Source organism: Silene latifolia, chromosome 10, assembly GCF_048544455.1.
Source record: "Silene latifolia isolate original U9 population chromosome 10, ASM4854445v1, whole genome shotgun sequence".
Taxonomy (NCBI): Eukaryota; Viridiplantae; Streptophyta; class Magnoliopsida; order Caryophyllales; family Caryophyllaceae; genus Silene; species Silene latifolia.
In genome coordinates this window covers 6,438,519-6,510,607 of record NC_133535.1, presented here as the reverse complement: position 1 = coordinate 6,510,607, position 72,089 = coordinate 6,438,519, and the positions used below count along the sequence as shown (strand labels likewise).

Sequence of the window (72,089 nt, the reverse complement as noted above, 5' to 3'; positions counted from 1 at the left end):
AAAAGGAATGAGAGAATAGAGTAGAGAGAGTGAGAAGGGTAGTTGTTGGGTTCCTTATGTTGATGATAACATGCCCATTTGATTTGTGTCACCTTAGTTTACCTTTTCAGGATATATGATCATATCAAGCATGGATTAAGAAGTGTTGAAGTTGTTATTAATCCCATTGTATTAAGTCAAGTGTCATCTAATGTACAAGTGAGAAAGTAGAGTATATTAGAGTAATAGAAACAGTCCAGACGACTGTTGCTTTCACGAGTAAACAGCTGCTTGGATTATTGCCACAACTCGTAAAACTTGAAGTTTCATTTTTATCTTTCAAAAGCTTTCACGTGACTCTTAATTTTTCAAAGATAAAAATCAGATTTTTATTAAGGAGATGGTCTTCATTAAAGAGTGGTTTGAATTATTATTTTCAAAATGTTTCCTCTTTATGCAAATTCAACCCTTTGAGTCTTTAAGAAAACAAAGAATGCTTTTTGCCATTTTAGTGTTAACTTGTCATCATGTGACTTGTCTTTTCTCTCTTTGTTTTCTGAATTTGCATGAGCTTTTAAGATTATTTTTCAAACTATCTTTCTCTATTCTTACCTTTGCAAAAGAAGCCTTTTTGGTGCAAGTTTTGGGTGGTTGCTATTGCCCTTCACATGTGAGGTCTTTGACCCTTCAAAACCCTAGCAACCCCTTCACTCACCTCCTCTATATAAACCGTGCCTCTCCTTCATAAATCCCCAAGACTTTTCTGAAATAATTCTTTCAACTTTGCAAATTATTTTTAAAGCTTAAAAATCGTGTTTATTTGCAAAAATCTTTAAAAGTCTTCAAGTGTCTTCAAGTTTCTACAGTCGTGGCTACTGTTGCTTTATAATACTAAACTCTCTTGCTTAAGAATTGTTGATCTTGTAAAAGTTGTCCATCTCTATTCTTTGTTAAGAATATGTTAGTGGAAACTTGATCCTATAACATTCTAAGTGTGTTAGTAGAGTTTAGGACGGAGTAGTCTTTAACTCTTGGCAACCGGAGTAGGTTGTGAGTTGGCAACCGGAGTAGGTTGTGAGTTGTTGAGTTCTAGGACGGAGTAGTCCTTTAACTCTTGGCAATCGGAGTAGATTGCGAGTTAGCTTGTCATAAGAACGGAGTAGTTCTTGTACTAGCTTTGCAACCGGAGTAGGTTGGCGTCTTTTATTACAAGGGTCTTTTAGTTGTCGGAGTAGATCACTAAAGGAAAGTAATAAAAAGGTAGATTGGACGTAGGCACTTGAGTATTTGCCGAACCAATTCAAAAATCTCGTGTTCATTGTTTTTACTTTATTTCCGCTGCAATTTACTTTGTTTGTTTGTTTTGTTTCGCTTAACCTTAGAAGTAATATTCATCATCATCGTCGCATTTGGTCTGCAGTCATACTCCACAAACTGAGACAAATAGATACAGTCAAATCGATTGTTGCTTTCATACTTCAGCAAACATTCATCGTGATACTTGTTCAATCTTTCAATATTATTCAAAGTATCCACTAAATCTCTTTTGTTCACTTAACTTACTTTAATCCAATAAAGTTGAAGTTAAAATTTTTAAAAGAGTACCTAATTCACCCCCTCCCCCTCTTAGGTACTTGAATCCATAAACTCAACAATTGGTATCAGAGCCTCGTGCTCTTGATCGAGGCTAATCGCCTTAGAGTTTGATTCGTGGGTAATGGATTCCGAGAAACACTCCAAGATCCCGGTCTTTACCGGTGCGAATTTTGGATGGTGGAAACTCAAAATGGAACATTACATCAAAAGTATCGATTATCAATGTTGGAACATCATCCAAAATGGACCTCTTGTTATTGAGGAAACCGATATTCTAAACGGTTTCACCAAGACAAAAGAGGAAAAAAATTACAATGAGAACGACTTCAAGCTTGCCGAAAAGAATTCCAAAGCAATGTCGATTCTTCAACGTTGTGTTGGTGAGGGGGAAGTTAGTCGAATCTCCGGGTGTCCTACGGCAAAATCTATTTGGGATTCCCTTGTACTTGCTTATGAAGGGACGTCCCAAGTAAGAAAAAAACACCGTGTTGACCTTCTCATGCAACAATATGAGATGTTTAGAATGTCAAAGGACGAGTCCATAAATTGTTTCTCTGCACGTTTTTCTTGTATTATTAATGAGCTAAAAAGTCTAGGAAGGGATTTCGAGTCCGAGGACATCATTCGGAAAATCCTTCGTAGTCTAACCTCTAAGTGGCAACCCAAAGTTACCGCTATAGAGGAAGCCAAAGATTTGTCAACCCTATCTCCTCATGAACTAATGGGATCACTAATGGCTCACGAGTTCAATCTCGATAAGCATTCTAGTGAGTCTTCAAAGGGAAGGAGTCTCGCTCTCACGTCCTCTCCAAGCGATGGAGAAGACGAGGAGGAAGACGAGTTTGCTATGTTCTCAAGGAATCTAGTTGGGTTGGTCAATGATCAAGAAAATAGAAAGTTCAATAATAATTACTCGAAAAAACGTTTTCCTAGGAAACGACCTAGTTCCACCGTGGGATGCTTTAAGTGTGGTGATAAAACTCACCAAGTTAAAGAATGTCCCAAGTGGGATGAAATCGAATCAAAGGAAAAACGAGATAAAGTTAAAAGGGACTACAAACATAAAGTCATGACCGTAATTTGGGGAATGTCCGACTCCGAGGAAGATGAGGAACTCATCGAGGAGCAACTAGAGTCTAAAATGTGTCTTACAAGTCATCTCAAGGACAAAGTCTCAAAAAATTCTAAAATTGAACATCTTAGATGTCTCATGGCTCACCCCGATGATTCCGACTCGGATTCCGACAATGAGGTAAAGCATCTAAAAGCCAAGGTTAGATCTTACTCCAAAGAAAAGGTATGTAAGCTTCTTGACAAACTCTTTGATAAGTGTCGTTCACAAAATGATAAGCTTGATGTCATGCAAGACGAAATTGAAGAAATTGCTCAAGAAAACTTTAACCTTAAAAATGAACTGAAAGCAACAGACAGTGTCACTGTCACCTCTGAGGCTTATGATGAAGTAAAAAGAGTCAACAAAATTGAACAAACAATTGACTAAAGAACTTGAGTGTCTTAAAATGATCCCCACGGATGTCTCTGGCCTGGAAAATGTCAACACCACCTTGGTGATGCAAGTTTCCTTGCTAACCAAGGAACGTGATGACCTTTTGAAGGACAAAGATGCTCTCAAAGATGAATTGGATGACCTAGTGGTTGAGATAATTGACTTAAAAGAAACAGTATCTAAGACTGTTGCTTCTGACCATGATTTAGACAAGTCTAAAAGAAAGAGTGAATGGTTGGAAAATGAAAACGAGTGTCTTAAGAGTGAGGTTGTTTGTCTCAAGAATGAAATAGAAGGTCTTCATGATAGGCTTACCTTCTTTCAAAAAGGTATGCCCGAATGTAGCACTTCTAGCTCTTCTCCTCATCATAGATCCGATGAAGTCGTTGATCTAAACAAAAGACTTGACTAGATGACATCAAAATATGAAGAGTCCAAAGAAAGAATCATATATCTCGTGTCTAAACTCAACAACCACACCCATGACTTTATTGTTGAGAAAAGATTGTCCATTGAAAGTGTCAACAATGATGAACTCAGTAGAGAAAAAGAAAAGAATTTGCATCTTCTCTCACGAGTCAAGAACTTGACCAATGAACTTGTAAGTGCTAAAAGCTTCACTAAAAGATGGGAAGGAAGTCAAACCGTGTTAAACTTCCTCACGACTCAAACCGAGAGATGTAACAAAACTGCTGGTTTGGGGTTCAAATGGAACAGTCAGACGATCGACATTGTTGCATCCAGCCTAAAAGCGATTTTAGAAGGAGAAAGTATGTTGGTCTTCCCGAATACATTATTTGCAATTATTGTGGTAAGAATGGTCATGTCCTCAACACTTGTGAAAAAAGATTTCATGACATTAACAAGAACATCAAAATAATTAAGCAAGTATGGATTAGGAAAGACACCATAAGATATGTTGATCACAAAAGGGGACCCAAGTTTGTTTGGGTTCCTAAACTCAAAGTCTAATCTTGTGTAGGGCTTGGTGAGAGGCGGCCGCAATTGGTACTTGGATAGTGGATGCTCTCGTCACATGATGGGTGATAGAAGCCAATTCCTCTCACTTAAAGCATATAATGGTGGCACGGTAAGGTTTGGTGACAACAAGAAAGGTGAAGTAATTGGCATTGGAAAGGTTGGTAAGTCATCATTACTTTGTGTCGACAACGTGCGGCTTGTCAAAGGTTTGAAGCATAATCTCCTTAGCATTTCTCAACTTTGTGATAAGGGTAATATTGTAGAATTTAGAGCTAATATGTGTCGTATTTTTTGATGCCACTACTAATGAACTAATACTCGAAGGAAGACGTGTCAAAGACGTATACTTAACTAATTTGAACACTCTATCCGGTCACACCATGTCTTGCATGAGTGTAATGAACAATGATCCTTGGTTATGACATAAAAGGTTTGGTCATGTTAGTACGAAGACTCTTAACACCCTTAAAAGACTTGACTTAGTTGAAGACATTCTTAACATGAAATTTGAGTTTGATAAAGTTTGTGATGAATGTGCTAAAGGCAAACATGTTAGAAGTTCCTTTAAATCCAAAAGAATTATGAGTACATCTCAACCTTTGCAACTTTTACATATCGACTTATGTGGACCAATGAGAACTAAAAGTAGAGGTGGTAGTCGTTATGTGTGTGTCATTGTTGATGATTACTCTAGGTTTGTTTGGGCACTCTTCCTAAGCTCTAAGGATGAGACATTTGATGAGTTTCTAATTTGTTTAAGAAAGATTCAAAATAAACTTGGTTTAAAACTTGTTTCAATGAGAACCTCACGGAGCCGAATTCGAAAACTCATCATTTGGTGCTTATTGTGATGACAATGGTGTAGACCATAACTTCTCGGCTCCTAGAACACCACAACAAAATGGTGTGGTTGAAAGGATGAATAGAACCCTTGAAAGAATGGCTAGAACAATGTTATTATCTAGTAAGTTGCCTAAGAACTTTTGGGCCGAAGCGGTAAATACCGCTTGCTACATTCATAATCGTGTCATGATAAGGAGTATATTGAATAAAACTCCCTATGAATCGTTACGTGGAAGAAAACCCAACATTTCATATTTTAGATGTTTTGGAAGCAAATGTTTTGTTCATAACAATGGTAAAAATAACTTGGGTAAGTTCGATCAACGTAGTGATGAAGGAGTATTTATTGGGTACTCCGATCATAGCAAGGCCTATAAAGTTTACTATAAACGAACCTTGTTAATTGAAGAAAGCATCCATGTCATTTTTAATGAATCTAGCGTGCTTGGACAGGTACAAACCGTGGATGATGATGATGATGAGGACGATGAGTTTGAGATTGGTCTTGTTCGAAAGGACTTTGTATTCGAGGATGACGAAGCTCCCAGCACTGAATTGCAACAGACACAGAGACTGTCACCTTCAAAGGAGATCAAGCAACTCGGGGGAACACGTAGCAACTCGCTCTTGTTTCTTCTCTGGAAGCAACAGACCAACGATCGTTGCTTCTACCTCCGTAATCAAGAAAACCAAAACAAGTGAGGACGAAGATCTTTCCAGGCCAAAAGAAAACAGATCACCGTGGATCGATCTCTGCTGAGGGGGAACAAGAAACCATTGTTCCAAAGAAGTGGAAACATCAAAGCTCTCATCCACTCACTAATCTCACAAGTGATCTCAACTCGGGAATTCGAACAAGATCATCCATCAACAATCTCGCTCATCTCAATGAGTATTGTGCCCACAATGCCTTCCTCTCTCAAATTGAACCTTCAAATGTAATCGCAGCCGCCTTGATCGATGTAGATTGGTTGCTTGCTATGCAAGAAGAGCTCAATCAATTCAAAAGAAACGAGGTATGGCACTTAGTCCCTAGACCGCCTAATCGTACCGTCATTGGTACTAGGTGGGTCTTTCGCAATAAGCTTGATGACTCGGGAGAAATTGTAAGGAACAAGGCTAGACTAGTGGTGCAAGGTTATAACCAACAAGAGGGTATTGATTACGATGAAACCTATGCACCGGTAGCTAGACTTGAGGCCATACGATTGCTTATAGCTTTTGCGGCTCACAAAGGCATTAAACTCTTCCAAATGGATGTCAAAACCGCTTTCTTAAATGGATATTTGGAAGAAGATGTCTTTGTAGAACAACCACCGGGTTTTGAGAACAATAACTTGCCTAACCATGTTTTCAAATTAGACAAAACTCTTTATGGTTTAAAACAAGCACCAAGATGTTGGTATGATAGATTGTCTAAATTTCTTATTGAAAATGGTTTTAAAAGAGGCTCCGTTGACAAAACATTGTTCTTGAAGCAACAGTCCAGTGAACTGTTGGTTGTACAAGTATATGTTGATGACATTATATTTGGTGCAACAAATGAACTCCTTTACTTATATTTTTCGGAACTAATGAAATCGGAGTTTGAAATGAGCATGATGGGTGAGCTAGGATTTTTCCTTGGGCTCCAAATTAAGCAATCAAAGGATGGAATCATGATCCATCAACAAAAGTACATCAAAGAAATGCTTAAGAAATTTGGGATGACTAATGGTAAGCCTCATGATACACCTATGGTAGCCGGGTCCAAATTGGACAAAGATGAACTCGGTAAGAATGTTAGTGATAAGGTGTATAGAGGTATGATAGGCTCACTTCTTTACTTGACCGCAAGTCGTCCCGACATTCTCTTTAGTGTTTGTTTATGTGCTAGGTTCCAAGCAAATCCGAATGAATCACATTTCAAAGCCGTTAAACGAATTCTTCGGTATTTGATTGGAACACAAAATCTTTACTTATGGTACCCTTTACATTGTCCTTTTGATCTTATAGGCTTTTCGGACGCGGACTATGCGGGGTGCACGGTAGATAGAAAGAGCACCTCCGGAATTGCAACGTTCTTGGGTCCTTGCTTGACTTCTTGGGGCTCAAAGAAACAAAACACGGTAGCTCTTTCTACGGCCGAAAGTGAGTACGTTAGTGCGGCACATTGTTGTTCTCAACTCCTTTGGATAAAACAACAACTCTTGGATTTTGGTATTATTTTTGACTCCATTCCTTTAATGTGTGATAATACGAGTGCAATAAATATCTCCAAAAATCCTATTCAACACTCTAAAACCAAACATATTGATATTCGTCACCATTTTATTCGAGATCATGTGGAAAAAGGACATATTAAACTTATCTTTTGCAAAACCGAAAATCAAATTGCCGATATTTTCACTAAGCCACTTGCAAGAGAACATTTTGAGAAATTTAGGCTAGAAATTGGGTTAATTAATAGCTCGTGATTTTTAGTGTGAGTTTTACAAAATTCCTTAATTGATTAAATTAAAATTGGATATATGTTATTAAGTATTCTAAGTGCATTGACATCATTTTTGGACCAAAAATTGACACCGTATTTGTGAGTCGGTAATCACTCAACCTCATATCTAAATTTACGTTTATTATATGCTACCTTGCGTTTTTATTTCGAGTAATTAAATATGTTCAAGATTGGGCCAACTACCTCACTTACCACATTTATTGGGCCACTTCCTACCTACAACCCACCGTCCAAACTTCCTCAACCCACCGAAATCTCACAACCCACTTATCCCTTCATCTCCCAAATCCCTCCATTTAACCTACCATTTAACCCACCATGGTCAAGACGTCATTCAATACCCCTATACCCATCAAACACGTGAAAATGACCTCTCACCACTGTCCCAAGCTTCTCCACCGAGACCGTGACTGTGAATGTCGATGAAATTGAAGAAACTCCAATTGATTTGAATGAGAATCCGATTAAGTCTACCGATTCCGGCAAGTAAAGCTAACTAAAGAAAGGAGAAAGCTACTTCATCGTCGCAAAGGTCTATGTTCTACATATGTATCAAGAGATGATCGGGAAGTTGGTTAGAAAACGGAGATAGATGAAATTAAAAATTGAAGTTGGTTGAAAAAAAAAAAAAAAAAAAAAAAAAAAAAAAAACGGGAAGGCAATATGTGAAATGTCAAAGTGATTATTGGAAACGAGATAGATGAAATTGAAAAATGCGACGGTCTTGAGAAAAGAAGGAAAGCAAATATTTGGAAGAAATTGAAAGGAAGTCACAGTGTATGCCACTGTTGCTATGCTCAAAGGTCAAGATCAAATTTGTCAAGAATTTTCATGAAATGAGAGCAACATATAAGAAGTTGATGTTCCCCCATCACATGTCGTGTACTAAGGAAAATATGAGAAGTTGATGCTCTTTCATCATATGTTGAGAAGGTATATCGATGCATACCTTGGTGGTTTCAATATAACAAAATCCAATGCAATGATTGAGATGAGCGTGACTCGGCCCTTCATTGTCAAACCTCCACCTTTTTCAATCCTCTTCATTATCCTCCAAAATGATGACCAAACTTCCGCACCCTAAATTTGCCCATAATCACACTTGTCTTTTGCCTTACATCTTTTGTCCCACCTTGTTGTGCCCTTCTAAGACAATATTTTCTTTGCTTGTTATCTTGACATTTGGTGGTGTATTTTAAACTTTGTTTAGCTATGTTGAACTTTGATTAGCTTATGCTTAATCTTTGTTTATGTTGACCTTGTTACCTTGTTACAATTGCATGTGTCTTTTTGTGTTTTCTTGTGAAAAATCTGCACTCTAATGCTTTTGACATCCCTATCCATTTGATGATGTCAAGAGGGGGAAAAGGTAAACTCATGCTTTGAATCTCTTTGCTTATTGATTAAACTAATGGCTTGTCTAACCTTCTTAGCTTGATTCTTGTTTTGGGGCAATGTAAAATTGTCATGGTAGTTTGATTCTAGCTTTTGCCTTAGGTAAGGTAATATTGTTCCTTCTCTATCATTTGATCTTGCTTACTTAAAATCTTGAATTAAGGTGTTTACATTGCTTATACATTCGTTTGGGGCTTGTCATCATCAAAGGGGGAATTTGTTAGGTTCCTTATGTTGATGATAACATGCCCATTTGATTTGTGTCATCTTAGTTTACCTTTTCAGGATATATGATCATATCAAGCATGGATTAAGAAGTGTTGAAGTTGTTATTAATCCCATTGTATTAAGTCAAGTGTCATCTAATGTACAAGTGAGAAAGTAGAGTATATTAGAGTAATAGAAACAGTCCAGACGACTGTTGCTTTCACGAGTAAACAGCTGCTTGGATTATTGCCACAACTCGTAAAACTTGAAGTTTCATTTTTATCTTTCAAAAGCTTTTACGTGACTCTTAATTTTTCAAAGATAAAAATCAGATTTTTATTAAGGAGATGGTCTTCATTAAAGAGTGGTTTGAATTATTATTTTCAAAATGTTTCCTCTTTATGCAAATTCAACCCTTTGAGTCTTTAAGAAAACAAAGAATGCTTTTTGCCATTTTAGTGTTAACTTGTCATCATGTGACTTGTCTTTTCTCTCTTTGTTTTCTGAATTTGCATGAGCTTTTAAGGTTATTTTTCAAACCATCTTTCTCTATTCTTACCTTTGCAAAAGAAGCCTTTTTGGTGCAAGTTTTGGGTGGTTGCTATTGCCCTTCACATGTGAGGTCTTTGACCCTTCAAAACCCTAGCAACCCCTTCACTCACCTCCTCTATATAAACCGTGCCTCTCCTTCATAAATCCCCAAGACTTTTCTGAAATAATTCTTTCAACTTTGCAAATTATTTTTAAAGCTTAAAAATCGTGTTTATTTGCAAAAATCTTTAAAAGTCTTTAAGTGTCTTCAAGTTTCTACAGTCGTGGCTACTGTTGCTTTATAATACTAAACTCTCTTGCTTAAGAATTGTTGATCTTGTAAAAGTTGTCCATCTCTATTCTTTGTTAAGAATATGTTAGTGGAAACTTGATCCTATAACATTCTAAGTGTGTTAGTAGAGTTTAGGATGGAGTAGTCTTTAACTCTTGGCAACCGGAGTAGGTTGTGAGTTGGCAACCGGAGTAGGTTGTGAGTTGTTGAGTTCTAGGACGGAGTAGTCCTTTAACTCGTGGCAATCGGAGTAGATTGCGAGTTAGCTTGTCATAAGAACGGAGTAGTTCTTGTACTAGCTTTGCAACCGGAGTAGGTTGGCGTCTTTTATTACAAGGGTCTTTTAGTTGTCGGAGTAGATCACTAAAGGAAAGTAATAAAAAGGTAGATTGGACGTAGGCACTTGAGTATTTGCCGAACCAATTCAAAAATCTCGTGTTCATTGTTTTTACTTTATTTCCGCTGCAATTTACTTTGTTTGTTTTGTTTCGCTTAACCTTAGAAGTAACAGTTCATCATACTGTCGCATTTGGTCTGCAGTCATACTCCACAAACTGAGACAAATAGATACAGTCAGAACGATTGTTGCTTTCATACTTCAGCAAACATTCATCGTGATACTTGTTCAATCTTTCAATATTATTCAAAGTATCCACTAAATCTCTTTTGTTCACTTAACTTACTTTAATCCAATAAAGTTGAAGTTAAAATTTTTAAAAGAGTACCTAATTCACCCCCTCCCCCTCTTAGGTACTTGAATCCATAAACTCAACAGTAGTGACGGTCATTTTTGAAAACAACGTCGACGATTCGTTACAAAACGTCGACGACGTTTCGCAACCCGGTATTTTTCGAATTTTAAGTGGTAGCTTTCTTTAATCAGTTGGTCGTCACAAGCTTGTGACGGGTTATGCCCGTCACAAGCTTGTGACCTCTCACAAAAAGGGAGAGGGAACAATGTAGGGCACCCCCATGTGCTTCCCCACTCACCTCTCATGGGCATTTTATGAGAGGAAATCCGTCACAAATGAGAATTTGTATTCGTTAGTAACCATGGTACCTCTAAACATAATGAAAACATTTTAAATTTTCATACTGTTTTAATCCGCCTCATTTAAATGTTTAGTTTATGCATTCTTGATTGATTTTTTAGCAATAATTTGTCATGTCATTAGCATAAATATTATTTACTCAATCCTAAACATATTTTCTTTACAAAATTTAACTGTTTAAAAACATGATTTATTCCGATGTACTACCACATTAACAAAAAGCTTATCTCTCTCCCCTTCTCTCTCTAAATTTCCTCTAAAAAAACCCTTAAAAATCCCTAATTTCTCCGTCTTGATCCACCACTAGCTGCCTACTCCTCTACATCCCTCTACTTTAAAACTGCCTCTCCGAAGATGTGGCCATTCTTTGGCCTGTCTCCGGAGGTCGTACCTCCACCTCCTGCTTAACAACCTTTCACTTTGATACCCGATTGTTTCTTCGGATGGGTTTCTGTTTCTCCGACGCCGGCAAGATCGAATCTTTTACGGTCTCTTTTGTCTTCCCTTGTCCGATCCTTCGAATTTTGGGTCTTTGTTGTTGCACGGTCTTCCCCTTTGCCAGTTTGTTTCTTGTCTTGGCTCTTGATGGTCTTGCATGTCCTTTCCCGATGTTTGGTGGTCTTGCATGCCCTCTTCCCCGTCTCCTTGTCCTGTCTCCGTGGCTTTGGATTTCCTCCCAGGGGTGATCCCCCTATTTCCCCGATCTCTGGGTTGGTTTTCTTGGTTTTGTTTCCCTGTGTCGATGAGTATAGCTCATCCGCCTGTTGCATTGTCGTCCTATGTGGTAGTGTTTTGGGTCAGATATGGTGATCTCCCCATTCCTCCCACCTATCGGTCCCTTTTCCTTTTCCAATTTTGTCTGTCAGTGTCGTCTCTTTGTTCAGTCTGTTCGTTGTTGTGGCGGTGCTCCTGGGAGGAGTCGGTTGGTGTAAAGGGCGGCTTTATAGTGTGTCTCCCACCTTTCGGGTCTGCATGTCCTTTTGGTGTTAAGGGTCGCAGTTGTTGTATGTTGGTCTTTCTGTTAAGGTTCAGTTGGGGCTTCGGGGTAGTCCGTGTTTTGTTGTTTTAGGTTTCGTGTTTTGGCTTGGGTCTGTTGTGGGAGATTTTGTTCTGATCTTGTTGATTTTCGGGAGACTCTCTCTTCTGTCGTTTGACACGGGTTCATCATAGTTATTGGTTTGTGGTGTTGGTCTGATTTGGCAGTTTCATTTTGGGGCGGTTTGTAGTGTTGAGTAGGGTGGTTGTGGTGGTTTTTATTATCCATGTTTTTAGTTATAAGTGTCATGGTCATGTTTGTTTTAGTCAGTTTAATTTACTTTTCATGTTCCTCAATAAAGATCTCCTCGAGAAATAGTCCCCTTCAAAGGTCTAGGGTGTCATGTCCCGCTTTCTTTTGGGTTCTGCTTCAGTCTTGGAATCAAGGTCGGTGCCTTTTGGACCCTGTGGAATGGAGCTTGACTGCGGGACTGCCCTTGTTCTCATTTATCTTCAGGCTGGTTTTATTGTCCTATGATCAATGGGTACTATTACTAAGGTGTAGGAGAGTAATCTCCATCATATCGATGGCAGACTTCGTTGTCTTGCTTTTCACCCTTTTTATCTACGTTCTTTTCGCAAGAGCGTAAGTACACCTTGTTGTTGTCACCCAGCGGCTCGTATGTGCCAGCGGTCTTTGGAAGTCAGTTGTGATGGTGAAGGTGAAGCTGGTGCATATGCTTGTTATCCATTTTCCGTTCTATTCCTTTCTATCTTACGTTTATTAGTTTGTTTTACTGATATTGCTTTAGCTTTAATTAGTGGATGTATTATGGACTCGGAGAGTCTGAACCTTATGTAATACATCTTTTCACCTATGTCAAAAAAAAAAACATGATTTTTAGTAGTTACTAAATTTTGGGTACCACTGATGTTTTCAAAAACCAACGGGTATTACGTAGAAGAATTCGAAAAACCCAGGAATATCACATAGAAAAACCCGTATAAAATATTATTATTTCGTGATTTTAGATGATTGTACTTTGTATTATTTAGTATTTGGTTTTATAACGTGTAGAGATATGTTGACCATGATCATATTTATTAATAAATATTTTATAGTATAATTAAATTTTGTACTTTTTTTTGAGGAAAAATTAAATTTTGTACTTCGTATTATGTTTAGTTTACATTTTAAAATAGTCTCACCAGTTATAATGATTTTACCCTTAGAAACAATTTGATAATTGTATTTTAATGTCTGGTTTACTGGTTGTAATGTGTACAAATGTTATTGTTAAGCTTAAGCGTGATCATATTTATTAGCAAATCATTTTTAGTTTATATTGTAAAGTAGACTCACAAGTTACAATACTGTTATAAATTGACTTGAAATTATGTTTTATGTAGTGACTAGCATGGTGACGGTTTGCAATGTATCTCATGTACGAGAGCCAATTATTTGTCTCATTTTGTATTCGATCTTCACATCTGGTGTCTTATTATCCCTTCTTGTGACACATCATTAGTTTAATAGAAATAACTATTATTTTTTTTTTTTTTTGTGTGAGAGATAATATGTAGTAAGATAAAAGCAATGAGATAGAAGATTGAACACCCATAATACACAAGTAATAAACATTATCAATGATAAATAGTTCAAATATTAATAGAGATTATCTATTACGAGTATAAGCTTATAACATCTTTTACCGAGAATATGTTTGACAGTTTGAATAGATATAAGTAAGTTTTTTGGTGAGAGATAAAAAGGAGTAATAAAATTTGACTAACATACTTGGATTCAGTTTTCGACTTAGCTTAAGTCTTGTTTATTAATTATCCATCTATCTACATTAAACGGATAATATTACAACTCAAATGAAATGGTTAAAATTCATGTTTATAGATTATGACACTTAAATTAAACCATAAAGCGATTCAACAACTTCCACTTTAGACATTGAGGGCTTAAAGAAAACCTAATACTCATAAGTCGCAATTGAGTGAAGTGAAGCATCCTAATTTGTGGCTCCTACGATCATGATGCACTAATTACCTACTCACGCACTCCTATGGCACTAATGAGCAAATAGTGCACTTCTACGCCAAGCAAAAGCACAACTTGCTTTAGATATGACAATAAAGCACAAAAAAGCAATTAAACAACAAAACAAAGGTGAAAGATGTGAGACTTTAAATAGTTTGATGTTTTATCTTTGACTTTACAAATAGAGGAATAATTGGTCTCCCTTGTGACGGGTTATCATTTGTGGCGGATATTTTGTGAGTAAAAATGGTAACAAAATGGGTTAGTGGAGAAAGGGGACCACATGAATAGTATTGCAGAGAAAGAAAAAGTGGGTACTTTGTGAGATAAAATGGTATCCGTCACTCAAGAGTGACGGATATGTGCCGTCACAAACAAGAATTTGTGATAGAGGAATGTGTCTCAAATCTCAATGATATAAGGGGGTGTTTGGTTGGGGGGTATGGAATGGAATGGAATGGATATCAGTGATTCAAGTGTTTGGTTGGCCACTTTTGGAATGGATTTAGAAACCCAAGGGTTTCTCAATCCACCCCAATCCCTTGAAATCCCATACTCTACTCCTCCCCCAAGTTTCTAAATCCAATCCCCCCTGGATACAAAACCTAAAATTAAGAAAGAAAAAAAAAACCCAAATTGATGTTGTTCTACTCTACGTAAGTCTTCATCTTCTACTTTCATAATATTTTTTTTTGCTTTTATAATAAATTTGCTTGTGATTGTTCATAGATATACATGATTCATTGCAAGTGTGAACCAAACACCATGAATGACAATTACAATCCATTACAAAATTGAACCAAACAAGTGTTAAAAGTGATGGGGCATATTCTGCACCCGCTGACCGAGACAACATATTGAGCAAGGTCAAAGATATCCACAGCAAGTCAACGACTTAGACAGCCTAACCGACGCAGCCCGTCGGCCTGTCTCTTGGGTCTCTACTGGTACAACTAGCCGGTAGGGGCACATATCCGCGAACTCATATCCAAGACCCCTCGGCGGCGAGTCAACAGGGCCCGCCGGCCTGCCATGGGCCCCTCGGCCGAGGGTAGATCAGTCTTTCCACCTGCTAGCCACTTGGCCACTTGGCCACTACGTGACAAAAGGTGAAAGTCTATAAATACTCCTCAATCCTCATTGAGGAAAGCATCCGAAAAATAACCTAAACACCTCATAATCTGGTAATATCTTCCTTATCTCTCTACAATACATACTTCGCCAAGTAACACATAACTTAATCCTTTTAAGTTTACTGACTTGAGCGTCAGAGTGAGTTCGCTCGGTACAAAGCCGAGCCCTCAGTTTGTTCATTGTTTCAGGAGACCGAAAGGAGGATTCAATCAAAGACGTCATTCTACAAGCACGGGGGGTAACAAGTAACTGCTCTGGAATTACACCCGGAACAATTGGCGCCGTCTGTGGGGAAAGATACTAGAAGCTAGTCACATTCATTCCCAAACAAACAAAAAAAAACACAAAAACAAAAACCCACCCAAAAAGCTAAGAAGATGTCGAAACAACAAGAAGTATTCGTGACCGACGAAACCGAATTCTGTCAAGATGACACCGTCCACAATTCTGGGGTTGCGCAGCCCTCCACCGGCCGAGTAATTCAACCGGAGTACGGGATGCCAATAATACCAGATACACCGCTGCCCGCCGACCAAGTCACCATCATGGGACATGTGGTTGATGCAGCTAAACTAAAGCTACTCCTGGACCTAATAGGTAGCGCGCCGACTCACACTGTCACTCCGACAAGAGCGGCGGCACCCGTCCAGGAGACCAGGGCCCAGAATGTGACTCCGAGAGACTTGAACGGAGCACTGGAAGAAGCTGGCCCTGTCAAGACGCCGGGGGAGCCCAGAGTGCTAGTGGTAGACCTGAGTCCTTCCCGCACTCGCGGGAGGACGGCGTCGCCGCAGCACCGACGAGGCATGCCCCAGAGGAGTGAAAGAAGTCCGACTCACCAGAGTCGGAGAAGAAGCCCGACTCACCAGAGTCGGAGAAGAAGCCCTTCCCTCCACGGGGAGAGGAGCCGGACTAGGGATGCGAGAAGCCGATCGCCGCGTGTCGTTCGACACGTGGTCAGACAGCCCCTCAACCCCTATGTCTTAGAGACCCCGGTGCCGACTAAGCTAAAGTTGCCACCCATATCATACAAAGGAGAAGGCGACCCAACCGACCACGCCGAGGCTTTCGAGTCTTACATGTCGGTTTGGGAGCAACCTGATGAGGTTTGGTGCCGAGTCTTCCCGACGACACTGCATGGGATGGCACAAAGCTGGTACAAGGGGCTGCCCAATGGGTCGATATACTGTTATGGCGACCTGAGGGACATATTTTTGGCCCAATATTCTTGCAATAAGAGGAGGGCCGTCGAGACATCGGATCTCCTGACTATCAAACAGGAGGGAGGCGAGTCTCTCCGAAGTTACGTGAAGAGGTTTGATGCCAAGGTTCAGCAGATTCGTGAGAACGAGCAATGAGTGGCGCCTTCGTGACCGATGAAAGGCCTCCCAAGAGGGGACTTAAAAAACGAGCTCATCAAGTGCGGAGGCCTGAACTTAGACTCCGCCAGGAAGATGGCCGATCAAGCCATTAAGGTGGAGGACTACCACAAAACCTGGGTAGGCCCCAGCGAGACCGGGCACTCAGAGAGTAAGAGCCACCGGGAGGACAACCCGGATGAAAGACGCCGTGACAATAATAGGTCACGGTCTGACAGGTCCGCCAGGAAACAGAACTCGGCGGGCGCCGGGGGGAGTTCGGGACCGTACTACCAAAAGCGGTACAATGATCACACCCCCCTGGTCGTATCTGCCGCCGAGGTCTTCGCCCTGAGCAAGAACGAGGGTCAGAAGTGGGAAAGGCCCCCCAGGCCGAGGGGGGACGGTGACACGAGCCGATCGTGAGTACCACGGCCACACCGGTCACCTAACTGACAACTGCCGGCATCTGAAGAACGCCATTGAAGAGCTGATCCGGAAGGGGAGCCTCGGCAAATATGTTGCCAAAAGCCAAAAGACTGATGCCGGCGGTTCAAATAAAAAATCCGTCTTTGAACGGATATGAGTGATCCATGTTGTCATCGGGGGCAACGAGAACGGTGGGTCCGCTCATGGGCACAAACGGCACCTGAACGAGCTGTATCAGGCCATCAACTTTGTGCCCAAAACAGCGATCCCCGCTTCCAACATCCCCGACATGACAATTGGAAAGAAGGACTACGAGGGAGTCATCACCCCTCACAGCGACCCACTTGTAGTCCACCTGGACATAGCCAACCACCTGGTCAAGAGGTGCCTGATTGACACAGGCGCCTACACGAACATCATGTTCAGAGAGTGCTTTCTCAACCTCGGTTTGAAGGTTGAGGACTTGAGCCCCTGCACCAATCCGTTGTACAGTTTTTCCGGGGCCGACCTGGTACCCCTGGGGTCAATCAGACTGCCGGTGATGTTCGGCGAGGGGAATGCGGCTAAGAATGTCCTAGATGAGTTCGTGGTCATTGACGGCTCGTCCGCCTACAACGTTCTCATAGGCCGAGTCACTCTGAGCGAGGCCGATGCAGTAATGTCCATCCGGGCCCTGACACTGATGTATGTCTCGGACCGGGGGGAAGCGCATAAGCTCGTCTCAAAGGACGAGAAGGACGAGGTGGTCAACGTCCAGATATCTGCCAGAGGGTGCAACATGCAATCCCTCAAAGTGGCAAAGAAATCCGAGAAGGGGAAGAGCCCATCCTTACAACAGGAGGGCGACCACATGGATGCAACTGTCGGCATGGTCGAGGGAGCCGAGACTGAAGAGGTGGAAATTGACCCAGGGCGCACCGTAACTATCGGTGTCAACCTGGAGCCAAAATTCAGGACCGCTCTCCTAGACCTGCTGAGGAGGAACAAAGACGTCTTCGCCTACTCAGCGGCCGAGATGCCAGGCGTGAGCCGGGAGGTAATTGTTCACAAGCTGAACGTACTCCCCACCGCTCGCCCTGTCAAGCAAAGGATGAGGAACTCCTCAGCCGAGAAGGATGAGGCCATCAAAGCTGAGGTAGATAAATTACTAGCGGCGGGCTTTATCATGCCTTGCACTTATCCTGAGTGGTTAGCTAATGTTGTAATGGTGAGGAAGTCATCGGGGGCGTGGAGGATGTGTGTAGATTTTACCAATCTTAATAAAGCGTGCCCCAAAGATTGTTATCCCTTGCCTCGAATAGATAGTTTAATCGACGCGACGGCAGGCTACACTATGCTGAGCCTGCTGGACACCTTCTCAGGGTATCATCAGGTATTCATGGCCGAGGAAGACATGTCTAAATGCGCATTCATCACTGCTAACGGCACATACATGTATAAAATGATGCCGTTTGGTTTGAAGAACGCCGGCGCAACTTACACAAGACTAGTGGACAAAGTGTTCCAAAATCAAAAAGGGCGAAACATTGAGGCTTACATCGACGATGCTATTGTAAAAAGCAAGTCTGACAGCGAGCACTTGGCCGATTTACACGAGACATTTTGTTCACTAAGGAAATACAAGATGAAGCTCAACCCAATGAAATGCAACTTCGGTGTCCGGGCAGGTAAGTTCCTCGGCGTACTTGTCAGCGCCAGGGGAATTGATGCCAATCCAGACAAAGTCCAAGCAATCCTGGACCTGCCGGAGTCGAGGAATCGAAAAGAGGTTATGATGCTGACCGGGAGGATGGCGGCTCTAACCCGTTTCATCTCTCGGTCAGCCGACAAGAGCACCCCTTTATTCAAAGTGTTGAAGGGGAATAAGGACTTCAGCTGGGGGGAGGAGCAGAGCACAGCTTTCAAGCAACTAAAAGCTCATCTTCAGACTCTCCCAACCCTGTCCAGGCCGATGCTCGGGGAGACGCTATATCTGTACATAGCAGTTACCTCGGCCACGGTCAGTGCCGTGATCATCAAGGAAGAAGACAAACAGCAACACCCAATCTACTTTGTCAGCCATACGTTGTTGCCCGCCGAGAGAAATTACCCGCTGATTGAAAAAGCAGCCTTTGTTGTCGTCGTCGCCGCAAGGAAGTTGAAACCCTACTTCGACGCACATCCCGTGACGGTCTTAACCGACCAACCATTGGAGAAAGCATTGGAAAAATTTGAGCAATCCGGCAGGCTCATCAAATGGGCAGTAGAGCTATCCGGCTTCGGCATTCAATACAAGCCGAGGCCCTCGATAAAGGGGCAGGCACTTGCAGACTTCCTTGCCGAGTGCACTTACCAAGAAGAATTACACCCCGGGGTATGGAAAGTATACACCGATGGGTCCTCCACGGCGAACAGCTCAGGAGCCGGCATCCTTATCATCAGCCCAAACGGGGACGAGTTTGAGTATGCCTTGAAATTTACCTTCTCGGCCTCGAACAACGAATCCGAGTACGAGGCGGTGATAACCGGAGTCGAGCTAGCTAGGGCTGCCGGGGCGGAGCACATCATTTTGAAAACAGATTCACTTTTAGTGGCTAATCAAATCAGGGGAGAGTACGAGATCCGAGACGACAGAATGGTAAGATACCTGGAAAGGGTAAAAGCTGACACTTCAAAATTGAAATCTTTTCAGATACAATGCATTTCCAGGTCTGAGAACAACCGAGCCGACGCTCTCTCAAAGCTTGCCAGTTCAACCATCAAGAATGTCACCAACCGTCTTTGGTGGACATCGGAATGCCAAGAGCATTACTGAGGCCGTCGGCATGGTGGGTAACATAGAGACCGAGACGACGTGGATGACTCCGATAATGAAATACAAATTGACAAATGAATTACCGGAGGACCGCAGTCTCTCGCAGAAGATAAAGAGGATCGCAGCAAGGTACTTGGTGTTTGAAGGGGAATTGTACAGGAGGTCCGTGATAAGGCCACTCTTGAAATGTGTCGGCCCAGCCGACGCAGGGCTAATACTGACAGAAATTCACGAAGGCATCTGCGGCCATCACATGGGGGCAAGAACACTAGCCCACAAAGCTCTCCGAGCCGGCTACTTCTGGCCCACCATGCTTGCGGATTCCAGAGCCAAAACCAAAAAGTGCAACAACTGTCAAATGCATGCTCCGGTGATACATGCACCTTCCAGAGACCTGCAGCCGGTACTTAGTCCCCTTCCTTTTGCACAGTGGGGGATGGATCTACTAGGGCCGTTTCCAACGGCATCCAGAGGAAGAAAGTATTTGATTGTCGCCGTTGACTACTTCACCAAATGGGTGGAAGCTGTAGCGGTACCTGCCAAGACCACGGCGGCCGTAAGAAAGGTAATCTGGGAACATGTCATAACTCGTTTTGGGTTACCCCAAGTCATGGTATTTGACCACGGCCGAGAGTTTTGGAGTGACACAATAATGAACTGGTTGGAGAAACTTGGTATCAAATTTGCATACTCCTCCGTCTGCCACCCACAGAGCAACGGACAGGCGGAGGCAGCCAATAAAACAATCCTCAACGGTTTGAAGAAGACAGTTGAAGACCTAAAGGGAAGATGGGCCGATGAACTACCCGGCGTCCTGTAGTCCCTGCGAACCACGGAGAAAGAAGCAACGGGGTACAGTCCGTTCCACTTAGTCTACGGGTCCGAAGCAGTTTTGCCAATTGAAGCAACGGTGCCGACATTCAGAACGGCCACCTTTAACCCGGTTGAAAATGAGGAAGGTTTAAGAACCTCCCTAGACCTGGTCGAAGAAAGCCGAGATACAAAGACGCCTCAACTTGGCAAAAGATACCAAAACCGAATGAGAAGAGCCTTCAACCGGAGAGTCCACAAGAGGGATTTGAAAGTAGGGGATCTAGTCCTAAGAAAGTCGGCCGCCACCAACAAAGGAAACATTCATGGTAAACTAACGGCCAACTGGGAGGGTGTAATACTCCGTATTTATATGTCTTGGGGTACTCTATCGAGTAGCCCTTACTCTGTCGAGTAAGGGTAAGTTGCGAAATAAAATAGTTTCTGACTTGTTGGGTACTCGATCGAGTAGCTGGGGTACTCGATCGAGTAAGGGGGTACTCGATCGAGTACCTTGGGTACTCGATCGAGTGTCCGGTTTTACGGGGAGTTTTCTCGGGTTTTGTTAATTATGCGATTAAGGTATTTAAACATAATCGTCATTGTTTTAAATCACTTTTACAAAACCTAAAACCCTGTTTAAGAGAGAAAGCAGCCACTTCATCTTCCTAATCGCATTCTTAGCAATTCCGGAGTTCGAGACGGTCGGTTCTTGTCGTAATTCGTATCGTTGAGTTCCTTGCGTCAAGGGTAAGCTTTTAACATAATTTTTATAATGCTTTGTTAAGATTGGTTAAACCCTAATTTAGGGATTGGGGGTTTTGTGTGTAGTATGTGATGCGTAGTCTCTATGTGTTATGTGATAGGAGGAGGATTCGTAGAAGAGGCGTTTTGATACAGCTGTAGATATCGTCTTTTTGTTGTGCTTTCCAGGTAGGATTTCCTACTCAGTATTAGTCCCATAATGGGATATTCGTGATGTGCTGTAGTTAGTTATTTGGTATGATGATTGTACTGTGTTTGTGGTTGTGATTGCTGTTGATGGTTCTCGAGATGCGTTCTCGGCTGAGTGGGGTCACTTGCGGGAGTGACTTCACGCCCTAGTTTCGCCCTTCGTGGAACCCGCCACGGAAGGGGATGTGCACATTAATGGGACAGGGTTATCGCTCGGTATGATGAGCGGGGCTTAGGTGGGAACGGTTGCGGTCCCCCACTGGCAGGGCTGGTCCAGTGGACAGTCAGTGTTGAGATGATGGGAGTTGGTGTGTGTGTGCGTGTGTGTGTGTGTGTGTGTGTGACAGTTCAGCTGTCTGTTTATCTTATTATTGTTATCTATATTGATTGTGTGATTAGTATCGACCCGGTGTTGTTTTGTAAACCTGCGGTGATCCATTCGGGGATGGTGAGCAGATATTGAGCAGGTATTGAGATGAGTACTGGGATAGCTGGGATGCCACGACATGACGATAGGAGTCTTCCGCTGTAGCCTTAGATTATTTACTTTTCAGTTAGACAGTCATTTGAGAATAATGTATTTTACTTTTAGTTGGTTTCATGGATTGTAACTATTCGTTAAACTATTTATAATAAATGTTGTTTTTTTATTGTTGTTTGATTATCATTGCCTCGGGTAACCGAGATGGTAATGTCTTCATACCTGAGTGGTCCTGGTAAGGCACTTGGAGTATGGGGGTGTTACAAATGGTATCAGAGCGACGATCCTGAAACCTGTAACCAATGAACTTAATGAACATAGGGAGTCAATTAAAATGAACCCGGGGTAAAAGTTGTAGGAGCTAGTGCAAAGGCTTGGGAGACGTCCTAAAGTCATGGGGGTCGCCCTACAACTTTGAACCGGTCACATGGGGAAAGTGTTTGTCGAGTTGTATGTGTGTTTGGTTAACTTGTTTACAAATTTGATGGAATGTGTTGATTGTTGGATGTTCGAAGTTGGAAGTTGAGAAGGTGAAAGAAAAGTGATGATATATAGAAACTGTTGATGAAATGATAGCATGTTGAATGTTTTACAACGTGGCAATTAATAGCATGATCGTTATGATATAATATGTGATTTATAAAGTTTAACATGTTAGCATATGACGTAACATGCGGGTAGCTTTTACGAATTAGTGTTACTCGATCGAGTGAGACTGACTCGATCGGGTGGGTTTTTGGCGATTTTGAGTCCAGAATCGAGTTTTGGGGCACTCGATCGAGTAACTAGGGGTACTCGATCGAGTAGGGGGTCACTCGATCGAGTAGCCTAGATACTCGATCGAGTAGGAAAGAGATCGGAAGGTCCGTTTGGTTCGGAGTTTGGGTACTCGATCGAGTCGTGGGGCACTCGATCGAGTAGCCCGTTACTCGATCGAGTGGATTTGGGAACTCGATCGAGTAGGTTCTGGGGGTCGCGTCTTCGTGTTTTGAAGTTTAGTACGTATGTTCATATCTACCCCTTTTCTTATATATGTATAGTTTCAAGATGCCGCCCAAGAGAAACGCTTTGTATGCGAGAGCCGAGCTTATGACCGTGGATGACATCGTTAAGATGTTAGAGCACCAGGATGCTCTTACTGAGACCCTGAAGAGAGTGAATGAGGACAAGGATAAGAGTAAGGAGAAGGAGGTTGATCATTCAAAAATCAGCCTCTACATTGCGAGGTTTAACCCGAAGGAATACAAAGGGGTTGGGGAACCTAACCTTCTTGATAGTTGGCTGAGAGAGATGGAGAACATCTTAGACTTGGTTCATTGTCCTGATGAGATGAGAGTGGAACAGGCTGCGTTCTATCTGAGGGAGGCAGCAGGCAAGTGGTGGGATTCAGTGAAGGTGAGTGCTAAGGAGATATACACCAACCAAGGCTTACCTGCTATACCTTGGGAGGAGTTTCGTAGGGCTGTGAGGAAGGAGTTCGTACCGGAGCATGTGAGGAGTAAGTTGAGGGAAGAGTTTGATAAGTTTAAGATGATCACGAGATGTCGGTGAGCCGAGTACTACTGAGACAGTTCAATGAGAAGTCCAGGTATGCTGAGGATATGGGTTTGAGTGAGGAGAACCTGGCATTGAGGTTTGAAAGAGGGTTGACTACCACGATTATGGATAAGTTACCCGTGGGGATCCTTACCGATGTTAAGGAAGCTTATGAGAGGGCTGGAAGAGCTGAGAGGTTGGTGGAGATGGCTCGGGAGAGGTCGTGGTGGTGAGAAGAGGAAGTCCGAGAGCGAGGGTGGTGGCCAATCGAATCACAAGAAAGGCAACCACAATCAGTCTAAGGGATTTTCTTCTGGGTCTGGGTTTAGTGCTGGGGCTTCCTTTGGGCGTGGCCGTGGGAGTGTGAGTAATAGTTGGGGAGTGACTGCTTTGGTTGTGGTGGCGTAGGCCACAAGAGACATGAGTGCACGAGTGCACCGGGATCTTTCGAGACCGCACGAGCTTCGCAAGCAAACAGACCGGCTGGATCATGGCCAAACCGGGGAAGTCGAGTTACCAGAGTGGAGGCAACCGCAACGGCGGTAATTCTTATCGGAAGACACCGACGAACAACAACAACAATCAAGGGTCGGGTGCTAAGCCGACCGCATCGCCCGATCTTGTCCGGGGAGGTGGGCGGAAGACCGATGGCAAGTTGTTCATGATGGAGAAGAAGGCGGTGAGGAGGATGCGCACGTTATCACCGGTACATTCCTTATTAACGGTATTCCTACGTTTGTTTTGTTTGATTCGGGGGCTTCTCAGTCGTTTGTGTCTTCGAGTCATGTTAAACAGTTGGGTTTGAGAGTATATGAGTCTGTTAGTGAGCAAGTTTTCATACCTTCGGGTGAGTCTGTATCGTGTGGGAGGTTGTTTAAGGATGTATCTTTGATAGTTGGGCAAGTTGATTTCCCTGTAGACTTGCTAGAGTTTCCTTTTAATGGTTTTGAGATGATAGTTGGGATGGATTGGTTAGGAAAGTATAAAGCTAAGATAGACTGTCATCAAAAGAAAGTATCCTTAAGAGGTCCAAAGGGTGTTAGTGTGTCTTATCGTGGGTTTCTAGTCAAACCCAAAGTTAAGTTGATTGCAGCGGTTACCTTGAAGTCTTATCTGAGGAAGGGATGTCCGTTTATCTTGTGTCATGTGAGAGATGACCGGATAGAGAGTCCGACAGTTGATGAGATACCAGTGGTGGGAGAGTTTGCAGATGTTTTTCCAGAGGAGATTTCGGGGTTGCCACCGAAGAGGGAGATAGATTTCACCGTAGAGTTGAAGCCAGGGATGGGGCCAATCTCTAAGGCACCGTACCGTATGGGTCCTAAGGAGATGGAGGAGCTTAGGAAGCAGTTGGATGATTTGATAGAGAAGGGATACATTAGACCAAGTGTATCGCCTTGGGGAGCACCAGTTCTTTTCGTAAAGAAGAAAGATGGGAGTTTGAGGCTATGCATAGATTACGGGGTGGAGTCGAACAGGTGTGACGATAAAGAACAAGTATCCTTTGCCAAGGATAGATGACTTGTTTGATCGGTGAGCGGTGCTGTGATCTTTTCTAAGATTGATTTGAGGTCGGGGTACCATTAGGTGAAGATTAGAGAGATGGATATACCAAAGACAGCTTTCATGTCAAGGTATGGCCATTATGAGTATGTGGTGATGCAGTTTGGTTGTCTAATGCGCCGGCAGTGTTTATGGATTTGATGAATAGAATCTTCAGACAGTTCTTGGACCAGTTTGTAGTAGTGTTTATCGATGATATCTTAGTCTACTCTAAGACTAAGGAGGAGCATGAGGAGCATCTGAGGATCGTGTTGCAGACTTTGAGGGATCATGAGTTGTATGCTAAGCTGTCCAAGTGTGAGTTTTGGTTAGAGAAAGTTGCTTTTCTGGGGCATGTAATCTCTAAAGATGGGGTAGCTGTGGATCCGGCGAAGATTGAGGCAGTGACAAAGTGGGAAGCACCGAAGAATGTTCTTTGAGGTTAGGAGTTTCTTGGGTTTATTTGGATACTACGGACGGTTCGTGAAAGATTTCTCCAAGATAGCTAGACCGATGATGGCGTTGATGAGGAAAGAGAACAGGTTTCGTTGGGATGAGAGTTGTGAGACGGCGTTCCAAACATTAAAGGAGCGTTTGACCACGGCTCCTGTCCTCGCATTACTGAAGGGAGCGAGAATTTTGAGGTTTATACGGATGCCTCGAAGAATGGGTTGGGATGTGTGTTGATGCAGAATGGTAAAGTGATTGCCTATGCTTCTAGGCAATTGAAGCCTTATGAGGAGAACTACCCTACCCATGATCTGGAGTTGGGTGCAGTGGTGTTTGCTCTCAAGATTTGGAGACATTACCTTTATGGAGCAATCTTTAAGGTATTTTCTGATCACAAGAGTCTTAAGTACATCTTCACGCAGAAGGAGTTGAACATGAGACAGAGGAAGTGGATGGAGTTGATTGGCGACTACGACATGGAAATCATCTACCATGAAGGGAAGGCCAACGTTGTAGCTGATGCTTTGAGTAGGAAGAGTGTACATTCCTTGTGTACAGCTCTATCTTTGATGAGGCTGAGGGATGAGGTAGCGAGCTTTGGGATACATATGATGCAGAAAGGAGATGCCATGGGCGATATGACAGTACAGCTTGAGTTTTATGATGATATTCGGGATAAACAGGCTTTGGATCCTAAGATAGTGGAGTGGAGAGCTGGAGTAGAGAAAGGGACAGCGTCCCGGTTTTCTATTCATACAGATGGTAGTTTGAGGTTTGATGATAGGTGGTGTGTTCCTAATGATGAGGAGTTGAAAAAGACGATCATCATGATGTGAAGCGAATTGCACACCATACTCGGTTCATCCAGGTGGAGACAAGCTATACAAGGATTTGAAGAAAACGTTTTGGTGGCCTGGGATGAAGAAAGAGACGAGTTGAGTTTGTGTCCCGTTGTTTGACATGCCAAAGAGTTAAAGGGGAACAGAGAAGACCACAAGGTAAGATTCGGTCTTTAGAGGTGCCCGAGTGGAAGTGGGAATCCATTTCCATGGATTTCATTGTGGGTTTGCCTAAGAGTCAACAAGGTAACAACATGATTTGGGTGATAGTGGATCGTCGACCAAGTCATCTCACTTTGTTCCAATGAAAGATACATGGACTAAGGCACAACTGGCTATGGCCTATCGAAAGAACGTGCTTAAGTTACATGGAGTCCCTAAGGACATAGTGTCTGACAGAGATGCGAGGTTTATATCGAGGTTTTGGAAGGAGTTGCAGGAATCGTTGGGAACAACTTTGAATATGAGTACTGACATTTCATCCTGCGACAGACGGGCAGATCGAGAGAACAATGAAGACTCTTGAGGATATGTTGCGAGCTTGTGTGATGGATTTTGGTGGTAGCGGGAGCGAGAGGTTGGACTTGATAGAGTTTTCTTACAACAACAGCTATCACACCAGTATTGGTATGGCACCGTTTGAGGCTTTGTATGGGAGGAGATGTAGGAGTCCAATCTGTTGGGACGATAGTGCTGAGGCAGTGGTTTTAGGACCAGAGATGGTGCATGAGATGGTGGAAAAGATTAAGATGATCAGGGAACGGATGAGAGCAGCCCAGGATCGACAAAAGAGTTATGCAGATCTACATCGTCGGGACATAGAGTTTCAAGTTGGGGACAAGGTTCTTCTGAAAGTGTCTCCGATGCGTGGAGTTATGAGATTTGGGAAGAAAGGCAAGTTAAGTCAGAAGTTTATAGGGCCTTATGAGATCTTAGAGCGAGTTGGGGAAGTTGCTTATCGTTTGGCTTTACCAGCTGCGTTGGAGAGAGTGCATAATGTGTTTCATGTATCGCAGCTGCGGAAGTATGTGAGTGACCAGTCGCATGTGTTGGAGGCAGAGAGCTTAGAGCTAGATGAGTCTTTATCATATCTGGAGGTGCCTAAGCAGATTCTAGACCGAAAGGTTAGGAAGACTAGGAGTGGTGAGACAGTTTTACTTAAGATCCTCTGGTCTAACCACGAGACTGAGGAAGCTACATGGGAGGCAGAGGATATCATGAAAGAGCGTTACCCTTTCCTTTTTGATCAGGTATGTATGGTTACGGGGACGTAACCTTGTTTCTTTAGGGGGTAGGAGATGATCGCGAGCGATTTTAAGAGTTTTATACACCTTTTATAGGTAGTGTCGGTATGTTTGTCGGGATGAGTTGGGTTAGTATCATGTTTTATGTTATGTTAAAATTTTGTTTGACTTTTGAGTCGGGAATGTTGTGGGAGTACCTTTGTTTGGTAGTGGTTTGAACTTCGGGGACGAAGTTCCTTTTAAGAAGGGAAGACTGTAATACTCCGTATTTATATGTCTTGGGGTACTCTATCGAGTAGCCCTTACTCTGTCGAGTAAGGGTAAGTTGCGAAATAAAATAGTTTCGACTGTTGGGTACTCGATCGAGTAGTGGGGTACTCGATCGAGTAAGGGGTACTCGATCAAGTACCTTGGGTACTCGATCGAGTGTCCGTTTTTACGGGGAGTTTTCTCGGGTTTTGTTAATTATGCGATTAAGGTATTTAAACATAATCGTCATTGTTTTAAATCACTTTTACAAAACCTAAAACCCTGTTTAAGAGAGAAAGCGACCAGTTCATCTTCCTAATCGCATTCTTAGCAATTCCGGAGTTCGACGGTCGGTTCTTGTCGTAATTCGTATCGTTGAGTTCCTTGCGTCAAGGGTAAGCTTTAACATAATTTTTATAATGCTTTGTTAAGATTGGTTAAACCCTAATTTAGGGATTGGGGGTTTTGTGTGTAGTATGTGATGCGTAGTCTCTATGTGTTATGTGATAGGAGGAGGATTCGTAGAAGAGGCGTTTTGATACAGTTGTAGATACCGTCTGCTTGTTGTGCTTTCCGGGTAGGATTTCTACTCGTATTAGTCCCATAATGGGATATTGGTGATGTCTTTGTAGTTAGTTGTTTGGTATGATGATTGTCTTGTGTTTGTGGTTGTGATTCTTTGTTGATGGTTCTCGAGATGCGTTCTACCGAGTGGGGTCACTTGCGGGAGTGACTTCACGCCCTAGTTTCGCCCTTCGTGGAACCCGCCACGGAAGGGGATGTGCACATTAATGGGACAGGGTTATCGCTCGGTATGATGAGCGGGGCTTAGGTGGGAACGGCTGCGGTCCCCTACTGGCAGGGCTGGTCCAGTGGACAGTCAGTGTTGAGATGATGGGAGTTGGTGTGTGTGTGCGTGCGTGTGTGTGTGTGTGTGTGTGTGACAGTTCAGCTGTCTGTTTATCTTATTATTGTTATCTATATTGATTGTGTGATTAGTACTGACCCCGGTGTTTTTTTGTAAACCTGCGGTGATCCATTCGGGGATGGTGAGCAGATATTGAGCAGGTATTGAGATGAGTACTGGGATAGCTGGGATGCCACGACATGACGATAGGAGTCTTCCGCTGTAGCCTTAGATTATTTACTTTTTAGTTAGCAGTCATTTGAGAATAATGTATCGCACTTTTAGTTGGTTTCATGGATTGTAACTATTCGTTAAACTATTTATAATAAATGTTGTTTCTTTATTGTTGTTTGATTATCATGGCCTCGGGTAACCGAGATGGTGATGTCTTCATACCTGAGTGGTCCTGGTAAGGTACTTGGAGTATGGGGGTGTTACAGAGGGTCCCTACAAAGTGGTTGAAGAAATGAGGCCGGGTACATACCGGCTGACCGACATGGTGGGTGTGCCTTTGATGAGCCATTGGAACACTGACAATCTCAGGAAATACTTTGTGTAGCGGCGGAGGTGTCCAAAACAATTGTTGGCACCCCAACGCATGTTTATATCTAATGAAGAATCACCCAATTTTTCCATCAAAGTGTGTATCCCCCTTCATAGTCATATCGAGGTAGATGCCACGGCCCAAACCGGGCAGTCACCCCAAGAAGTAGACGCCACGGCAGTCACTACCAACGCAGTTGGTACTCGCGAAAGCGACCAGCATGCCATAGGAACGTATAAGTACAGTTGAGACGCAAATCTAGCCGCCTCGACCAACCGAAGGCCTGGCAGAGGAAGCGATCAATATGTCTACAGATACGAACGCTGTCGCGCCGGAACCTCTAGCCGCCTCGGTTAACCGAAGGCCTGGCAGAGGACACAACGGTCGATACGCTAACATGTTCACAGCGGCGGTTGGGAAGCACAATTCCGACGCCTCGGCTAGACCGAGAGTGAAAGAGGAAGCGACCAACATGCCAACATGTTTAAAAAGACGTTAAACACAGTTGAGTTATGCATTCTAACTGCCTCGGCCAGGCCGAAGGTAAAAACGAAAAAGCACTCAATTAATAACGCAAGAAGACAAGTGAAGGGTTGTGATCAAAGCCCCGGCCAAAGCCGAGGGCCCAAAAAGATAACAAGTTTTATTAAAAATGATTACGAGTAAGGAGAATACAGACGACGACCGTCCCCATAGGGATAAGCCAAAACACAACCTACCAAAATTTTACAAAATACAAGGAAAAGAAAAGCAAAAGGTTACAGACATATCATTTGAAGCGCCAAAAGATGGCAGGGAGGAAAGGCTTAATAATTGGCCCCCGAACAGCTGAAGCTATCCGAGATGCCGGGTGAGCCTGGTGACGACCGCCCGTCTCCCTATGCCTGTTGCTGCTTGCCATCAGCAACGTTAGCAGCATCGTCTCTGGTAGGCGACCCAGAAGCTGTCTTGGCAGCCTCAGCTTTCTTGGCAGCCTCAGCCTCAGCAGCCTCAGCTACCTTCATCCTCTCAGCTTCCTCCTTGGCCGCCTTAGCCTTCTCAGCAAGGGCCGCCTTCTTCGCGGCCTCCTCTTCCTCCTTCTTCACCCTGAACTCCTCTTTAGCCTTCGCCTCCGCGGCCTTCTCCTTAGCTTCGAGCTTGTCATCAAACAGCTCGTCAAATTTTTCCCACGGAAAGGTGCCATCCAGAGGAAAGAGCTCCCCAATCACTTCCCTGGCAGCTTCTTCGGCCAGGTCCCGGTATTGGGCGCACATGTTAGGAAGAATCTCGCGTTGGACCGTCTCAATGTCCTCCTCCCTCTGGGCGATGATAGCATCCTTATTCCGGACCACCTTCCCCTGGGCCTGAAACCTGGACCTTCATTCCTCCCTCTGCTTAGCATTAAAGTCGGCGACTTTCTGAAAGGTGGTCAAGCGCCTCCAGCAGCTTAGCAGCTTCAGCCGCCGCAGCCTCAGCCTTGGCTCTCTCAGCGAGGACTGCCTGTTCAGCGTCCTCCCTAAGTTTTTTTCTCAAGACGGACGCCTCTTGGCCTCGGCCTTAGCCCTCTCGGCCTCCTTGTTCGCTGCGTCGAGTTCAAGCCCGAGCCGCTCGAGCGTGGGGCGGCTTCAAGCAATGGCCTTCTCTTGCTCCACAATAAGAGCACCGCCGTATCCCCACTTCGACAAAGCAACCTGGCCAAACTTAGGCCCTCCGACTTAATCTGTAAGGGGGTAGGCTTCGGGAAGGAGGTGACAACGGTGTCATTATTACCACACCGCCGCGCGAGAATGCTTTTCAGACGCCGTTCAACATTGTGTCCGGTAGACGGCGGCGGTTGATCTACAAAAATTCACTTAAAGCATCCGTGTCAACATACATGGACATACCAGAGAGCCTGTCATCAGGAACGCCTAATGAACCGGCTAAGTCTGAGCCACAGGATAGATCTGTACCATGCTTGGCCTTCTTGATCGGAGGCCGCATTTCTTTGCCGACAGCAGTAGCAGCAGAAGTATCAGCGGCAGTGGTAGGCTCTTTCCTCTTACGGAAGAGAGGGGTTTCCACTGCCAAGGTGACCACCTCCTCGGCGGTAATATCAACGACCTCCACCGTCTCCTTTTCGACTGAAGGGAGTGGAGGTGGAACTGATGTCGACGTCGTCGCCGCCGAAGACTTTGTTTTCCGCGTTCGGCGCGGCATGTTACCAGCAACCTTTGCCTGGGCCGCCGCCACATTTAAGCCCTTCAGCTGCTAATCCATGAGGTCATTCGGCGACGTTCTGCGATCACGAGCCAGGGCCTTAGGATGTGTATCAACAACTGACTTGTCCTTGGCAAGCCCCATTCTCCTAAGGATATCCTCTGACAGGTCCGGGCCAAAATGGTCTGCAAAGGAAACGAAGCAACGGTTAAGTGAAAGAAATAAATCAAAATTCAAAAAACAGAAACATTGAGAACAGAGATGGGCCTCACACCGACCCCACTCACCCTGTGCTAGGGCCGGTATGAGGCCGACATGGCAGAGCTAACTCATCCCGAAGAATGATCTCGCGCGTCGGGGAATCCATCTCTTCGCACCCCATTCTTCTCCGCCTCAAAAGCCTCATCGCGACTTCTCATCCGCATTAAGAGGGACCTTGTCGGCGTCCATCTTAAGCTTACTCCGGTGACCCATTTGTCATGCTCGCCTTACTCTCGCACCGCAAATTAACTTGGTGCTTTGGAAGGACCGGGGCGGCGGATAGTCATCCAAGCACCTCAACGTACACCCACCGCTCTTTCCGGTCCTTGCGGGAGGAAAGCTTATCCACGGAGACGTAACCCGCTCCATCTCGCACGCTGTACCACCCGACGCGACCAGGAAACGACGGCCGGAGGTGATGAAGCCGACGGAATAAATTAACCGTTGGGACCTCCCCCTTGAAGAGACAGAGCCAGACAAAGCCGACTATAGTCCTAATGGCCAACGGGTGCAGTTGGGCCACGACGACGTTCATGGCTCTAATGATGGCCATAACGTATTCATTCAGCGGAAACCGGAGCCCGTACTCCAGGTGCCGGATGTATACGCCGGTGCAACCCGGGGGAGGGCAACAGACGGCCTGACCCTCCTCAGGGATAACAATTTTGTATCCCCTGCCGAAGTAGAAATGGCCCTCGAAAAGTGTTTCGCCGGAACAACTGGCGAACTTATGGGTCCAAGCACGGTCAGGGCAGACCTTACAGGCGTCGCCGTGATCCATGATGTACTGCCTCCCCTCATTAGGACGAGTCCTTCCAACATCATCACCGTCATCATCAACATCATCATCATCCTCCCAATCCTCCAGAGCTTTAGGGTCAACTTCAGGAGAAGGAGACCTAGGGCCCCCGGACCTCAGCGGGATGGCGTCTAGTATCTCCTCCTCATCAAGACGCGACGGGAAACCCCCCGGCGCACGGTTACTAGGACCGGCATCAGCAGAAGACATGTTCACAACAAAAACTTAACAATGAAAAAGTTAAAAATTTGTTTGTTTACCTTGAAGAAAAGTGCTACGCCGGAGTAACGATTCTGAAAGCTAGAGAGAAGTTTCGTCAAAGAGGGCTAGAAAGAAGAAAATTTTTGAGAAAATGAATTTGGAAGGCCAAAATTCAGGGGCTAACTCTCCCATTTATAGGGCAAAGCCCACTCAATCCAACCAATCAGGGCACAGCCCATGAATCGTCAACCAATCAGCAACCGGACATATGTCAAACATGCAGCCATGGAATGTCAATCGACAAACAGTTACAAAGCTTCTTCAACACGCTCCTTGCCAGAATGCCAATCGGCGTATCTTTTTCAAACACGCTCCTTGGTATCTACTTGCCCAACGGCCCGCTGACGAAACCAAGCTTGGCAGCACCGGTTGGGGGCAATCAAAAGCACACGGCACTCACAACCTCGGTCTCGGCCAGCGACACTTTCTTTTCCACATCTGATATCCATTACACATCCATGTGGAGGGGGGATATGATACGGTACGGCCTAAGCAGAACCAAGCCGAGGTAGAAGAAGCCGGGGCAGAAATTTTTACAAAACTTGCGCAGAATACGCTCAACACTCATCGAAGGTCCATACCACGGCATAGACTACGCTGGGGGCAAATTGATGGGGCATATTCTGCACCCGCTGACCGAGTCAACATATTGAGCAAGGTCAAAGATATCCACAGCAAGTCAACGACTTAGACAAACTTAACCGACGCAGCCCGTCGGCTGTCTCTTGGGTCTCTACTGGTACAACTAGCCGGTACCGGGCACATATCCGCGAACTCATATCCAAGACCCCTCGGCGGCGAGTCAACAGGGCCCGCCGGCCTGCCATGGGCCCCTCGGCCGAGGGTAGATCAGTCTTTCCACCTGCTAGCCACTTGGCCACTTGGCCACTGCGTGACAAAAGGTGAAAGTTTATAAATACTCCTCAATCCTCATTGAGGAAAGCATCCGAAAAATAACCTAAACACCTCATAATCTGGTAATATCTTCCTTATCTCTCTACAATACATACTTCGCCAAGTAACACATAACTTAATCCTTTTAAGTTTACTGACTTGAGCGTCGGAGTGAGTTCGCTCGGTACAAAGCCGAGCCCTCAGTTTGTTCATTGTTTCAGGAGACCGAAAGGAGGATTCAATCAAAGACGTCATTCTACAAGCACGGGGGGTAACAAGTAACTGCTCTGGAATTACACCCGGAACAAGTTCTTTAGTGTTTTATGTTGTTTATTGGTATGGTTTAGTTAGTCATACCGCCGCAATGTAAAACTCTTTCTTTCCAACTGCCAAAAAAAAAACATTATTTGTAATGAAATTAAGTGAATAATTATTTTCGGTGGCATTCACTTTTTGAGTATATTCATATGAAGTAAGAAACAAATATACCCTAAAGCAAGGTTTATATCTATGTGCAATTTAGTCCAAACATTCTAGTAGGTGCAATGCGTCAAATAGAGGGTATTTTAATCGAAGCTAAACAAATGTGAAAACAAATAGAGTATATTGAATTATATAATTTTTTTTTTCAATCTACTCATGTTGAAAGCACTTTGTTGTCGGGCAAATATGACTGTTTTTTTTTTTTAAAAAACAAATCTTGAGATTATGACTTAATACCCCGTGGTCCGTATTAGGATTTAGGAGTGATAATGAGACAAGACAACTCACAAACAACTTGAGTTGGACTCGGTTAAAGCTCAGCTCGTGTGAGCTTGGCTCGATAACTTAACAAGTTAAGTCGAGCTAACGTTGGCTCAGCTCAAAAAGTTCGCGAATAGGTCGAATTTGTGTGATAAAATAATATCTTAGTGTTATTTTATAAAATATTTATCATGATTATATATTTATATAACCATAATATATATTCCATTTATTGCCCAATATTTGTATACTAACCTTTAAATCCTCATACTAAAAATATTAAAAGAAAAAACCCCGACAATTTAACAGTTATTATATGCTTGAGTTGAGCTCGATCTCAAGTTAAAGTTCACCGGCATGGTAATGAGCTCAATTTTTTCAAGCTCAAACTCAGTACGCTCGAGATCAGCTTAACTCGAATTTTATTTCAATAGCACAAGCTCGGACTCGGCTTGCTCGTCTCACCCCTACTGAGTCCGTATCAAGTAGACCTGTCAAATGGGTCAGGCCAGTTTGGGTTGGGTTATTTCGGGCCTCTCATTGATTTTAGGTTAATTTGGGTCGGGTCGTTTCGGGTTTCGGGTTTGTTTCAGGTTTGTTGGCCGGGTCTGTTCCAGGTCAAGCGAGTCGGGTTGCCGGGTCATTTTCGTGTCAGTGGATAAGATAGAAAAAAGCCATTTTAACCTTTTCGGTTCAATTAAAGTTATGTTTAGTCGTGACATTTTCGGGTTTGGTGGTTTCAGATGAGGTCATTTTCAGGTTCGGGTCAGTCACTGGTCAAGAAAGCTTGGGTCATATTCAAGTTAATTCAAATTTCGGGTCACATACTAGTGATTTGGTTCAGGTCAATTTCAAGTCTCGGATCCGCTTTTTCGAATCGGATTGCTTCTACCATCAAGTAAAGTTTGAAATGTTTCCCTAAAAAAAGGCAAGTATATAACATTTCCTAATTTTCCAACAATATGTATGAAATCCTCACAAAACTCGAGTTATTCCTCCATAAAAACATCACGGGAAACTCCATAATTTCCTGCATCCGTATCCCCAAAATGGCTAAACCCTTTACTGTTGGATCTCTTCCTTCTCCAAAACCCAGCAATTTCAATGATTTACCGGAAAACCCTTTTCGTATTTCTCTCTCTTCTGACCAATTTCTCAATTTGTCTCGTGCTCTTGACTCTCTTAAGCAGAAATTCCTCAATCAAGCGCTTATTCATCATGAGTTCAGTTCTCTTCAAGTACGTTGTTTTCTTTGTTTTTTTTGTTGATTTTTGTAATTTTTGATTTATGGGTTTGCTGTATTTTTGATTAATTTGAGGTGGGTACTTGTTATTTTGTTTGATTTAGCTTGTTTTTCTGCTTAATCTTGGATTACAGGCTTGATTTTGGTACTTTTCTTGTTATTTGGTGATTTTATTACTTTTTGATTTATGGGTTTGATGTATTATTGTTAAATTTGAGGTGGGTACATGTATTTTTGTTCAATTTAGCTTGTTTTTGTTCTTAATGTTGGGATTAAAGGCTTAATTTTGGTACTTTTTGTTATTATTTAACCTAGTTGCTTTATGATTTCTGGGTTTGCTGTATTTTTGTTAAATTTGAAGTGGGTACTTGTTATTTTGTTTAAATTTGCTTGTTTTTGGGCTTAATTTTGGATTAAAGGCGTAATTTTGGTATTATTAGTTTGACAATTGAGCTCTTGAGTTAGTTTCTCATGAATTAGGGAAATTGGTTTGTAGATTTGTTAGTATGATATGATCAATTGATTTGCAAGTCTCGCGTAAGATCGTCTAAGTGTGAAAAGGATTCAAAAACATATCTTTAGCACTGATTAATACTTGGTACTCATTACTAATCTTTAGTAGTAATTAATAGTCTCTGCTCGTTGCTAACCGGGTATGCGAGTTGCTTTATATCCGTTTCACGCTTGCAACCTCATTTTAATAGGAATTTGTAAACTTTTATAACTTCGATATGGTTGTTGTTCAATATTTTAATACTCTATCTTGGGTGTAGAGAAAAAGAATCACACCATCTCACATGCCAACATTCTCTAGAGTGGCTCTTTCTCACGTCAATTCGGACAAAAACCGATATACTGATATCATACCATGTAAGTCTTAGTCCTTGTTATAGTTTTCTTGAGTTGTCAACCCCGTTAGTAAGGATTTTTAACTTTGATAGGGTTTCTTATGCAGTCGACGAGACTAGAGTTGTTCTGAACTCTTGCAAGGATAATAGGTCATCATCCAATGGCTACATTAATGCGAGCTTTGTAAAAGTAAGTGCCTTTACCTCAGCATGAGTATCTGATCGGCATGTGTATCTGATAATTTGTACATGCCATACTTGCATCATATTATTTTGACCTGTTTACTTTGTTTGGTGCTCTCTCAAGTGTAGTCTCCCACAGAAAATGCTCCTCAGTTCATAGCAACACAGGGCCCACTACCGAACACATTTGAAGACTTCTGGCAAATGGTGCTGCAGTGTCGCTGCCCTGCAATTGTAATGCTTACTCGATTGGTTGACAATTATAAGGTACTTCTATGTATATATTATTAGGGATTCTAAATTACTAAACCTTTCACAACCTCTATATCCAAGATGTCAGGCACTCTTTATCTATTCAGTATAAAAATCTTTGTTCTTTTGTACTCCGTATCTTGCGATGTTCAAGCAAAAAATTGGTTTGTTGTATCCATGTTGAGCCTCCAAGTGGAGTTGTAAGAAGTAGTATTGCACAGTCATTCTGAAGCTCTAAAAGAAATGGGTGTGATGAAGGAATTGTCATTTCTTGATATCTCCTCTTTCGGAAAGCAGTTCTTGAAATCTACAATGTCGAGAACTGCTTTACTACTACTTATCTAAAAAAAGAGTACTGCTTTACTGCTTTATGATCCTTTGAGGATGTCTGTTTTATTCTCTTTCTTTCTACTGGTTGACTTTTGGGAATGAAATCTGTATGCAGATGGTGAAATGTGATGACTATTTTCAAACAGAAGATGGTCCTAGGGTATTTGGTAACATTTCTGTCGTCACTAAATGGAAAAGGACAACAGAGAGCTCTTTAGTGTTGCGTCAATTAGAAGTGACCAAAGCTGAGGTTAGTTGGACTAATTCGTAAATTGAACTCCAAGTGTTGTGTTTTGCCTAATGATATGGAATAAATAGAGAAGATTACTAATATTTTATCATTTATTGCAAGCCTTGCAACTAAAAGGACAGCGGACAATAATTCTTTTGCTTTATCGAAAGTGGACGATTTTTATATCAGTTAGGGGAAGTTTGAGAAACCTGATTTTATTAGTAAATGGGAATGGCTTTAGGAACATGGCATTCTTTTCTTCAGCACCTGAGACCTGACATTCTTGGGTTGGCCGAATATTTCCTTTTTGTGATTGTATTTGAATGTGTTTTAAGCATTGATTTAGTTTAGGGTACAGGCTACTTCACTTGGAAATTGGGAGGAAAAATCAATGTGTTAAGTGTGTGATGAGCGTGGGATCTTAGCTCAATTTCCATTCGAGTGTCATCACGTGAATCACTAGATAAAATGTTCTTCTGTTGATGTTTACTGAAAGCTTGCTGTCTGCCTCCAGAAGCAGCTTATTTCTATGAATTCCTTGTTGCTAGCTTAAGGACCTAGATAATGTTGACCCCCTATTTTTGTCTTGTTCACTCGAACACAATTATGATAGAATAGAAAAGTAAAATGGCTTATTAATCTCGATACTTCTTGTATCGTGAACTCGTGAAGTAGCCAAGTGCAACATATTTTACACCTCAAATTCCATTATTGGTCATCTGTAAACCTCTCTTGCCTGTGTTTTTAATGCAATGGTAAGGCTTCGTACATCCAACCACCCCACTTAGCCACATGCAAAAGCCATTAAGGTTTTGTTGTTGCTGCACAGTGCACAGTAGTAACTCAGTTATTCTAGTATTTACATACATGAATATGTGTTTTCACTGTTGACTGCTATAGCTCCAGCCTGGGAAATGATCAAATATATCTGCGTGACCATTTTTCAGTCGGAAGATCCGCCACTCTCTGTTATGCATATTCAGTATGAAGGATGGCCAGACCATGGGGTCCCTAGAGACACATTAGCTGTTCGAGAGATCTTGAAAATAACATTTCAGCTGCCACCGGGCCCAATTGTGGTTCACTGCAGGTTCATTTCGTACTCATGAGTCATATCTTACATTTTAGTCCTGCCGGGTATATTAATCATTGATTTGTTGTGTATTCTTTTTGTTTTCAGTGCTGGCATTGGGCGTACTGGGACATATTGCACAATTCATGACGCAATCCAACGCATTCTTGCTGGAGATATGTCTGCGTTAGATTTCTTTAATACCGTTGATGTCTTTAGATCTCAGCGAGTTGGAATGGTTCAGACTAGGGTAATGCTTTCTATGATTGTTGAATTATCCATTTATCCACCTTTTTATTTTCCATTGCCTTGATTCTGCTTCGAGTCTTGGGTGAGACCATCTAACTGTAGGATAGGATGAGCTTTTGACGTTCGTGGGCAAGTTTTCAACCCCGAATCATGAGAGCTCACCCAAAGACCTTAAATCTTCCCCATGTCCTACACTCCTACTGTATGACCATCTTACTGAAGTTTTAGCCAAATGTTAGTCCATGTACATCCTTAATTAACACTCGCACATCGCAATGGCTCATACATATAAGTCCAACTAGCAACCAACATGACAAATAATTCTTGTTCATGGGTTCGTCTCAGGCGCAATTGCCGGGAATCTAGTTAGACTATTAGATGGATTCCGGCGAGTTTTGTACAAGACAGTGTCGTCGCTTGTGAGACAACCCAAGTCCTTGTGTATTCCTCATTTATTATAGGTTTAATGACTTGGTTTCACATATAAGACCCTCTCATAGAAGGTTTTTTTTTAATGAACTTATATTTAACCTATCTCGATATGGAACGCTTTTTTTAATCTATCTAAATGTGCCATTGACTCAGGATCAATATGAATTTTGCTACAAGGCTGTCATTGATGCACTGGAGGAGATTATAGCAGAGTACAATGCTGACAAAGGTGTTTAATGGGTATATCGCTCCCTTTTTTCTGCCACTAGTTAACCATCGATGATTCACGAGTGAGTCTTCTATTTCAGGTCATGAATAGTCAAAAATCAAAATCCTAGTGTAAAGTGTGGCGCCTCCAAAAAAAAAAAAAAAAAAAAAAATTCCCATGCCATTGTTTTTTTCTTGAATCTTGATGCTTAACTCATTCCTGATTCGAGATAGCCCCTCCAAAATGGTGCTCCATTTATGAGAAACTCTTCCTGACTCGAGATTAAGGGCTTCGATTAGCTTACTGAATTTGGATTTTTGTGCTCATTATCTGGCTCGGAAGATTCGTCTATGCTGTACTATACAATTGGGAGATTCATGTTACTAAATTGCATGAATCAAGCTGTATATTTTTCAACTTACATTCATTGTTTGAGAAATATCGTCGAGATATTGACTTTTTTTTTTCCGCTTCATGATTCTCAGTATATTGAGATATGGTGTATTCTCCGGCGTTTGTTGAAAAAACAATTCATTTTCTGTAACACGGTCTTGTAGTAATATCACTTGAGTCATTACTTGTTTGGTTTCACAGATGAGTTTTCGGTTTAGTGTTACCAAATCTTGTGTACTCCGTTTGGTTTTGTGCTTTTCCTCGGCATGTCTTTCGCTTAGACCTATTTATCGACCAGTTCACCGATGGGTAAGGTGCAGGTTGGCTCAATATAGTTGGATTTTGATAGATTTTTCCATGAATACGGTTAAAAATTGGACAATTTGCTAGTGAACTTTCCGTCTAGGCGACTAAACAAGAATTTGCGTTGTTCAAAATCGCGTCATATTAACATAACATAATGTGAAATTGATTTAATTCAACAAGTTTTATTCATTTACCTTAAAAAATAATACAAACAAATAATCATCTCGTAATAATAATCTTATTATGCATGTCAGGTAGCTTAATTAGTAACGTCATGGTGATATTGGTGATCTGGTTCAAATACCATCAATAACAGATTGTCCTTGTGACTCCCTTTAAAAAAAAACACGATAATCATATTATGTAATCGTCTGTTTTATAATACTATTCATGATAGATAAGGATCAATGATTGTACAAATCGATTACATTGACACGATTGCACCAAAATTGATCAAGGAAAAGTTCAAAATGGGACCAACATTTGACTACTTGATACCAATACCAAAGGTTAGATAATTTGGCCAAGCAATTTGATTACTACTCCTCTTGACTTGGTCATGCATACAAACTACAAAGAACAAGTTGAAAGAGAAATCATAATATAAGGTATCACAAATTCTCATTTAAGACGGCATTGTCCATGGGTTGAGTATCATATCACTTATATATATAAGACAAATATATTATTTTTTTCTATACACTCTTATATACACAAGTGGTATGTATTTGAGCCGTCATAAGTTTAAGACAGATAGTGCCGTCTTAAACGAGACTTATTGGTAAAGTATATATGACAGAGTTGAAAAACATGGTACATTCACATGAAAGTATGAAAGTATGTATGCATTGACTCCTAGGGCCACTTGATTATAACTTTGTTACAATTATATATCATTGGATACTAGTAGTTGTAATTGGGCATCTTCCTTTTTGATTGTTGTTGAGATTTTGTTTGTTGGGTGCTTAACTATCAATCAATTGGATTTTAATAGCCATTACTTATATCAATTCATTTAAATAAGCATCTTTTTTACTAGTAGGATTGTTGAATACGAGAATGTTTTTTTTGGCTTTGTATTGGAAGTTGGGATTTTTCGTGGTGTTTATATTCATGATTTGTTTTGAAATTATTTACTGATAATGAGGATATTGACGTTGTGGAATTTATACATAGGCCCGTTTTCTAGAAGAGGAAAGTTATTACTTATATATACTCGTTATTCAAATAAAGGTGAAATTTTTGTTGTTGAAATTATTTAAAGCTTTGAGAAATTAAATTTTAACCGAACAACTAAGTACAAGTACTCTCTTTATTTAGTTGTGTTCTTCCCTTTTAATTTTGGAGATCAAAGTCCAAATTTGTTTACCATCGACATATTAAAAAAATATAAAATAAATCGACATATTAAAAAAACATAAAATAAATAAATAAAGAAGTATATTATGATACTCTATATTTACATTTTTGTATGTACGAAATAACATTTTAACAATAAATTAATGTAATATATAAATACATATATACATGGTTAAAATGGCATCTTGAGAACATATATATTTTTTTTAGCAATTTGGATCTTTTTCATTACTTCCCCTCTTCCTTACCTCTTAGCGATTTAGATATTATCCTGAAGTGTTTTAAAGATCCTAACTTTAAGAACCATTCATTACTTTTTAAGGTAATGAAGAAAACCCTAATTCTTGTTTTAGTTGCTGCCGAAAATTGCTGTAAGTAGACTATATATCTGATGTAGTACATCAGATGGTATAGTTTTTGAGCATTAAGATAAAGTTTTTGACTTTTAATTTAAACATTTTGAGTTTTATTATAAAGTTTTTGAATTCATTTTACTTAAACATCAATATAAAAAAGCTACATTATAACTCAGAAAAATTACATATAAGCTCAGAAAAATTTGATTTTTGACGTCATAAAACTAAAATGTAATTTACTCTATAAAACTGAAAAGAAAAACACAAAAACTAATTAAGTGTGAGGTCTAATGTACAATTCTTTTTCTCCGAAAATTGTACTCCCTCCCATCCAAACCAAAGGTAACATGGGAGGGAGCACAAGTTTTAAGAAAATAGAGAAAAAGTAAGGGTAATATTGGAATTAAAGTAGGACCACTTGTAGCTTAATTAAAGGAGGGCCACAAATATGATGGCATTTTCTGTAAATAATAAGGGTGTATGAGGGGTCTTTAGTCATGTTTTTTACCAAATATGGAATGGGTAGTTTGGTTTGGATGGTCCGAATAAGGTAAGTGTTACCTTTGGTTTGGATGGGAGGGAGTATATACTTGAAGTTCACAATCACTCGGTATTGATGTGCTAGTCAAAGTACTATAGTAGGTTCTACTGCCTAATACAGAAAGTGATTAATTTCATCACAAGAAATTAAGAATCTACAATCAACTGATCAAGCAATGTCACATGATTTATCATGAAAACTTCAATGTTCATGAAATTCTAAAAGTTTGTCAACTACAAGTACTTAGTAAACAAGGATGAAATTTCCTATCCTTTGAAATTTTCTATGCATTAAGAAAATATCAAATTTTAGATCAATCAAATACATTCTTGCTCCTTTTCGGCACCAGCTAAATTTCCTGTTCTTTTGGACTTAATTTCAGCTCATTTTATTTCAGTTCAGTTCAGTTCAATTCAGCTTTTTTCAACCAAAAAAGAATGGTCAGTCGTCTTGAACTCTTGAGTGACCTCACTATTAAGTTAAGTTATTTTCAAAAAATAATGTCCTATAAATTAATTATATTCAATTCAGCTTAATTCAGAGAGTTTGTATAAAAAGAACTACAACCAGTTTTAATTAATCTTACAAAATCAATTCAGCCGAATGACTCAACTCAAACACCACCCCGATACTCGAACCCAAGACCCAAACATGACTTGTACGTTCTAACCCGAATTGACCAGAATATTAATCGTTACGAACATACCATTATCCCTGAAAACTCGATAATAATAGACCCGAATCTCACCCAAACCAAATTCCAACAAAAAAAACGACTTAGCCCGAATTAACCTGACCCAATTCCAACATCATTGACCCGTTTACCGGGTCTAGCCTAGACTCAAAAGAAAGTGTCATGAATGTGCCTACAGGCTACAGTCAACAACAAGACACACAAAACAGTCTGAAAATTAGTGCATCAATTTTGTGTGTATTCCATTCCTCCTCTTTGACTCTCTTCCCCTTTTCCTCAATCTTACTACAGTCTACTATGTGTGTTGTGTAGGCCTCCTTACAAACCGTGTGAGCTGGGGTTTCACTCCATTAATTCTACTATTTCTTCCTACTTTTCCTTCATTTAAGATCGTCTTAATTTAAGACGACTCTCATACCCGAATTAAATAAAGGTGAAGATAAAAGAAGGTTGCGAGATATCTTAATTTTATACGGTTTTAAGCAAGACCTACTGCTATTTCACTGTTTTTACCTTATTATTATTCTCCTGCTTCATTAATCATCAATCATCAATCTTTTTCCTATATTTTTTCAACTAAATTTTCCATTTTATTGTAGTCTTACCGTTTCTTTCACTCTATTTCTTTCAAAGTCTCAATCTTTCTTAGAAAATTCCACACCCCTTTAAGTATCTTTTAGTGTTCTCACTTAGATCTACCATTTTTCTTTTCTGGGTATGTTTCTATTTAGTATATATAAATTGGGTATTGTTTTATTTTTGCTATTTTTAAGTAAATTTTGCTGCTTTTTCTAATTTGGGTTTGTGTTAGATTCTCTAAATTTGCAATTTTTCTTATATATGAAGTATGAATTAGTGTTTGTTGATTTGATTAGTTAAAATCATTGTGTTGTATGATATTGTATTGTATGAATTAGTGTCGGATACGGTTATTTTCTGCGAAGTTTTCAATTTTTTGGTCTAAAATGAAGTGTCGAAGTGTTGTGTCATGTCGTCTCTTAATACTAATTGGGTTGATGATTAGTTCAAATCATTGTATTGTATTGTACTGTATGAATTAGTGTCAGATACGGTTATTTTGCGAAGTTTTCAATTTTTTTGGTCTAAAATGAAGTGTCGAAGTGTCATCTCATGTCGTGTCTTAGTAGTTAGTACTAATTGGGTATGAATGATTATTAATGAATTTTTTTTTGCCTTGTTAACAGCTTTGGAACTGGAATTTCTGTGGGTGATCAGTGATAAGACTCAATGCTTGTGGTCAGTCTGTTGGGTACTAGTAAAAGTAAAACCCTGGTTGAAAAAATTGATTGTAGTTTATGAGCTAGGAGCTTGTTTTGGCTTTGGCGGTTGCGAAATTAGGGAGGTTTATAGAAGGGGAGATGTGCATAAGTGAGTTGTAGTCCACTGTTTTTATGTGAATAAATAAAATGGGTGGACTTTGCTCTAGGAGTGCAACTGTTGATAATGTTCCTAGTAGTACTTATCCACAGATTAATGGGCATAGTAATAATCATGGTTCTGAATTGTTTTCGGAGCCTCAAACGTTAGATATTAAAGGGAGTGCTGAGCCGGCTCTTCCAAGTGAGGAAGTAAATGTGGATAAGCCTGTAGGGCAGCCCTTTTCTTTCCCGGAGTTAAGTGGGACTCCGCAAGAGACTAATGTACATTTGTATGGGACGGCTTTGGATGATAATTATGATGGTATTCCACAATTGTCGAGGGTTTTGTCGCAAAAATCTAGATCAACAAGGTCGAAGCAGGTTGCTGTTGCAAAGGTGCTGCTTCCTTTAGATTCTCTTATGGCTTGTTCAATTTTTTTCGCACCACTCTTGTGCTAATGTGTGAGATCAATCCAAGTTCATTTGCATTGCTCATTTAGTTATATGGTTGGTTATAGGATTGGTTTCTCGTAAATGACTTTCTCATATTCTGTATAAGAATTGTGTTTTATGCGATGCTCCAAGCAACTCCAAGCATGCACACTTTTGTCGTGGTTATTGATCCTGTGTTATACAGTATAGCTGAAAAATGCGATTGACTGTTATTCATACTAGATTATATGTGTCTGAACTGAAGGGCTTTAATAGAAACCTTTAAGTTGTTAGTCAGTCCTTCGTCCTTATACAAAGCTCTTTTAAAAACAATTTGTATGATCAGAGTTCTAAGTTCAGGGTTCATGATCAAATATTTGAAACCACAGTCAATTCGCATCAGGAGTCAAGACGACTCTGTGACCTCTAGCTTACATGTTTAAGAGATGTGCTTTTGTGAGATGAAGTATTTCTGGAAGACTAGAAAGTAGAGACACCAGGATCCTGGTGTAGGAATATGTACATCCGATCCCATTCCGTCCCTTTTTGGAAACCCTTAAGGTACTATGGTAATATTGTTGTTGTTATTCGTGCATTGTTGTGCACTACTCCTAAGACCAATCTCTAGTTAAAAATCACTTTTGCTTGTGCTTTTGGGGTAAATGACATTTAACTGATGAGACGCTCTGGGAGGGAACAGAGAGGTAGTACTTGACAGAAACTCATGTACAAGAAGGCTAGAAAAGTTTACGTATCTGAAATTTTAGACCATTGTTCAGGATCCATAATTCCATATGCCTGAGATATAGGGTGGCTCAATATTTGTTTAATCTGTTTTGTCGCTCTTATGAGTCTGAACTCCGAACTTTGTTTAATGATTGTTTTCCTCTTCCTTCAGATAGAACAGAATTGGCAACTAGTTTATCATTATCCTATATAGTGGTGTAAAAGGCTGTAGAAGGGGGATCTATTATAATACTGCTAAGCACGTTAGTTTGCTTACTGAATTAAAAATAATCTTGACATAATAGACGGAGTCTAGTTTTTGTAATTTAGAAATACAATCTACAGTCTCTTGGAAATATAATTCGGCAACACTCTATCTCAAAGGATTACTAGTTGATACGCAAATTTTACCGGATCAACTAGACTAGAACTTGTTGATAATATGTTTCGTAATACAGTTTAGTTCATGGCGACACATTGTGTACATATTAACTATTAATGGTAAGTTGTATTGAGTCCTACTGTGTTATGAATCTTATGATTCACTTCTCAAATCTGATCTGGGGACTATTGAGTACTCCCTCCATTCGGCTGGAATCACTACGTTTGCATGTGAGTATGTGACGCAATTTTCGAGATACTGGAAAGTAGCAAAAGTAAAAATTGCAATTTGCCTAATTTAACTGCAAATCTTCTTTACAAGTGAATTTATCTTTAAGCGTAGCTTGCTTAATGCCGGTTATATGCATCTTAGAGTTTGTTACTATGTTGTGTAGGTTTGTTCATATATCACAAGAGGACTAGATTAAATTGTTATCTTAGGTGTGACCCGTGTGGGTTTTAAGCTCTGCTGAATGTGCTGGTAGTTGGTGGATTGTCTTAAATTTATTTATGTCAGATTAACTCCGTTGTTCCTAATTCAGCAGGTCTCTGAGGTTGGCACCCTTTTGGGTAAAGCTGGATCTGCTGGGTTTGGCAAGGCAGTTGAAGTCTTAGACACACTTGGTAGTAGCATGACAAGTTTGCACCTTAGTGGTGGTTTTGTCTCTGGTGTGACGACTAAAGGAAATAAAATATCCATATTGGCATTTGAGGTAGCCAACACTATTGTGAAGGGTGCGAATCTCATGCAGTCCCTTTCGGAGGAGAACATTAAACATCTCAAGGAGGTTGTGCTTCGGTCAGATGGCGTTCAAAACTTAATATCCAAAGATATAGATGAACTCCATAGGATTGCTGCAGCTGACAAGAGGTAGTTGTGAGAGAAATAGCTTGTGACATGACACCTATCACTCATATACTACCATCCATTTGTATAGTCGCCATTTGACTTTGTTGGTAAAAAAGTATCAACTTTGACCAATATTTACTCATAATTTAGACTAAGTTTTTAAAACAGAAGATATAAAAATAGGTCTTTTGGTGATTCTAACATAAGAAATTTACATTGTATATCTATACATATTTGGAGAAATTAATGGTCAAAGTTGATATAGGTAACTGCCAAAGTTAATAGTGAGTAGTGACAGCTTATGGGATGGCGGTACTGTATTTGTTTCCATATCAGCCGATACAGCTTATGAACTTGCCTGCTAAAAACGATTTTGTAATGTACTTTACCAGGGAAGAATTGAAGGTATTTTCCGGGGAGGTGGTCCGATTTGGAAATCGTTGTAAAGATCCTCAATATCATAATTTGGATCGCTATTTTGAAAAGTAAGAATAGTAACGTCTGTTGATCTGTGATGTGTAACTTTTCAGCGAATGGAGAGGTGATAATGTACTCTTTTGTGCTTCTCAGATTGGCTTCAGAACTCAGTCCTCAAAAGCATTTGAAAGACGAAGCCGAGGCAATAATACAGCAACTTTTGGCATTGGTTCAGTACACTGCTGTGGGTATTTCGTTGTTTTTTCTATTTATTGTTTTTTCTTAAGGAAACCCTTTATTTGATACTTTTCATTTAATGACCCTGTAGAATGTTGATTGAAAATTCTGTAGATTGAAAATTGAACGCGTAAGAGATTAACATCTACGGAGTATTTTTGTCTGATATTAAATCATTTCATCTAGCGTAAAGAACAGTCTATATTTACCAACTTATTTGGGACATGTGTAATAACTGTGTTTTTCTTATATTAGAAGTTCAGATGCACACTTCTGAGTTCTGAGATTTAATGTTGAAATCTTGAATGCAGGAGTTGTATCATGAGTTGCATGCTTTGGACAGATTCGAACAAGATTATCGGCGAAAGCTGCAAGAGGAAGACAACCCTAGCACAGCTCAAAGAGGTATTATTGAGTGTTCATCGGTTTCTATGCAGTTAGCTTTCTGTCAAGTGTGGCTCACTTGCATTATTCCACCAATCCACCATTATTGTAAATGTTTCATCTGATCGGCTGATCCGAACTCGTCAAACAGGAGTGAGAAAAAGGGTAATTAGTTACACATTCATGCACTTGGACTTGGATAGTTACAACTTTTGTACAAAGACAATATGAACATAGTTGTCTTGATAGATTAAACATAACAAATTTGTCATTGTAATGGTCAAAGCTTACGGTCAACATACAAAAGCGACAATATAAAAAAGAAGTCACATTGTCTTGATGGAGGTAGTACTATTATGTTCATGGCAATTGTATTTTTTCTAGCCAAGTTAGTGTTGAAATTTAAACTTTTATGTGTCTTGCAGGAGACAGCTTGGCAATTTTGAGAGCGGAATTGAAGAGTCAAAGAAAACATGTCAAAAGTTTAAAAAAGAAGTCACTTTGGTTTAGAATATTGGAAGAGGTAGGTACTTTTAAAGGTGTAAAACTACTATCAAAGGTGTATTACGACAAGTAATATGAAAGGTGTATTACGACAGCGCTTGGTGTGTGGAATGTTTTGTTTTCTTTGAATTCTCCGATATGGCCTTGCATACTTAAATAGTGTAGTTTTCAGCAGGAAAGGGCATGATTGGGTAATCTTGGTAATTTGAGTAGAATATCATTACTCTTGACATAGAATATCTCTATCTTCTCTTCGCCTCTTAAAAAAACACTAAAAAAGATGGGAATAAATTTAGCGATAAGAAGGAATAGAGTGTTAGCTTTGTCTTTCAGAGGCTCACAGCTCTTTATTTGTTGCATCTGTAATTTTTTTCGTGTATTTGCAGGTGATGGAGAAGCTTGTAGATTTAGTCCACTTCCTACATTTGGAGATTTTCGAGGCCTTTGGTAGTACCGGTAGGTAACAACTTGCGATGAAAACTCAAATTTTGCTTTTCTGTAACATTTGAAACAAAGGCCAGTTATTGATCACAAACACGTAATTAATGGTGTAGTTTCATAACTGGTTTTGCGGATATTTTAGTTTTAGTTATTCCAGATTACATTCAGGTTACAACAGTCAAATATGCACGTATTCTTTTATTTAGAATTGTTGGTTTTCTCTGTTGTCCGTGCTTTCATTTTTTTTTTCCGCCATTGGTTTACTAGTAATGCTGATCTTCGTAATGGCTTTGCAGATGTCGATAAGCCTGTAAAGTCGTCTTCAAACAATCATACAAAGTTGGGTCAAGCTGGCTTGGCCTTGCATTATGCCAACATTATCACACAAATAGATACACTCGTGAGTTCAACAACTTTTTTTTTTTTTTTTTTTTTTTTCGTTTGGTTCCTTTTCTTAAAAAAAAAAAAAATCAGGAGTACTTTGATTAAATATCTCATACGGAACGGAGTATAAACTAAAATAAGAAAGGCGGTTGTACATAAGCATTATTGGAGGTTTATATTTATAAGATCAAATCCTTTGGTCGAAGCTGTATTTGTTATTTTCTATTCATATATTTTGAAAATCCTTTTGGTCACCAGGTATCCCGTTCAAGCTCCGTTCCACCAAACACTAGGGATGCTTTATATCAGGGGCTCCCGCCTAATGTCAAATCAGCTTTGAGATCTAAATTACTATCATTTCAGCTGGATGAGGAGGTACTTCCTGTTTCATAACCATATTTATTAACCTGACTTGCGTGCTCTCAATTTTTATAAAACTCACGGAGGTTTTTTCTAGATGACCTAAAAGTAACACATCGACACTGTTATTTCACGACATAAGCATATTGCATTTAGTGTGGTTATTTTACTTTATTCCATCATATTATAAAAGCCAAAGAATAGCAACTATTCTGGGACCTGGTAAAATTTTGATCTATTAAAACATTCCTGTGATCACCCTATAACTACCAAGTGATGTGTCAGTAAACGCGTACCCGATTTTTTGTTGGGCTTCTATGGATCTTTTGCGATGATGGTTGTATTTTTGAACTTTGACAATGCTCTAAATTCTGAATCTTCTATGTGGTTATTTACCTTGGCCTCGGCATAATCTCTGACAGCTTACTATCCCCCGAATCAAAGCCGAAATGGAGAAAACATTGGAGTGGCTTGTTCCTATTGCGACGAACACTACAAAGTAAGATTTTTATATGACATCAGCTAGAAGTGTGCTCTCTACTTTCCCTTAATTGAACAATTTCGAACTCTCAAACTCATGTTTACTTATTTGGAATGCGAATCAAATGCAGAGCTCACCACGGATTTGGTTGGGTTGGCGAATGGGCGAATACAGGGTAAGTTACTACACATCCTACTCCTTTCTTGTCGCTTTTAGTTTGGAAAAACTCTCCTGCACACCGTCCTAGTGTTCATGTCAAAATGTCGATGTTGTAAGAGTAAAGAATGATACTTCCAAATTTGATGATAACTTGTACTAGTTGGCACATTTTCTTTTGGTTCGGCTGCCAATAGTTTACGTATTTCCTTTTTTACTCCAACTTGCATATTTTTAACCAAAAAAAATTGATTTGAAAGTAAACGTAAAATATTGGCATGGACGAAGAGAGTAGATGTTAGCTAGCTTAGCTGGTGATTGTTAACTAGGTACTCATGACTCTTGTTTTTTCTAATATACTCGTATTTGGTTGCTCTTGTGGCTCACTTTACATCAAGAAGAAAAATATTTGATAACAAAAGAAATTTTTTAAAAGGTCGAACCTTTATTCTACAACCTCGGTCCTTTTACTGTTTAATTTATTTAGGTCCTTAAGCTTGTAGTAAAACCGTTTCATAAAAGTTTGTGCATGGTTAGTTAATGCCCTTTTGACTGTCTGTTCAACTTGCTCAGTTCTGATTTGAACAGAAAACCGGCGGGCCAAAGTGACTTGCTTAGAATCGAGACTTTATATCACGCAGACAAAGATAAAACCGAGTCTTACATTCTTGGACTAGTAGTATGGCTTCACCATCTCATAAGCATTTCTCGAGTCACTGTATGTGGCACTCGATCTCCCATCAAGTCTCCAATACGGTCTCCCAACCAAAAGACCATCCAACTATCTCCCCAAAAAACCACCTGCTCGTCCCCGACCCTCACCATCGAAGACCAGCAAATGCTTAGTGACGTGCCTAAGAGAAAACTTACTCCTGGTATTAGCAAAAGCCAGGAATTCAACATCGCTAAAAACCACCGGTTAAGTAAGCACCATCGATTGAGCAAGAGCAGTAGTCATTCCCCGACTAGAGACGGTAAGAGAGAAATTTATCCCATAAGACGGCCTTCTTCGGTACCCGTCATTGACTTTGACATTGACCGGGTCAAAGCGTTGGATGTTATTGACCGAGTCGACACAATAAGGAGTTTGTAAGTATGCGCCGGAGAAAAATCACCCACGACATCGAATTAGAGAGCTAAATAGAAGGTTGCTGAGGACATGTAATGTTGGTTTTGTTAGTTCAAGAAGCTTTGTACAGAATACTTCGATTACACCCGGAATAATTTAAAAATATTGTTTTTTTTTTTTTTTTTTTTTTTTTTTTAATCTTCACATTCTGTGCTGTATTTGTAAGGGAAGGGCTATGTCCTATGTAAATCATTTATATATACAATGTGGGACATTCACGGATGTACACTCAAAATATTAGGGTACTCGTCTTAAGATTAAATCTCGTTAAATCGTGAGCCACTTGATTCGTGTACTCGTTTGACCGTTTGTACACTGTACTCGCGACTTGGAGATAATTTAGTTTTGGTACATCTATGTCGATGGAGCATTTGATCCACTTTGCACGAAAGTGTTGAAAGTTGAATAAACGTCACAACCGATAAAGCTTGTAATTTTGTGGAAGAACTAAACACACCGATGGATGTTGGATTCCCTTTCTTATCGGAACTAGTATTGACGGAGTCGACACAATAACATGCAATTACAATTCCTAGAAAGATTTGAGTCGTTTTCCAATAAATTACTGAGCGATATCTTTTTACTAGGTGCGCGATCGTAAATCTCCGCCAAATTATTTACACTATTTATCTTATGAAGATCATTTATAAGGAAGAAGACATGACATGAAGAGTGGTTGAACCTTTCCCCATCTAATTAAGTTCAAATCAGGATAATTTATGTTTTCCAGCTTGCTACCTATACAATTAAACATGTCACTGACAATGGAGAGTGGAACTGTCATTCACTCGATTTTGATCGATCAAATCCGATCCATTGTCATTCTTAACCTATTTAGTTTAGTCAAATCAGGCTATTTATGTTCTCCAGCTTGTTACCTAAACAATTAACTAATAAAGCATATAATAATGTACGTTACATGCTACGCTGACAGATGTCAACTAGCTTAGTTGGTAAACTGGTAAAGTTATCATGCTGACAGATGTCAACTAACTTAGTTGATAAATTGGTAAAATTATCATGACTTGAATTCAATTTCATTCCGTCGGCTTCAAAATCGGTCATGTGGTTCACTTCGGAACAAAAAAACATGCTATGTCGGCAAAAACACATGACATTCTTTAGGTGGGCTAAACAGCCCATCTTTTGTGATCTATGGCCCAATGTTTAGTAACATTTCGAGAGCTTGGTGGCCCAGAGTATTATTGCTAATTGTACGTCATTTCTTTTCAAGTGTAAAATCAATCTTATTCTATAAACATGCTCTCTATGGATAAGCACCTTAGAATTTCATTATGTCAAGAAAATTTTGATAAACACTCGACTTTATCATAAGAACTAGTATTGGTGCCCGACTTCACCCGGGCTACCTCTACTTACCATTAAATTTGTTTTTTCATTAAATAAAATTACTTAAAGATGCATAACCCATAAATATCATTAATATATTTTTTGATGACATATCCTAAAATTACGATAAAATAAATTTTGAGACATATTCACTACTCCCGCTATTAATATTTTACTCTTATTAATGAAACAATAGTAATAACATTTCACTACTTGCCCGTAATTATTGTTACTTTTACTACTCCCGTCGTAATTATTGTTACCGTCACTACTGTCGCATTAATATTGATAATTTCACTATTCACACCGTAATTATTGTTACTTTAACTATTGTTGCATTAATATTGATTATCTCACTACTCCCGTTGTTGTTTCTACCACTTTCTTAATATTGATTATTTCACTACTCCCATTGTTGTTTCTACCACTTTCACTAATCTCGCTGATAATATTGTTACTTTTACTATTCAAATGAGTGATTATTATCATATAACTATATCAAATCTTACTACAATTCTTTTTTTCTTTCTTGTGAAATTACTTTTACTACTTAGGCATGCAATTTTAAGAGGATTATATATTTATATAAATATATTACATATATGCATTAAATCAAATCGAAAGAATTATGCAATATATATATTATGCAATCTAACTTAAATTATTTATAACTTACTTATTATATTTTGTTGTTAAATAATTAAAATCTAATAAACTATAAAGTTTAATAAAATTGCATAGATTTTAAATTTAATATATAATTTTATGATGATGATGATAATAATTAATACCATAAGTGTGCATGTTTATACTAATTAATTATTTTATTTTAAGGAAATTGACCATCTTCTAGTTGACCATCTTCTAGTCTTCTATAAATATTTAGGAAAATTACCAAGCATCTTCTTTCTTTTAGTCTCCTTGAAATTGATCATCTTAATTAATTATTTTATTTTAAGGAAATTGATCATCTTAATTAATTATTTTATTTTAAGGAAATTGACCATCTTTTAGTCTCTTACAAATGTTTAGGAAAATTACCAAGCTTCTATATAATTTAATTTTAACCCAAACTATATAATATTTGCATTGAGATCCCTTAATCGGGTCCATCACACGGTGCTATTGATTTAAAACTATATAGTATAATTAATTTATATAACTTTCTTTAATTACATTGAAGTCCCTTGGTTTCTGGATTTAATATATAGTATTGATAGGATAATTACATTCCTACAGTTTTGATGCTGACTAGATTTAGACTTAGAACATATGAACTGTATTCTCGCGACTTTATCAGGTAAATTATTGAATACTTAAATGATTAGTGGCATTACCTGATTTAAAGGCTATAAATGAACGCTTAAAAATGACCTAATGGATCACCACATTTTCGTTATTCTTTCCTTGATACTCTCCCATTCATTCATTTGATTACTTTTTTATTTTATTTTTTTGTGAGGTGTCTTAATCAAAGATAAATAAATGATTAAAACAATTGTATATACATCATATAATAGTCTTATTTGAGTATTTATGTTTTTTTTTTTTGTAATATCTACCTTATGATTCACTTCAATTTGAGCCGTTCGAGAGGTCGTACCGGACCACGTCTTTTTTTCCCCGGTTTTTTCAAATACATGTTCGAGGTCATTTCAGGAGTTAATCAATTCGATTAGAGGGAGAAAGTCCTCTCAAAAGTAAAAAATTTCTAATAAAACTTCTTCGTTGGCTTTCTTCCCCATTTCTTCATCATTTTATTAGAAATTTCTTCTTGAGTTTTATCTTCTGTAATATTTTACTTTAATTACTCTCCATTTTAGCCTAAGAGAGTTTTTTTAAGTCATTTATCTTACAATACGAAGGTTTAACTCAAGAAGTTAAACATAAATTTTCCGAGTTTCAATACTACTCCGGATCATATATTGATATTGATTATAGTAAATTAGGTGAACTTTTGGAAGATTTGAAATGATAAATACTCATTTCTTAAAAGGTTTTCCAAAGATTTGAAATGTATTTCATCTTTGTATGTTTTAGATCTTATCTTTTTATGATTTCTATCATGAATATCTGTCATGTTTGTCGCTTGCCTTCTTGTTGGTTCTGATCAGATTTTTTCTTCCCATATTCTCGATTTTGGTTTTATTCTTGGGCGTTTGAAGTTTTAAGACTTCCTATTGAGTGTTTTCTCACACATACCCTTCTTTTTCTATGAGTTATAATGTTTTCTTGGTAATTTATAAGTTTCGACCGTTGTTACCGCTCGCATCCTTTGGGATGTTTATAGGTTGATTTAGTTTAACCTACTTTCCTTTCATTATAAAAAAAAAAAATCGATTTTTCACAATTATCCAAGGTTGGACGAATGCTGGTTTATCGCATACCAGCAACCCCAAATGTCCTCCGCGCTCCTCAAATTTTGTGTGGCCTCTTTACCTGATCCAAGAAACCTTGTGTGATTTCTGGAAAATTTTGTTCCGAGACCCTGTAATCTCGAAAACCGTGTATTACACACTTCATTTTGAGCCGTCCGGGAGGTCGTACCGGACCACGTTAAATTTTCACCCGGTTTTTCTACCACGTGTCCGAGGTCATTTCAGCAGTTAATCTATTCGATTTCAGCCGCAAATAGCGAGGATTAAATTATTTTTCACAATTATCGAGGTAGGACGAATGTTGGTTTATCGCATACCGGCATCCCCAAATGTCCTCTGTCCCTCCTCAAATTTTGTGTGGCCTCTTTATTTGATCCGAGAAACCTTCTGTTCTGGGACCCTCTAATCTTGAAAACCCTGTATTATGCACTTCAATATGAGCCGTTCGGGAGGTCGAAGCGGACCACATATCTTTTTCTCCCGGTTTTCTATCACGTGTCCGAGGTCATTTCAGCAGTTAATCTATTCGATTTCAGCCCCAAATAGCGAGTATTAAATTATTTTACACAATTATCCGAGGTTGGACGAATGCTGGTTTATCGCATACCGGCACCCCAAATGTCCTCCATCGGTCATGAAATTTGTGTGGCCTCTTTACCTGATCCGAGGAATCTTGTGTGTGATTTCTGGAGAATTTTATTTCCGGCACCCAATAATCTCCAAATCCGTGTATTAAAAAACACTTCAATTTGAGCCGTCCGGTAGGTCGTACCGGACCACCTTTTTTTTTTCTCCCGGTTTTTCTACCACATGTCCGAGGTCATTTTCAGAGTTAACCAATTTAATTTCAGCCCCAAATACCGAGTATTAAATTATTTTTCACAATTATCCAAGGTTGGATGAATGCTGATTTATCGCATACCAGCAACCCCAAATGTCCTCCGCGCTCCTGAAATTTTATGTGGCCTCTTTACCTGATCCGAGAAACCTTTGGTGTGATTTCTGGAGAATTTTGTTCCGGGACCCTGTAATCTCGAAAAAGGTGTATTATACACTTCATTTTGAGCCGTCTGAGAGGTCGTACCGGACCACGTTACTTTTTCTCCCGATTTTTCTACAACGTGTCCGAGGTCGTTTCAGCAGTAAATCTATTCGATTTCAGCCGCAAATAGCAAGTAATAAATTATTTTCACAATTATCGAGGTTGGAAAAATGTTGGTTTATCGCATACCTGCAACCCCAAATGTCCTCCATCGCTCCCCAAATTTTATGTGGCCTCTTTACCTGATCCGAGAAACCTTTGTGTGATTTCTGGAGAATTTTGTTCCGGGACCCTGTAATCTCGAAAACCGTGTATTATACACTTCTAATTGACCGTCCGGGAGGTCGTACCGGACCACGTTACTTTTTCTCCCGGTTTTTCTACCACGTGTCCGAGGTAATTTAAAGAGTTAACCAATTCAATTTTAGGCCCAAAATAACGAGTATTAATCAATTTTTGAGGATAATTCGAGGTTCGATGAATGGTGGTTTATCGCATACAGGCACCCCCAAATGTCCTCTGTCCCTCCTCAAATTTTGTATGACCTCTTTATTTGATCCGACAAACCTTCTGGGTGATTTCCGAAAATTTTTGTCCCGGGATCCTGTAATCACGAAAACCGTGTATTATACACTTGAAATTGAGCCGTTCGGGAGGTCGAGTCGGACCATTTTTCATTTTCTTCCGGTTTTTCTACCACGTGTCCGAGGTAATTTCAAGAAATAACCAATTCAATTTCAGGCCCAAACGAACGAGTATTAATCAAATTTTCACGATAATCCGAGGTTCGACGAATGCTAGTTTATCGCATACCGGCACCTCCAAACGTCCTCCGCCGCTCCTCAAATTTTGTGTAGCCTCGTTACCTGATCCGAGAAACTTTTCGTGTGATTTCCGGAGAATTTTGTTCTGGGACCCTGTAATCTCGAAAACCGTGTATTATACACTCCAATTTGAGCTGTCCGGGAGGTCGTACCGGACCACGTTACTTTTTCTCCCGATTTTTGTACCACGTGTCCGAGGTAATTTCAAGAGTTAACCAATTCAATTTTAGGCCCAAAATAACGAGTAATAATCAATTTTTTAGGATAATTCGAGGTTCGACGAATGGTGGTTAATCACATACAGGCACCCCCAAATGTCCTCTGTCCCTCCTCAAATTTTGTATGGCCTCTTTATTTGATCCGACAAACCTTCTGGGTGATTTCCGGAAAATTTTGTTCCGGGACCCTGTAATCTCGAAAACCGTGTATTACACTTGAATTTGAGCCGTTCGGGAGGTCGTGTCGGACCACTTTTATTTTTCTTCCGGTTTTTCTAACACGTGTCTGAGGTCATTTCAGTAGTTAATCTATTTGATTTCAGCCGCAAATAACGAGTATTAAATTATTTTTCACAATTATCCGAGGTTGGACGAATGCTGGTTTATTGCATACCGGCACCCCAAATGTCCTCCGTCGGTCCTCAGATTTTGTGTGGCCTCTTAACCAGATCCGAGAAACCTTCTGTGTGATTTCCATAGAATTTTGTTCCGGGACCCTATAATCTCGAAAACCGTTTATTATACACTTGAATTTGAGCCGTTCGGGAGGTCGTGTCAGACCACTTCTCTTATTCTTCCGGTTTTTCTAACACGTGTCCGAGGTCATTTCAGTAGTTAATCTATTTGATTTCAGCCGCAAATAACGATTATTAAATTATTTTTCACAATTATCCGAGGTTGGTCGAATGTTGGTTTAACGCATACCGGCACCCCAAATGTCCTCCATCGCTTCTGAAATTTTGTGTGACCTCTTTACTGATCCGAGAAATCTTCTGTGTGATTTGCGGAGAATTTTGTTCCGGGACCCTGTAATCTCCAAATCCGTGTAATATACACTTCAATTTGAGCCGTCTGGGAGATCGTACCGGACCACGTTTCTTTTTCTCCCGGTTTTCTACCACGTGTCCGAGGTCATTTCAAGAGTTAACCAATTCAATTTCAGGCCCAAACTTACGAGCAATAATCAATTTCTCGCGATAATCAGAGGCTCAACGAATGCTAGTTTATCGCATAGTGACACCCCCAAACGTCCTCTGTCGCTCCTCAAATTTTGTGTGGCCTCTTTAGCTGATCCGAGAAACCTTCTGTGTGATTTCCATAGAATTTTGTTCTGGGACCTTGTAATCTCGAAAACCGTGTATTATACACTTGAATTTGAGCCGTTTGGGAGGTCGTGTCGGACCACTTTTCTTTTTCTTCCGGTTTATCTACTACGTGTCCGAGGTCATTTCAGTAGTTAATCTATTTGATTTCAGCCGCAATTAACGAGTATTAAATTATTTTTCACAATTATCCGAGGTTGGACGAATGCTGGTTTATTGCATACCGGCACCGCAAATGTCCTCCATCGCTCCTGAAATTTTGTGTTGCCTCTTTACCTGATCCGAGAAATCATCTGTGTGATTTCCGGAAAATTTTGTTCCGGACCCTGTAATCTCCAATTCCGTGTATTATACACTTCAAATTGAGCCGCCTGGGAGGTCGTACCGGTCCACGTTTCTTTGTCTCTCGGTTTTTCTACCACGTGTCCAAGGTCATTTCAAGAGTTAACCAATTTAATTTCAGGCCCAAACTAACGAGTATTAATCAATTTTTCACGATAATCCGAGATTCGACGAATGCTGGTTTATCACATACCGACACTCCCAAATAACCTCCGTCGGTCCTCAAATTTTGTGTGGCCTCTTTACCTAATCCGAGAAACCTTCTGTGTGATTTCCTTAGAATTTTGTTCCGGGAGCCAGAAATCTCGAAAACCGTGTATTATACACTAGAATTTGAGTTGCCCGGGAGGTCGTGTCGGACCACGTTTCTTTTTCTTCAGGTTTTTCTATCACGTATCCGAGGTCATTTCAATAGTTAATCTATTTCATTTCAGCCCCAAATAGCGAGTATTAAATTATTTTTCACAATTATCCGAGGTTGGACGAATGATGGTTTATCGCATATCGGCATCCCAAATGTCCCCCATTGCTTCTCAAATTTTGTGTGGCCTCTTTACCAGATCCGAGAAACCTTCTGTGTGATTTCCATAGAATTTTGTTCTGGGACCTTGTAATCTCGAAAACCGTGTATTATACACTTGAATTTGAGCCGTTTGGGAGGTCGTGTCGGACCACTTTTGTTTTTCTTCCGGTTTATCTACTACGTGTCCGAGGTCATTTCAGTAGTTAATCTATTTGATTTCAGCCGCAAATAACGAGTATTAAATTATTTTTCACAATTATCCGAGGTTGGACGAATGCTGGTTTATCGCATACCGGCACCGTAAATGTCCTCCATCGCTCCTGAAATTTTGTGTTGCCTCTTTACCTGATCCGAGAAATCATCTGTGTGATTTCCGGAAAATTTTGTTCCGGACCCTGTAATCTCCAATTCCGTGTATTATACACTTCAAATTGAGCCGCCTGGGAGGTCGTACCGGACCACGTTTCTTTGTCTCTCGGTTTTTCTACCACGTGTCCAAGGTCATTTCAAGAGTTAACCAATTTAATTTCAGGCCCAAACTAACGAGTATTAATCAATTTTTCACGATAATCCGAGATTCGACGAATGCTGGTTTATCACATACCGACACTCCCAAATAACCTCCGTCGGTCCTCAAATTTTGTGTGGCCTCTTTACCTAATCCGAGAAACCTTCTGTGTGATTTCCTTAGAATTTTGTTCCGGGAGCCAGAAATCTCGAAAACCGTGTATTATACACTAGAATTTGAGTTGCCCGGGAGGTCGTGTCGGACCACGTTTCTTTTTCTTCAGGTTTTTCTATCACGTATCCGAGGTCATTTCAATAGTTAATCTATTTCATTTCAGCCCCAAATAGCGAGTATTAAATTATTTTTCACAATTATCCGAGGTTGGACGAATGATGGTTTATCGCATATCGGCATCCCAAATGTCCCCCATTGCTTCTCAAATTTTGTGTGGCCTCTTTACCAGATCCGAGAAACCTTCTGTGTGATTTCTGGAGAATTTTGTTCCGGGACCCTGTAATCTCGAAAACCGTGTATTACACTTCAATTTGAGCCGTCCAGGAAGTCGTACCGGACCACGTTACTTTTTCTCCCGGTTTTTCTACCACGTGTCCGAGGTAATTTCAAGAGATAACCAATTTAATTTCAGTCCCAAACTAACGAGTATTAATCAAATTTTCACGATAATCCGTGGTTTGACGAATGCTTGTTTATCGCATACCGAAACCCTCAAACGTCCTCCGTCGCTCCTCAAAATTTGTGTACCCTCTTTACCTGATCCGAGAAAGCTTCTGTGTGATTTCCATAGAATTTTGTTCTGGGACCCTGTAATCTCGAAAACCGTGTATTATACACTTGAATTTTAGCCCTTCGGGAGTTCGTGTCGGACCACTTTTCGTTTTCTTCCGGTTTTTATTAAACGTGTCCGAGGTCATTTCAGTAGTTAATCTATTTGATTTCAGCCGCAAATAACGAGTATTAAATTATTTTCACAATTATCCGAGGTTGGACGAATGCTGGTTTATCGCATACCGGAACCCCAAATGTCCTCCATCGCTCCTGAAATTTTGTGTGGCCTCGTTACCTGATCCGAGAAATCTTCTGTGTGATTTCCGGAGAATTTTGTTCCGGGACCCTGTAATCTCCAAATCCGTGTATTATACACTTCAATTTGAGCCGTCTGGGAGGTCGTACCGGACCACGTTTCTTTTTCTCCCGGTTTTCTACCACGTGTCTGAGGTCATTTCAAGAGTTAACCAATTCAATTTCAGGCCCAAACTAACGAGTATTAATCAATTTTTCACGATAATCCGAGATTCGACGAATGCTGGTTTATCGCATACCGGCACCCCCAAACATCCTCCGTCGCTCCTCCAATTTTGTGTGGTCTCTTTACCTAATCCGAGAAACCTTCTGTGTGATTTCCATAGAATTTTGTTCTGGGACCTTGTAATCTCGAAAACCGTGTACTATACACTTGAATTTGAGCCGTTCGGGAGGTCGTATCAGACCACTTTTTTTTTTTCTGGTTTTTCTACCACTTGTTCGAGGTCATTTCAGTAGTTAATCTATTTGATTTCAGCCGGAAATAACGAGTATTAAATATTTTTTCACAATTATCCCAGGTTGGATGAATGCTGGTTTATCGCATACCGGCACCCCAAATATCCTCTATCGCTCCTGAAATTTTGTATGGCCACTTTACCTGATCCGAGAAATCTTCTGTGTGATTTTCGGAGAATTTTGTTCCGGGACCCTGTAATCTCGAAAACCCTGTATTACACTTCAATTTGAGCCGTCCGGGAGGTCGTACCGGACAATAGTACTTTTTCTCCCAGTTTTTCTACCACTTGTCCGAGGTTATTTCAGCAGTTAATCTATTCGATTTCCGCCCCAAATAGCGAGTATTCAATTATTTTTCACAATTATCCGAGGTTGGATGAATGCTGGTTTATCGCATACCGGCACCCCCAAACATCCTCCGTCGCTCCTCAAATTTTGTGTGGCCTCTTTACCTAATCCGAGAAACCTTCTGTGTGATTTCCATATAATTTTGATCCGGGACCTTGTAATCTATTCGATTCAGCCTCAAATAACGAGCATTAATCCATTTTTCACGGTTATCGAAGGTTCGACGAATGCTGGTTTATGGCATACCGACACCCCCAAATGTCTTCCGTTGCTACTCAAATTTTGCGTGGCCACTTTATCTAACCCGATGAACTTTCTATGTGATTTCCGGAGAATTTTGTTCCGGGACCCTGGAATCCCGAAAAACCGTGTATTATACACTTCAATTTCAGCCGTTCGGAAGGTCTTACTGGACCCTGTTTCTTTTTCTCCCTGTTTTTCAATCACGGATCCGAGCTCATTTAAGGAATCAACCTGTTCGATTTCAGCATCAAATAACGAGCTTTAACACATTTTTTCACGATTATCCGAGTTTCGGCGAATGCTGGTTTGTGGCACACCGGCACCCCCAAATGTCTTCCGTTGGTGCTCAAACTTTGCGTGGCCGCTTTATCTGACCCGAGGAACTTTCTATGTGATTTCCGGAGAATTTTGTTCCGGAATCCCGAAAAACCGTGTATTATATACACTTCAATTTCAGCCGTTCGGAAGGTCTTACCGGACCCTGTTTCTTTTTCTCCCTGTTTTTCAATCACGCGTCCGAGCTCATTTCAGGAATCAACCTGTTCGATTTCAGCCTCAAATAACAGCTTTGACACATTTTTCACGATAATCCGAGTTTCGGCGAATGCTGGTTTGTGGCACACCGACACCTCCAAATGTCTTCCGTTGGTGCTCAAACTCTGCGTGGCCGCTTTATCTGACCCGAGGAACTTTCTATGTGATTTCCGGAGAATTTTGTTCCGGGACCTCGGAATTTCGATACACGGTGTATTATACACTTCCAATTTCAGCCGTTCGGAAGGTCGTACCGGACCCTGTTTCTTTTTCTCACTGTTTTTCAATCACGCGTCCGAGCTCATTTCAGGAATCAACCTGTTCGATTTCAGGAATCAACCTGTTCGATTTCAGCCTCAAATAACGAGCTTTAACACATTTTTTCACGATAATCCGAGTTTCGGCGAATGCTGGTTTGTGGCACACCGGCACCCCAAATTTCTTCCGTTGGTGCTCAAACTTTGCGTGGCCGCTTTGTCTGACCTAAGGAAATTTCTATGTGATTTTCGGAGAATTTTGTTCCGGGACCTCGGAAACCCGAAAAACCGTGTATTATAAACTTCAATTTCGGTAGTTCGGAAGGTAAATCAGGACCTGTTTCTTTTTCTCCTATTTTTCAATCACGCGTCCGAGCTCATTTCAGGAATCAACCTGTTCGATTTCAGGAATCAACCTGTTCAATTTCACCCTCAAATAACGAGCTTTAACACATTTTTCACGATAATCCGAGTTTGGCGAATCTTTGGTTTTGGCACACCGGCACCCCAAATGTCTTCCGTTGGTGCTCAAACTTTGCGTGGCCGCTTTATCAGACCCGAGGAACTTTCTATGTGATTTACGGAGAATTTTGTTCCGGGGATCCGAAAAACCGTGTATTATATATACACTTCAATTTCAGCCGTTCGGAAGGTTTTAGCGGACCCTGTTTCTTTTTCTTCCTGTTTTTCAATCACGCGTCCGAGCTCATTTCAGGAATCAACCTGTTCGATTTCAGCCTCAAATAACGAGCTTTGACACATTTTTCACGATAATCCGAGTTTCGGCGAATGCTGGTTTGTGGCACACCGGCACTCCCAAATGTCTTTCGTTGGTGCTCAAACTTTGCGTGGCCGCTTTATCTGACCCGAGGAACTTTCTATGTGATTTCCGGAGAATTTTATTCCGGGACCTCGGAATTTCGATAAACCGTGTATTATACAATTCCAATTTCGGCCGTTCGGAAGGTCGTACCGGACCCTGTTTCTTTTTCTCACTGTTTTTCAATCACGCGTCCGAGCTCATTTCAGGAATCAACCTGTTCGATTTCAGGAATCAACCTGTTCGATTTCAGCCTCAAATAACGAGCTTTAACACATTTTTTCACGATAATCCGAGTTTCGGCGAATCTTTGGATTTGGCACAAGCACCCCCAAATGTCTTCCGTTGGTGCTCAAACTTTGCGTGGCCGCTTTATCTGACTCGAGGAACTTTCTATATGATTTCCGGAGAATTTTGTTCCGGGACCCCGGAATCCCGAGAAACCGTGTATTATACACTTCAATTTCAGCCGTTCGGAAGGTCTTTCCGGACCCTGTTTCTTTTTCTCCCTGTTTTTCAATCACGAATCCAAGCTCATTTCAGGAATCAACCTGTTCGATTTCAGGAATCAACCTGTTCGATTTCAGCCTCAAATAACGAGCTTTAACACATTTTTTACGATAATCCGACTTTCGGCGAATGCTGGTTTGTGGCACACCGGCACCCCAAATGTCTTCCGTTGGTGCTCAAACTTTGCGTGGCCGCTTTGTCTGACCTAAGGAAATTTCTATGTGATTTTCGGAGAATTTTGTTCCGGGACCTCGGAAACCCGAAAAACCGTGTATTATATACACTTCAATTTCAACCGTTCGGAAGATCGTACCAGACCCTGTTTCTTTTTCTCCCTGTTTTTCAATCACACGTCCGAGATCATTTCAGGAATCAACTTGTTCGATTTCAGCCTCAAATAACGATCTTTAACACATTTTTCACGATAATCCGAGTTTCAGCGAATGCTCGTTTGTGGCACACCGAAACCTCCAAATGTCTTCCGTTGGTGCTCAAACTTTGCGTGGCCGCTTTATCTGACCCGAGGAACTTTCTATGTGATTTCCGGAGAATTTTGTTCCGGGACCTCGGAAACCCGAAAAACCGTGCATTATACACTTCAATTTCGTAGTTCGGAAGGTCGTACCGGACCCTGTTTCTTTTTCTCCCTGTTTTTCAATCACGCGTCCGAGCTCATTTCAGGAATCAACTTGTTCGATTTCAGGAATCAACCTGTTCGATTTCAGCCTCAAATAACGATCTTTAACACATTTTTCACGATGATCCGAGTTTCAGCGAATGCTCGTTTGTGGCACACCGGCACCCCCAAATGTCTTCCGTTGGTGCTCAAACTTTGCGTGGCCGCTTTCTCTGACCCGAGGAACTTTCTATGTGATTTTCGGAGAATTTCGTTCCGGGACCTCGAAAACCCGAAAAACCGTGTATTACACACTTCAATTTCAGCCGTTCGGAAGGTCTTACCGAACCGTGTTTCTTTTTCTCCCTGTTTTTCAATCACGCGTCCGAGCTCATTTCAGAAATCAACCTGGTCGATTTCAGCCTCAAATAACGAGCTTTAACACATTTTTCACGATAATCCGAGTTTCGGCGAATGCGAGTTTGTGGCACACTGGCACCCCCAAATGTCTTCCGTTGGTACTCAAACTTTGCGTGGCCGCTTTATCTGGCCCGATGAACTTTCTATGTGATTTCCGGAGAATTTTGTTCCGGGACCCCGGAATCCCGAAAAACTGTGTATTATACACTTCAATTTCAGCCGTTCGGAAGGTCGTACCGGACCCTGTTTCTTTTTCTCCCTGTTTTTCAGTTAAGACCGAGCTCATTTCAGGAATCAACCTGTTCGATTTCAGGAAGCAACCTGTTCGATTTCAGCCTCAAATAACGAGCTTTAACACATTTTCACGATAATCCAAGTTTCGGGGAATGCTGGTTTGTGGCACACCGGCACCCCCCAAATGTCTTCCGTTGGTGCTCAAACTTTGCGTGGCCGCTTTATCTGACCCGAGGAACTTTCTATGTGATTTCCGGAGAATTTTGTTCTTGGACCCTGGAATCCCGAAAAACCGTGTATTATACACTTCAATTTTAGCCGTTCGGAAGGTCGTACCGGACCCTGTTTCTTTTTCTCCCTGTTTTTCAATCACGCGTCCGAGCTCATTTCAAGAATCAACTTGTTCGATTTCAGGAATCAACCTGTTCGATTTCAGCCTCAAATAACGAGCTTTAACACATTTTTTCACGATAATCCGAGTTTCGGCGAATGCTGGATTGTGGCACACCGGCACCCCCAAATGTCTTCCGTTGGTGCTCAAACTTTGCGTGGCCGCTTTATCTGACTCGAGGAACTTTCTATATGATTTCCGGAGAATTTTGTTCCGGGACCCCGGAATCCCGAGAAACCGTGTATTATACACTTCAATTTCAGCCGTTCGGAAGGTCTTTCCGGACCCTGTTTCTTTTTCTCCCTGTTTTTCAATCACGAATCCAAGCTCATTTCAGGAATCAACCTGTTCGATTTCAGGAATCAACCTGTTCGATATCAGCCTCAAATAACGAGCTTTAACACATTTTTCACGATAATCCGAGTTTCGGCGAATGCTGGTTTGTGGGTTGTGGCACACCGGCACCCCAGAATACATTCCGTTGGAGATCAAACTTTGCGTGGCCGCTTTATCTGACCCGAGGAACTTTCTATGTGATTTCCGGAGAATTTTGTTCCGGGACTCCGGAATTCCGAAAAAACCGTGTATTACACACTTTAATTTCAGCAGTTCGGAAGGTCGTACCGGACCCTGTTTATTTTTCTCCCTGTTTTTCAATCATGCGTCCGAGCTCATTTCAGGAATCAACTTGTTCGATTTCAGGAATCAACCTGTTCGATTTCAGCCTCAAATAACGAGCTTTAACCCATTTTCACGATAATCCGAGTTTCGGCGAATGCTGGTTTGTGGCACACCGGCACCCTCAAATGTCTTCCGTTGGTGCTCAAACTTTGCATGGCCACTTTACCTGACCCGATGAACTTTCTATGTGATTTCCGGAGAATTTTGTTCCGGGACCCCGGAATCCCGAAAACCCGTGTATTATACACTTTAATTTCAGTCGTTAGGAAGGTCGTACCGGACCCTGTTTCTTTTTCTCCCTGTTTTTCAATCACGCGTCCGAGATCATTTCAGGAATCAACTTGTTCGATTTCAGGAATCAACCTGTTCGATTTCAGCCTCAAATAACGAGCTTTAACACATTTTTCACGATAATCCGAGTTTCGGCGAATGCTGGTTTGTGGCACACCGGCACCCCCAAATGTCTTCCGTTGGTGCTCAAACTTTGCGTGGCCGCTTTATCTGACCCGAGGAACTTTCTATGTTATTTCCGGAGAATTTTTTTCCGGGACCCCGGAATCCCGAAAAACCGTGTATTATACACTTCAATTTCAGCCGTTCGGAAGGTCTTACTGGACCCTCTTTCTTTTTCTCCCCGTTTTTCAATCACGGATCCGAGCTCATTTAAGGAATCAACCTGTTCGATTTCAGCATCAAATAACGAGCTTTAACACATTTTTCACGATAATCCGAGTTTCGGCGAATGTTGGTTTGTGGCACACCGACACCCCCAAATGTCTTCCGTTGGTGCTAAAACTTTGCGTGGCCGCTTTACCCGACCTGAGGAATTTTCCATGTGATTTCCGGAGAATTTTGTTCTGGGACCCCGGAATCCCGAAAAACCGTGTATTATACACTTCAATTTACTAGTTCGGAAGGTCGTACGGACTCGTTTTTTTTCTCCTGTTTTTCAATCACGCGTCCGAGCTCATTTTAGGAATAAACTTGTTCGATTTCAGGAATCAACCTGTTCGATTTCAGCCTCAAATAACGAGCTTTAACACATTTTTCACGATAATCCGAGTTTCGACGAATGCTGGTTTGTGGCACACCGACACCCCCAAATGTCTTCCGTTGGTGCTCAAACTTTGCGTGGCCGTTTTATCTGACCCGAGGAACTTTCTATGTGATTTCCGGAGAATTTTGTTCCGGGACCGGAATCCGAAAATTCGTGTATTATACACTTTAATTTGGCCGTTCGGAAGGTAAATCGGACCTGTTTCTTTTTTTCCCTGTTTTTAAATCACGCGTACGAGATCATTTCAGGAATCAACCTGTTCGATTTCAGGAATCAACCTGTTCGATTTCAGCATCAAATAACGAGCTTTAACACATTTTTCACGATAATCCGAGTTTCGGCGAATGCTTGTTTGTGGCACACCGGCACCCCCAAATGTCTTCCGTTGGTGCTCAAACTTTGCGTGGCCGCTTTACCTGACCCGAGGAACTTTCTATGTGATTTCCGAAGAATTTTGTTCCGGGACCTCGGAATCCCGAAAACCCGTGTATTATACACTTTAATTTCAGCCGTTCGGAAGGTCGTACCGGACCCTGTTTCTTTTTTTCCCTATTTTTCAGTCACGCGTACGAGATCATTTCAGGAATCAACCTGTTCGATTTCAGGAATCAACCTGTTCGATTTCAGCCTCAAATAACGAGCTTTAACACATTTTTCACGATAATCCGAGTTTAGACGAATGCTGGTTTGTGGCACACCGGCACCCCCAAATGTCTTCCGTTGGTGCTCAACCTTTGCGTGGCCGCTTTACCTGACCCGAGGAACATTGTATGTGATTTCCGGAGAATTTTGTTCCGGGACCCCGGAATCCCGAAAAACCGTGTATTATATACACTTCAATTTCAGCCGTTCGGAAGGTCTTACCGGACCCTGTTTCTTTTTCTCCCTGTTTTTCAATCACGCGTCCGAGCTCATTTCAGGAATCAACCTGTTCGATTTCAGGAATCAACCTATTCGATTTCATCCTCAAATAACGAGCTTTAACACATTTTTCACGATAATCCGAGTTTCGGCGAATGCTGGTTTGTGGCACACCGGCACCCCCAAATGTCTTCCGTTGGTGCTCAAACTTTGCTTGGCCGCTTTATCTGACCCGAGGACCTTTCTATGTGATTTCCGGAGAATTTTGTTCCGGGACCCCGGAATCCCGAAAAACCGTGTATTATATACACTTCAATTTCAGCCGTTCGGAAGGTCGTACCGGACCCTGTTTCTTTTTCTCCCTGTTTTTCAATCACGCGTCCGAGCTCATTTTAGAAAAAAACTTGTTCGATTTCAGGAATCAACCTGTTCGATTTCATCCTCAAATAACGAGCTTTAACACATTTTTCACGATAATCCGAGTTTCGGCGAATGCTGGTTTGTGGCACACCGGCACCCCCAAATGTCTTCCGTTGGTGCTCAAACTTTGCGTGGCCGCTTTATCGACCCGAGGACCTTTCTATGTGATTTCGGAGAATTTTGTTAGGGACCGGAATCAGAAAAAACCGTGTATTATATACACTTCAATTTCAGCCATTCGGAAGGTCTTACCGGACCCTGTTTCTTTTTCTCCCTCTTTTTTAATCACGCATCCGAGCTCATTTCAGAAATCAACATGTTCGATTTCAGGAATCAACCTGTTCGATTTCAGCCTCAAATAACGAGGTTTAACACATTTTTCACGATAATCCAAGTTTCGGCGAATGCTGGTTTGTGGGTTGTGGCACACCGGCACCCCAGAATACCTTCCGTTGGTGCTCAAACTTTGCGTGGCCGCTTTATCTGACCCGAGGAATTTTCTATGTGATTTCCGGAGAATTTTGTTCAGGGACTCCGGAATTCCGAAAAAACCGTGTATTACATACTTCAATTTCAGCCGTTCGAAAGGTCGTACCGGACCTTGTTTCTTTTTCTTCCTGTTTTTCAATCACGCGTCCGAGCTCATTTCAGGAATCAACCTGTTCGATTTCAGAATCAACCTGTTCGATTTCACGATAATCCGAGTTTCGGCGAATGCTGGTTTGTGGCACACCGGAACCCCCAAATGTCTTCCGTTGTTGCGCAAACTTTGCGTGGCCGCTTTACCTGACTCGAGGAACTTTCTATGTGATTTCCGGAGAATTTTGTTCCGGGAACCCGGAATCCCGAAAACCCGTGTATTATACACTTTAATTTCAGCCGTTCGGAAGGTCGTACCGGACTTTGTTTATTTTTCTCCCTGTTTTTCAATCACGCGTCCGAGCTCATTTCAGGAATTAACCTTTTCGATTTCAGCCTAAAATAACGAGTTTTAACACATTTTCACGATAATCCGAATTTCGGCGAATGCTGGTTTGTGGCACACCGGCCCCCCAAAATGTCTTCCGTTGGTGCTCAAACTTTGCGTGGCCGCTTTATCTGACACGATGAACTTTCTATGTGATTTCCGGAGAATTTTGTTCCGGGACCTCGGAATCCCGAAAAACCGTGTATTATAAACTTCAATTTCAGCCGTTCGGAAGGTCGTACCGGACCCTGTTTCTTTTTCTCCCTGTTTTTCAGTTAAGACCGAGCTCATTTCAGGAATCAACCTGTTTGATTTCAGGAATCAACCTGTTCGATTTCAGCCTCAAATAACGAGCTTTAACACATTTTCACGATAATCCGAGTTTCGGGGAATGCTGGTTTGTGGCACACCGGCACCCCCTAAATGTCTTCCGTTGGTGCTCAAACTTTGCGTGGCCGCTTTATCTGACCCGAAGAACTTTCTATGTGATTTCCGGAGTATTTTGTTCTGGGACCCCGGAATCCCGAAAAACCGTGTATTATACACTTCAATTTCAGCCGTTCGGAAGTTCGTAGCGGACCCTGTTTATTTTACTCCCTGTTTTTCAATCACGCGTCCGAGCTCATTTCAGAAATCAACTTGTTCAATTTCAGGAATCAACCTGTTCGATTTCAGCCTCAAAAACGAGCTTTAACACATTTTTCACGATAATCCGAGTTTCGGCGAATGCTGGTTTGTGGCACACCGGCACCCCCAAATGTCTTCCGTTGGTGCTCAAACTTTGCGTGGCTGCTTTATCTGACCCGAGGAACTTTCTATGTGATTTCCGGAGAATTATGTTTCGGGACCCCGGAATCCCGAAAAACCGTGTATTATATACACTTCAATTTCAGCCGTTCGGAAGGTCGTACCGGACCCTGTTTCTTTTTCTCCCTGTTTTTCAATCACGCATCCGAGCTCATTTCAGGAATCAACCTGTTCGATTTCAGGAATCAACCTGTTCGATTTCAGCCTCAAATAACGAGCTTTAACACATTTTTCACGATAATCCGAGTTTCGGCGAATGTAGGTTTGTGGGTTGTGGCACATTGGTACCCCAGAATACCTTTCGTTGGTGCTCAAACTTTGCGTGGCCGCTTTATCTGACCTGAGGAACTTTTTATGTGATTTCCGGAGAATTTTGTTCCTGGACCTCGGAATCCCGAAAAACCGTGTATTATACACTTCAATTTCAGCCGTTCGGAAGGTCGTACCGGACCCTGTTTCTTTTTCTCCCTGTTTTTCAGTTAAGACCGAGCTCATTTCAGGAATCAGCCTGTTCGATTTCAGAAATCAACCTGTTCGATTTCAGCCTCAAATAACGAGCTTTAATACATTTACACGATAATCCGAGTTTCGGGGAATGCTGGTTTGTGGCACACCGGCACCCCCCAAATGTCTTCCGTTAATGCTCAAACTTTGCGTGGCCGCTTTATCTGACCCGATGAACTTTCTATGTGATTTCCGGAGAATTTTGTTCTGGGACCCCGGAATCCCGAAAAACCGTGTATTATACACTTCAATTTCAGCCGTTCGGAAGGTCGTAGCGGACCCTGTTTATTTTTCTCCCTGTTTTTCAATCACGCGTCCGAGCTCATTTCAGGAATCAACTTGTTCGATTTCAGGAATCAACCTATTCGATTTCAGTCTCAAATAACGAGCTTTAACCCATAATCACGATAATCCGAGTTTGGCGAATCTTTGGTTTGTGGCACACCGGCACCCCAAATGTCTTCCGTTGGTCTCAAACTTTGCGTGGCCGCTTTATCTTACCCGATGAACTTTCTATGTGATTTTCGGAGAATTTTGTTTCGGGACCCCGAAAAACCGTGTATTATACACTTTAATTTCAAACCGTTCGGAAGGTAAATGACCGGACCCTGTTTCTTTTTTTCCCTGTTTTTCAATCACGCGTACGAGATCATTTCAGGAATCAACCAGTTCGATTTATGGAATCAACCTGTTCGATTTCAGCCTCAAATAACGAGCTTTAACACATTTTTCACGATAATCCGAGTTTCGACGAATCTTTGGTTTAGGCACACCGGCACCCCAAATGTCTTCCGTTGGTGCTCAACCTTTGCGTGGCCGCTTTACCTGACCCGAGGAACATTGTATGTGATTTAGGAGAATTTTGTTCGGGACCGGAATCCGAAAAACCGTGTACTATATACACTTCAATTTGGCCGTTCGGAAGGTCTTACCGGACCCTATTTCTTTTTCTCCTGTTTTTCAATCACGCGTCCGAGCTCATTTCAGGAATCAACCTGTTCGATTTCAGGAATCAACCTGTTCGATTTGATCCTCAAATAACGAGCTTTAACACATTTTTCACGATAATCCGAGTTTGGCGAATCTTTGGTTTGTGGCACACCGGCACCCCCAAATGTCTTCCGTTGGTGCTCAAACTTTGCGTGGCTGCTTTATCTGACCCGAGGAAATTTCTATGTGATTTCCGGAGAATTATGTTTCGGGACCCCGGAATCCCGAAAAACCGTGTATTATATACACTTCAATTTCAGCCGTTCGGAAGGTCTTACCGGACCCTGTTTCTTTTTCTCCCTGTTTTTCAAT

At 41.1% G+C, this 72,089-nt stretch overlaps 2 protein-coding genes across 5 annotated transcripts; both read left to right on the top strand.

The window, feature by feature from the left end:
* Positions 1 to 35,246: 35,246 nt before the first annotated feature.
* Positions 35,247 to 39,950, top strand: LOC141604877 (protein-tyrosine-phosphatase PTP1). Its single transcript, XM_074423429.1, has 9 exons — positions 35,247 to 35,548; positions 36,327 to 36,423; positions 36,509 to 36,591; positions 36,714 to 36,851; positions 37,282 to 37,416; positions 38,346 to 38,488; positions 38,579 to 38,720; positions 39,305 to 39,380; positions 39,460 to 39,950. Exons 1-9 carry the CDS (start codon positions 35,273 to 35,275, stop codon positions 39,468 to 39,470), a joined length of 1,101 nt encoding a protein of 366 aa, XP_074279530.1. The 5' UTR covers positions 35,247 to 35,272; the 3' UTR covers positions 39,471 to 39,950.
* Positions 39,951 to 43,195: 3,245 nt separating this feature from the next.
* Positions 43,196 to 51,517, top strand: LOC141604875 (protein PSK SIMULATOR 1). 4 transcript variants are annotated; one of them, XM_074423428.1, is made up of 13 exons: positions 43,196 to 43,441; positions 44,214 to 44,783; positions 46,472 to 46,797; positions 47,169 to 47,261; positions 47,347 to 47,437; positions 47,742 to 47,835; positions 48,240 to 48,337; positions 48,705 to 48,774; positions 49,056 to 49,159; positions 49,402 to 49,518; positions 49,926 to 50,002; positions 50,115 to 50,159; positions 50,729 to 51,517. In XM_074423428.1, the coding sequence occupies exons 2-13, from the start codon at positions 44,436 to 44,438 to the stop codon at positions 51,231 to 51,233; spliced, it is 1,968 nt and encodes a 655-aa protein (XP_074279529.1). In that variant the 5' UTR covers positions 43,196 to 43,441; positions 44,214 to 44,435; the 3' UTR covers positions 51,234 to 51,517. The 4 variants fall into 4 exon arrangements, with proteins under 4 accessions (XP_074279529.1, XP_074279527.1, XP_074279528.1 ...); XM_074423426.1 differs by having other exon boundaries at positions 43,242 to 43,457; positions 50,714 to 51,517; XM_074423427.1 differs by having other exon boundaries at positions 43,271 to 43,723.
* The last annotated feature ends 20,572 nt before the right edge of the window (positions 51,518 to 72,089 follow it).

Bases quoted from the DNA above. Each gene is read 5' to 3' on its own strand.
- LOC141604875 (XM_074423426.1), top strand. From the start codon at position 44,436: ATGGGTGGACTTTGCTCTAGGAGTGCAACTGTTGATAATGTTCCTAGT. The intron at 47,836-48,239 runs GTATTATTGAGT...TGTGTCTTGCAG, and splicing joins CCCTAGCACAGCTCAAAGAG to GAGACAGCTTGGCAATTTTG. The intron at 48,775-49,055 runs GTAGGTAACAAC...ATGGCTTTGCAG, and splicing joins CGAGGCCTTTGGTAGTACCG to ATGTCGATAAGCCTGTAAAG.
- LOC141604877 (XM_074423429.1), top strand. From the start codon at position 35,273: ATGTATGAAATCCTCACAAAACTCGAGTTATTCCTCCATAAAAACATC. The intron at 36,592-36,713 runs GTAAGTGCCTTT...TCTCAAGTGTAG, and splicing joins TTAATGCGAGCTTTGTAAAA to TCTCCCACAGAAAATGCTCC. The intron at 37,417-38,345 runs GTTAGTTGGACT...ACCATTTTTCAG, and splicing joins TAGAAGTGACCAAAGCTGAG to TCGGAAGATCCGCCACTCTC.